Source organism: Tachysurus fulvidraco, chromosome 13, assembly GCF_022655615.1.
Source record: "Tachysurus fulvidraco isolate hzauxx_2018 chromosome 13, HZAU_PFXX_2.0, whole genome shotgun sequence".
NCBI classification, from domain to species: Eukaryota; Metazoa; Chordata; class Actinopteri; order Siluriformes; family Bagridae; genus Tachysurus; species Tachysurus fulvidraco.
Window position 1 is genome coordinate 11154205 of NC_062530.1, and position 72089 is coordinate 11226293.

General features: G+C 38.0%; 1 protein-coding gene across 1 annotated transcript; it reads right to left on the minus strand.

Moving 5' to 3' along the window:
- Positions 1-8150: 8150 nt before the first annotated feature.
- On the minus strand, positions 8151-44144 carry cdon (cell adhesion associated, oncogene regulated). The gene is made up of 19 exons (XM_027132628.2): positions 43656-44144; positions 28858-28994; positions 28334-28612; positions 24897-25043; positions 24656-24799; positions 24253-24543; positions 23820-24089; positions 20296-20582; positions 19814-19988; positions 18621-18743; positions 17887-18090; positions 16844-17025; positions 15295-15400; positions 14215-14337; positions 11477-11668; positions 10844-11139; positions 10386-10465; positions 9511-9764; positions 8151-8819 (listed from the first exon to the last, which is right to left on the minus strand). Exons 2-19 carry the CDS (start codon positions 28928-28930, stop codon positions 8671-8673), a joined length of 3375 nt encoding a protein of 1124 aa, XP_026988429.1. The 5' UTR covers positions 28931-28994; positions 43656-44144; the 3' UTR covers positions 8151-8670.
- Positions 44145-72089: the final 27945 nt, after the last annotated feature.

Genomic DNA, 72089 nt, shown 5'->3' on the forward strand with positions numbered 1-72089 from the left:
GGTAAAAACTAGGTAATAACAATAGAAAAATCATGACATCACAAGCACCAGAGTGGTGGACATGGATAGTAAAATGGACTGCTGATACGTCTCCCCATCACCAAATGACTCTGAGTCATTTTATTTACAGTCAAACTAGCAATGGCTAGAATAGGAGCTAGCAATGGGTCCGTCAATAGGTGAACGGAGTGCAATGGAAGCCATTTTTAAGAACTATGCAATTATATCTTCATAACTGGGGCAATTATTATGTTGATGTGCAAACTATTTGAACTAGCCTATCTGTTCTGTAAAATCTGTCAATTTAACACAGAGTGAAGATCACCACTGTGAAGATGTATCGTACAATAAAATTCATACAAAAATCTGTGTCCAAACATTCTTGTCTCTTATTGAGTTAATTAGGGAGGCAGCATGTGGTTAAATGATTGTACACAGTGTTATCAGCCTAGGAACAGAACCCATGTATAATTGAAATGTGTTGCTTCATATTACATTGTGCTGTTTTAACTTTGAGATCAAATTAACAGTGGCAGCATGCAACATGTCCAAAATGATTGTACCTTTATCACCTAGTACTGCATTGTATTTATTAACTAATTACATTTCTTAGAAGAGAAGGCCTCTAAGAAATAGATTTTCTGCAATATTGCACTACTAAGTAGTTCAATTTAATTGTGCTGAATAATTGATGTACATTGCTCTTGATCTAGTTCTTAGTTAGGAGTAAATTTCTAGATTTCTAGAAACATTTTGCTATTTAAGATCTTTATATTTGCCAGCCTAAACCCATTGATACTTTTGACACCAAATAGACGTTTTTGATAATTAATGATGATAAAAGTGACTGTTTATCATTAAATATGACTATCAACTTATTTTAACAGAACTTGAGCATATCTTTTAACAGATAATGTATTTGCTGCATATTTAAGCTAAGTTTAATGTCAGGTTGTTTACAGCCAGATGAAATTTCAGGAGGTTTTCCTGCTTTACCTCAATAATGAATGATAATCCTGACACTCTACACATCATCTCAGTGTTGGCAAAGCCAGAGGGTTGTGAGTTGAGAGGCAAAGAGAGAGAGAGAAACCAGAGCTTACTAAGGCATTAATAAATTATAAAAGTCAGGCACAGGTTGGACCTTTTGTTTGGACCTGAGTGCAGCTGCAGGTGGTTTGGATGGTCTGGTATACAGGCTGGTTTTCAAGTATTCTCTAAGCATCTGTATGCAGATCTGCTATTACTATTTCTTGCGGCTTGTGGCACTATGGGGATTCAACTGGAAAGAGCTCTGTGTATTTGCACACTGTTAGTTCTGACACAAGGTAAGGAACGAACTGTGATGAATTATATTCTGTTTTATTATAGACAGAGTAAGATAAATTATGTGTTCGGTGGCATGGCAACAGGAGAACCTCAGATCTTCAGCTGGAACTGAGTGTGCTATCTTTATTCTATCTTTGGTGGCCTGAGAACGCTCCGTTTAGTTGTGATAAATTTCTAAGGAAAGCAATTCTTTCATTTTACTTGTGAGTAAGTACACATTAAAAACATCAGTGATTAGCTCTTTAAAGGAACTAGGTAATGATAATTATGCTTAAATAGTTTCAACATTTCATTTAAGCAGATCTTTGATCTTAGTTAGCTGACATCAAACATGGCAATTTCAACTGCAGAATATTTCTAAATTTAGGATTAAGCACTTTGATTTCCAGGCTACTGACAAACATTCAACCTGTCTTTCCTTCTCTATACACATGTGATGCACATGAAAATGGATGTGGCTCATTAGGCCTGGAGATCCCTGACCCTACACACATCGAGTACATCAGACAACAAGCAAGGACTGCGATCAACAGCACTGTGTCCCTGCACTGTGGCTCCTCCATGCCAACTCTCTTTATCTGGGTATTTTCAAAAACAGACACTGATAACAATGAGGCCATTGCCTACAACTATGGCCTTGGTCCCAAGACCCTTCCACTGGCTGACACTCTAGGTAACCCCTTCCTGGCTCCCAACACATCTAGCCTTTTCATAATGAGGCTAAAGGCTGAGGCAGAAGGAACTTACTTATGCCAGGCTCTTTATGACACAGACAAAGGTCCGAGAGTTACGTTTTACTATACTAATTTGAACCTTCAAGGTCAGCAAAACACAGCCAAGGGGTCATCAAGTGTGTGAGGATTCTGCCTATAAAGTGTGAAAAGAACATATGCAACATGTAATTATTCATCATATGAATCTCTTTATCTACAATGTAACACTAATGAATGTTAATAAAATATGACATTTGTTTCCTCATTTCAACATTGCTTCATTTATTCATAGATATATGCTTTGCTCAGAATGTACAGGTTGTCCCAAAGGTGTCCATACATAGGGGGAATGAACACTTTTTATCCAAATGTACTTTTATTTACAAAACCTCCTGTACATGATTACCATTTCTTTGTAAACACACTCAGGGTCCTCTCACCCATTCACTCAATTCAATTCAATTCACATTTATTTGTATAGCGCATTTAACAATGGACATAAGAAACATAACACATTACATTTTTATATTATACAAATATTAATATAATGCAAAAAATAATATTAGACATATTTATATGTGTTTGTATTTATCCCCAATGAGCAAGCCTGAGGTGACTGAGGTGACTGTGGCAAGGAAACTCCCTTAGATGGAAGAGAAAGAAACCTTTTCATCTATGAGGAACCAAACTTAAAAGGAAACCAATCCTCGGTTGGGTGACACTGGAGGGTGTGATTGTAAATATACAGTCTGACAGTCAGTCTTGTGTATTGATGAGGAGGTTGTTGTCCTCAAAGACCACATGGAGTTGGCATCTCCTCTTAAAATGTCCAACTGGAACTGGTTCATCTTTAGATGCCTCAGAATCCTCAGAAGGTTGGCCTCTTCTCAATGAAGGTCCAAAATCTTCATGACATGGAACACAACCGGAGCTAGAACAAAGTCTGGATGCCTCGGGATGGGTAGAAAAAGAGAAGAATTGTGAGGAATTAGCATAGGTGATGTTCATAATATTAGTAAGCACTAGATGATAATGTGCATTTGATCAGCTGTACTAGAGATTTATGGGAAGTTTTATGTGTACACATGTCTAAAAGATATGTCTTTAATCTACATTTAAACTGGGAAAGTGTGTCTGAGCCCCAAGTACTATCAGGAAGACTATTCCACAGTTTGGGAGCCAAATACAAAAACACTCTACCACCTATAGTAGACTTAAATATTCTGGGGACTACCAGAAGTCCTGAGTTTTGTGATCTCAGAGAGTGTGAAGGATTGTAACGTGTTAGAAGACTGGTTAGATACATTTGAGCTAAATCATTAAGATCATTTTGCCTTGTACGTAAGTAACAGAAGTTTGTAATCAATTATAAACTTAACAGGTAGCCAGTGTGGAGATGATAAAATTGGGGTTATATGATCATATTTTCTCGACTTGGTAAGAACTTTAGCAGCTGCAATTTGGACTAATTGTAGACTAATTATTGAAGATACAGGACAACCACCTAGTCATGCATTACAATAGTCTAGAGGTCATGAATGCATGAACTAGCTTCTCAGCAGCAGATACAGGTAGAATAATTCTTAGCTTGGCAATATTTCTACTTAAAGCTTGTCCCTGAATGCATGTGCAATTTTGTAAGCGATCTAGGAGAATGTTGTGATCTTTAGTGTCGAATGCAGCACTAAGATCAATCAGAACTAATAGGGACATACGGTCTTGATCTGGAGCTAAGAACAAGTCATTTGTAACTTGATAAAGCAGGAGAAAGAAACCTTGAGATGAACCTTGAGTCATGAGTCATGAAACAGCTTCTAACCAGTAACCCAGGAAAAGCTATATAAACTTTATATAGCTTTTCCTGGGTTAATGGTTAGAAGCTGTTTCATGACTCACCCTGTAAACTGATATGTGTGAAGAAAATATTATATACTGAACTTTATTTTTGAAAACAAAGACTTTTAGCTTTCTCTTGTAATTATTTATTTACAAGTGCAACAGTTTTGGAATACAGAGGAGTTAGAAACTGATGTAATTCCAGTTAGTGATATATCACTGAAGCACTGGCAAACAGGTCTAAAATATGAAGCAAATCATGAGACAGGCAAGAGGTCTACATTGGAGTGTTGTGCCGAGGATTGTGATGACCATGTTTGTAGTCTGCGGGGTGTTCTGGGAAGTGGAGTTTCTGATGGATTCCAGCATTTGTGTGATGTAATCACACTATGAAAATAGTAACACATGCAGTAAGTGATATTTTGAGCCATCATATTTATACTGGGTATCTGGTGCTCTTACTGGTATGCAATCCGTGTTTGTTTCCAAAATATTCTGATTGTGCACATGACCAAAAAAAATTGGTTGAAGTGATTCTGAAAGTGTGGTGCTTGGACCTTCTTCACTATTGGTGTACTTATTGATTCAATACTGGCAATTTTCCACCTATTTCAGACATGTGAAATGTTTTATAGCTCGGTAAGGAAATGATAAACTGTTAGCATGGTGCTATGGAATTTAAATTCAGTCCATCATTCATTCTTTGATGTTCTGCAAGATGTTCATTCTTGGATTGTTTAGACAGCAAATACTAAGAAATTTGCACGCAAGCTTTCATTTTTGAGCCGCAAATACCTTCAGTTTGGTACAAGGAAACTTAATATTCCTGTGAGGAGTGGAGTAATCTATAATCACACTCAAGGTTCATCTCAAGGTTTCTTTCTCCTGCCGTCTCTGGGAGATTTTCCTTGCCACTGTTGCTTCAGGCTTGCTTACTTGCTCACAAAATTACATATCCGGTTTCCAGTTTTTATTGTTAAAAATGCTATACAAATAAAATTGAGTTTCTTGAGTAGAATTGAACACTGGGCATGAGGTGGTAATGATAATTATACATTGAATGGGACATCAGATTATGCATAATGCACCCATTCATACATACAAAATAATGTAGTCAATCCAGCATGTTTTGGGAAGGTGGGAGAAAGCCTGTGAACTTGGTGGAAACAGGAAGAACATACTTTCTCTAAATGATTAACAATAAATTTTATTTTATGGTAGGGTAAAAAATATTTGTTATTTAATCCAATTCAGCACGTTTTTTGACTTCTTTAGAATGAATGGAGCACATTATACGTTAACAATGCTACATACTCATCCTTGTGATATTTGCATGAGGTAACAGCTGGCTAGTTAGAACTCCCTAGAAGCTTTTCATCATTGCTCTAATTATGATTTCTAAATCTGACAAAAGTGAAAGAATGTCAGAGCTTCCCAGTTACACTTGCTATGTTCAAACAATCCTTAATTTTGTAAAATCTTCTATAGAGAAAACACATTTATTCAATTATATAGTGCATGCTTATCAAGTAAAAAAACAAAACAAAACAAAAACACTCCATTAGCATTTGTCTACTGCTTCTGGCTCTCATATAGAGGGCTAAAGCTGTGGATTTTCTTTTGGCTGTAGAAAGTAATAGAGTTCTGGAGCAGAGCCAGCACTGAGAGGATACATGTGGTAGAATGGCTTCTTGCAGATAAACAGTTTGAAAAGCTGAGTCGAATCAAGCTGTTCCCAGAGACTATATTAGAATGTTGTTAAAGAGCTTACAAAAGAATGGAAGGTAGTAGGACAACAGGACAGGGTGCTAACAGGTCCTGTCAAAAAGTAGGAAAAGAATTTGGGGGACCAACAATAGGTACACTTGTTCCCACAATGCCCTTAATAAGAGTTTGAAGCTCAAGCCAGGAGAGAGTTAAACAGAGTTGAGAGACTGGTAGAGGAAGAGAAGCAAAAAATACATCTTATTGAAACACATAAGCTTATAATCTATGGCAGCTGGTGCTGGTTTTAGATCCCAGGACTAAAATTCAATATAGATCAATAGAATAACAATTTAAATAGTGGTTGACCAACAATATCTTCCCATGTCTCATTGATACTACTACTACTAATAATAATAATAGGCAGAAAGGGAGCTGCCTTACTGATTTTTCTTTCCTTTTTTTTTTTCTTTTTGATTTGAAAAGTTTCTTGACTATGCACCAGTGTCTTCCTAACATGTTTCCTCTGGATAAAATACTGCACACAAGAAAAGAACTAACCATTCCCTTCAATCAATAATCACACCTGCACATCTGGCTCTATAGCATGAGATTTGTGTTTTCATTTGACCATGTATCCTTAGACTATACATTTTTAGTATTAGTTAATGAGTGCATTATTTAGGAAAAAAAAACATGACACAAATAATTTATTTTGTTTATGCTCAATATATCTACAACTGCATCAGTAATATGACTACAGACTGAAATGGGTCAGAACATATTAGCCAAAGTGGAGATCCAGTCAAGGGGACATGCCACTTTGGATAATCATGACTCGACTTTCACCAATAGGCTGCAGTCTAGGCTCATTACTGTTTGCCCACAGCATATTACTGTGTGTGCTTTTCTTTTGACCACTGGTGCTGTATTACTAGCCCCAATAACAAATAAATAAATAAATAAAAAATTAAACAGTAGCAATCTTCTTTAAAACACAAATAAGACGAAGTGGGCACCAACAAAAAAAACAAAAAAATGTCCTTTCTGATTCTTTATCCTGTCTTCACAAGTGGTATCCCTGCTAGCCCCTTGACATGAACCATCCCTGTATATAATTAATCGAAACCAACAACTTGAGCATCCTGTTTGCATCCCATCTTTGTTCTTCTCTCATACACTATCATAAATAATGAATTCTTCTTTGGTCTTCCTTCCTTGATGTATATTGTTTTGATTCATGCATTTGTCCAGACATTAATCTCATGAGAAGAAATTCTTTAAGCAAATAATGATCACTCACCAGAAGACTAAAATGATTAGATTTATGATTCATTAGTTGATTTGATCTGTATACAAGGAGAAGACAATGACACAAAAATGAAGCTTATGTATGAACACATCTGTAAAAGCACATTTGTTTTCAGATGTTCTACTGTAAACTAGAGAAAAGAGGGAGTCGATGTGAAAAATGCTTTGAAGTAATGTTATGGATCTGACCGCCTGTTCAGATCCTCCTGGCTACCGTTCCTCAACAGAAGCCTGAGAGACTCTACAGTCCAGACAGTTTAACCTCAAGTCAGAATCTTGCAACAGAAAAAGCATGAAACCACCAGAGTGGCTTGGCATGAATTACATATGACCACAAAGTAGCAGATTCATGTGAACTACCTCAAGCTTTCTCTCTCTCCAACCAAATATAGTAGAATGAAGTGATCATGAGAGGTACAGGAGTTCTAAATTTCCCAAGAAAATTATTGCATTTATGGTGTAAATGCTTGGACCTGGAACACTGTACATCAGTTGGCCATTGCCACTCATGCAAACTTGTACTAAGCTTATTATTTGGCCTTAAAACCATCACTACTGAAGCCTTTTTATTAAATATTTTACACCAACAATGTTCCAGTTTGCTAAACTAATAAGTGTCGAATAATGTTCAGTGTGGTGTCCTTTCAGCTATTATGTCAGCCCACATGACCTGAATGGAAGTGAAGCAGTTTACATACTGACAACGAATACTCCAAAGTTTCCCCCTAAAACTGTGATAGAATAAAACAAATGCAAAAAAACAAACAAATAAATAAATGTGCAATATACTAAATGGTCTGTATAGATAGTTGAATACTTCTCTAAAGAGCTTCTACCCATCCAGACCACATCTTAAACTTATAGATAGTATCTCCAACCACACAAAACAGCAGTTAGTTTGCCACAATGGGCCCAAAAGGTCAAAAGGACATCCAGGCACTCAATTGGTTTGAAAAGAACAAAGGACTAATAGAAATGAGAGGAGGGGGTATTTTGTAAATGAAGCATTCAGGAAGTCTTAGACGTGATCAATCAACATGGTTGTTGCTGACAAGTAAGAGGCAGGTAAACTGCTTAAAAACAAAGAAGGTCTGAAAGATGATGGCCTGTTATGCTGGACATCTATCAGACATTCTTTGTTTTTAAGCTGTTTACCTGCCTCGTACTTACTTAGATTTTTCCCAGCTATGAATTGGAGGAAACTTACCTCACTCCTCCAAGATAACTGAAAAGAAACACGCACACAAAGTAGCAGAATACACTATCTACCGTATCTTCTTTATATTATTACACAACTTTACACATACAATGGCTGTACTCCACACTGTGGAATGTGTGGAAAACTAAAAACAACAACAAAAAGTATTTCATCCAAAAAGCATAAATAATATAAAAGACTAACTTTTTTTTTTCTTAAAAACAGATACATTCATATGAAAGAATATTTTACTAATACAAAAAATAAATAAGCCATCTAAAGAGTTTTTCGTTCTTTCTTTTTTTTTTAAAGTCCTTTGCACAGATGGAAAAGAGACATAGCACTTCCAAAATCCATTCTTCTGTGCTTACCCCCTCCCCCCATTCCTCCCTCATTCACATCCAGCAGTGTCCTTCAGGTAAAGTCTGAGCATTTCAGCGCTGGCTCTTTCTTTTTCTCTGAATACAATTTTCACGTTTCTTCATTCGTCTGCTGTTCTTGTGTAAGTATATGCATGATTGTGTGTGTGTTTTTGTGTGTGTTTGCCTGTGTGGTGATTGTTTTTGTGTGTTTGTCAGTTCAGATCTCCTGTGTTGTAGGGTGGATAAGGTCTCCATTTAGACTGGCAGTGGAGATCCAAATGTTTTTCTCTTTGCAGTCCAAATCAGATAGGTCCAGTCTCTCCAAGTGCATCAGTGGCTCGCCTGAGTTCAGACACTGTAGTGAATCTGTATGAACACCATGTGAAGATACACAGCAGACACAGGAAGACAAAGAGAAGTCAATTAGTGTTTGTAAAACTGTATAGTAATACAGAACATAAAATAAATTGCACTGTAGAAATTTACACTGTTAAATAGTTACTTTATGTCAAGGGCAACAATCTGATTGAGCACCTTTATATGATTATATGACCAATATATGGCCAGATGTATGTAGACACGTGACCATCACACCCAAATATATGGGCCTTCTCTAAACAATGTACAAGTTGCACACAATCATATAGAATGTCTGTGTGTGATGTAGCTTTCCTAATTTTCCTAATAAGGAACCAAAACAAGTTCCAGCATGACAATGCCCCTGTTCAAAAAGCGAGCTCGCAGATGACATGGTCTGCCAATGTTGTACTGAAAGAACTTAGCCCAGACTTCAACACCAAAGTGAATGAGTCAAAATGCTTTTGTGGCTGAATAAACCCAAATCCCCACAGCCATTATCCAAATCTATTTTAAAGCATTCCCAGAAGAGTGCGGGTTATTATTAGAAAATATGGGTATGATGGTCAGGTTTAAACAAATTTTTAGCCATATAATGCAGTTCAAAATAGGCAGAATAGGTAACGATTAGTTAATATGTTGAAATGGAAATAAAAAAGAAATAAATAAATAAAACACTAATGTTGGGCTTCTGGCTCACCTCCGCTATAGTTGATGCCTGGCACTTCTTGTACGGTTCCACCTTTTAAATTCTGGGATGAGTCCAAGTTTACCTGCATCTGCTCTCTGATAACATCCACCCTCTCGCAAATCCCCTGGGGTGCCGAGTTGTCATTACTATGGCACAGGAGTGAGCCATGGTTCAGTGGGACCATCTCGAGACCATCAAGCTGGCAAGGTACCAGGTGGTGCTTTATGCCACCTGAGAAATTGCCATTGGCTTTTGTGTAACACCTGATCAGAAACAGAGATGCATATGAATTATATTTTTGTTTTTTTCTAGCTTGTTAAAATGTCAGGGCCAAAGCAAATGGACTTATACTCCAAGGACTTTTTAAATATGTACTGTAAAAATAATTTCTTCAATTAAATCAACGTCCACCAGACTCAGCTCCTGTATGTGTATTATCAAATACAAGGACTGTTTATTTATGCTGAGTGATAAATCTGTATCCGCATTCTTTGTTATACACACACTTGTACAAGCACGTGTCTAAACCCAAAATTATAAATATACCCATAGAAACACATCAATTGGAAATAAACAAAATCACACATGCACACACGGCAAACTCTGAATGACTTTTGCTCTTATCAGTTCCATTCACTCCAGCGCTCCCCACTGACTTGTGGGAAGTTGAGAAATAAACAGTGCTGTCATTAAGAGAGTTGCATGGCTGCACTCTGAATAAACTGTTAGTGCTACACACACTAGAAGAGATAAACAAACTACACTGATGGACGTATGCCATATTGGTGTGTGTGTGTATGTCTGGACCAGAAAGAACTCTTGAGACCCTGATGACTGGCATGTAGACAGAATGAACACTTTCTCCGTAGTTGCTTTTCGCTCACCTGTTGTTGTTACAGAAGTTCTGGCAGTTCATGCAGTCAGAAGAATCCGTCTGGGGTACAGATGTGTACATGTTTCCTCGCTGCCACAGAAATACAATTAATTAGATACCTTCACACGTATGTTATGGTACAAGGTATTGCATGGAATAAAACTGACTGTAGGTCAACAACTCAAGTTATTCAAAAGTTTTGCAATGCACCTTAAATTTTCTGACTATAAAGATCCTGTACCAAACATATACTAATGCTTATGTATCTACTTATTTATATTCAAGAAGTAATCACTAAAGGTAGCTAGACTATACCTAGACTATAGCTAGACTATCTAGCCATACCTAGAAACTTTGCAGCTGGACCTTTACAAATCTCTGAAATATAGTTCAGTTTACATAAACCCATATATTGGGTACATATAAGCCTAAATAATTTGCACATCCAAACAGGATCTATTTACTCACACTGTGCATATGGTGAGGGTGTGTATGCTCAAAGTCCATGGTGCTGTGGGGAAGAGGTGTGTCATGTGTGTGGGAATGTCCCAGACTGTAGAGAGGGCCTGAACCATTTAATAGTGTTAGACCATTGGGGAGTTTATGGTGGAGGTGATGGCAACCCTGTGGCATGACGGACCCACTGTTCCCGTAGCTACCATGCAAGCTGCCATTGAGTTGGCTGGAGCCAGATAAGGTTGTGTACTCCATAATGTGTCCGTTCATCTCAGCAGACTGGTACAGGTAACCAGGAGGGTTGTACTCTAGAGTGAGAGAAATGAGTGTGAGAGTGTGTGTGTGTGTGTGTGTGTGTGTGTGTGTGTGTGTGTGTGTGTGTGTGAGAGAGAGAGGGGGAGAGAGAGAAATATATTTTACTAAGTGTTGTCCCAAGAAATGGAACATATGAATATTCATGCACGGAAGAACACATTAATGTTTGCCAGCCTATTTCAGTAAATGGGGTGTGTGGGCTACTAATTTTACATGCACAGCCCAAAGTATTTACTCTGTTACTCAACCCCATTCAGAGCTTTACAGTGCCAGTTAGCGCAGAGGAAAACGTGGCAGTGGATCACTCCACAGGCCTGGAATGGGACTCACTGTGCATGCTGTGCTGCTGGCGGTTTCTCCAAAGGCACATGATGATGAAGATGAGCAAGATGAGCACCATGACACCCAAAATACAGCCCACAATCAGGTACAATACGCCACCTGCTGAAGAGGTTGTACTGGGTGGGTACACGGCTGGTGGAGTGAAGGGCTGCTGACTTGGAATACCTGGAGGCTGACGTGCTGTATAGATCGAAACATGGAGAGAAAGGAAGAAGAAAGAACGGCAAATCATTATTCTATCCTTTAAGCAATATAGAGGATGGCACAAAGTAACCACGAGTGGAAATTCTCAAGTACATTGTTTTCTGGGTTTTAATAATCTGCTGAAAGCCAAGCGCAATCCTCTTTACAAGCCCACTTTAAAATGCATTACAGCAGCTTCCCTAACTAAATAATTGAAAACTTGATTCGCTGCTGAAGTGTTATATGGCAGCCAGACTGATTGTTTGAAAATGTTATTAGCAAAATACAACTTTCAGTCAGGACCACTTCGTAAATGAAGGTTATAGCGAGCATACAGTTAGTGTTGGCGGGATGGTTCTGTTCTGGGAGAATTTTTCCCACGCGCCTGTCCGTGCGCATGCATGGATGGAGCGGGGAGGCAGCGCTGGGGAATGAATAGACCCCCAAAACAAAACCATATGCCAGAGGGGACCCCGCAACATAACTGATGCGTGGCGCCGTAGGACCACAAAACGCGATCGGGATGTCTCCCGGCCGAGCAAGGCGGCATGAGATGTGCGTGGCTGAGTCGAAGCTAGGCTTGGGTCACGGGGAGATGGAACTAGTCGCCCCTGCCACGTGATTGGCAACGGAGTTGATGTCCACTATGCTAGTGGAGACGGCAGAGGAGGCGTCGCCCTGGGCTGGCTTGCAGCATAGTCGCAACAAAGCTTGTTGCCAAACCATGCACCCCTGCCGCACAATATGACAACGAGCATGTCGTATATCCACTTAGCCATAGTGGAGACGGCAGGGGAAGCATCACCCGGGGCAAGCGCGGTGGCGAGCATGTTGTGGAGCGTTTGCTGAGGCAGATCTTTGGACCGGGGGCGGAAAGCGGAGTACCCGGGGAAACCCCCGAGGCACGGGGAAAACATGCAAACTAAGCACACACAAGGCGGAGGCGGGAGAACCCCCACCCTGTAGGTGTGAGGCAAATGTGCTACCCACTAAGCCACCATGCCCCCCGTTGGATCACAGCAGCGGTGATGCGTAGGAGCGGCTCGAAGGCACCTCGAAGAGATTGGTGCGCCTCGTGGAAAGCTTACTGCGTGGCCTGCCTGAACTAACGCGATGCTTGATTTCTGTATATACTCCATGAAGACATTCACTTCAGCAAACAGCGTTATGGTTTGTATTAACTAAACTAAATTAGGAATGGGATTCTGAGCTACATCAAGCTATTTTCAAAAGCTAACCCTTTCTTACCACTAACACTAGTTTTCTCATCTCCAGACCTTTGGACACACTGATTTGCTTCAACCAATCCACTCATTGTTAAACCTTTGCTACAAGAATGCTACAAGCCCTGAGTTCTAGCCAGCTAACAGTGGCAAGAAAACTTGCTAAAGCACTCAGTTATGCTTCAAGTGAAGATTTAGACACCTGCCATGCATTGGTTGGGTGCTTAACAAATTGCTTTGACAAGCTCATTATCCAGTTTCAAATATCTTACAGCTAAGAAATATAGACTTAATGCTTAATAGTTAGAGCTTATTCTAACTTATATAGCTACTAGTGTTTCAATGGAAAAGAGATAAACAGTGGCCATTAGACTAAGAAGACTCAAATTAATGGCTAGCTGAAGAAGTGAATGGCTAGGACAATCCATTCATATAACATGCTTTCTAACATTAACTAAATGAAAAATGCCAGGTGATGTTTTCTAACTAGTCCATTTTTTAGTGAAGCTCTGCACAATGTAGCCTCGGTGTCTGATCTTGGCTGACAGGAGAATGAAAGTTTTCTGCTACTTAAGGTTCAGTGTGCTGTGCGTTCCACGATTGTAAAGAGTGCTTATTTGAGAAAGCACAGTTTTCCGGTGAGCTAGATGCAGTCTGCTGATCTCTCTCATCAACAAGGTGTTTCCACCTCCTTTATTATTTTTTCCTTACCATTCTGTTAATACTATAGAGATTGTTTTACAAGAAAATCACAGATCAGCAAATCAACTACCATAAACGTGACATTATCCACATTCAAATGTCTGATGTGAACAGCAACTGAGGCTCTTGACCTGTATCTGTATGATGCGGCTGCCACACGAATGACTGGATACATTGCATGCATGTGCAGGTGTACAGTCGTTCCTGTTATTGCAAATATACTGTGTATGTATACTCCATGGATTTCTTCATATCTTCACATATTCTTAGTGTCACACTTCTTGTGACTATAAAATGTAAGATGAAAGGAAACAAACAAGCATTTACTGAACAGAACTATGCAGCAAGCTTCTTACAGGTTCAAAGCTTCGTGCTAATAACAGGTCACTGTGTGCACAGAGTCTTGTTTTGATTACCCCAGGCCTGTATTAATAACAGTCATTAGATCATGACGTAAAGGCGAAGAAGCACAATATGTCCCATTGTCTCTGACTCTAATAAACCATTGGCTGTGTTCAGGTCTGTAATTACAGCAGTGGCTTTTATAACCTCCTGTAGTTTGTTTGTATAGTATTCACATATCAGTATAACTTTAGTCAGTCTCTCTGTCTCTCTCACCTTTAGTTTCACAAATCATCACGTTGCTGTATTCACTTTCTCCAGCATCATTATAGCACTGCATCTTGATGTCGTAGGACGTCTCGGGTTGAAGCTGACCAATCATGTGCCAGCGCTTGATGCCTATAGGAGTGTGAAATGACAGTTATTGTGAAATAATTACACGGACCAGTCTTGCTTAATTGTGTGTTGTTCATTATAAACCACAAGTCCTCTCCTTCTGTTTTCCTCTCTCACCATTTCCATTCTTTCTTTCTCTCCCCTTTCTTCCTACATCCCATGATGCTTCAGACACATGCTTTATTACAGACACATTCCTTATAAGGCAACTTAATGTTTGCTCTGGCTGGGCTTCAGTACACACACTGCACTGTGCACACACTCTGATCTTACAGATGAGTATGTACACTCACTCTGAGTCAGTTCCTTAATCAAAGATTGTGGGACAGCGTTTTATGAGCATGCAGCCAAAACTTTGAATAGGAACTCATGCAGACATACACACACACACGATATACACCAGCACAAAAATTAAGAAGCAAGAAAAGCTGTTGAAGCTTGAGCCTTTTGAGGCTTACTTATCAGACTATGGTATGCATGTATTTTTGCCAGCTTGGCAGTTAAAAAACAAAAACAACTCTCAAACAGTATTTTGCAAATACAAAAAAAAAAAAAAAGATGGGAAGGTTTAAGGATCATTGTTAACATTCCCCCAGCTGTGTAAGCCCTCTCTCACCGTTTTGAGTGTAGGGTTTCAGTTTAGGCCCATTAGAGAGGCAGCCATTTATTTAAAACATTTTTAGCCAGGCTCATTACGCCATGCTGCACGTCAATCACCAGACATATAACAAAATATCTATTACCCCCACACAAACAGACAAAATATCCATGGCAACAAAAAGCACTCCCAATTTAGCACAGATATACATGGAGCACCGTACAGCCTGCAAGCGGAAAGAACTCAAAATGTGATCATCCACACAGAGCATAAATCAGCATGAAGCACGGACTAGCTGATGCATTGGATAACCAACAGAAAAGAAAAGAAAATGACTAGCATGATACATGAATCTTTCCTACCTTCTATTACATCTTTTTTGTAATCACCATCATTGTCACTGTCTGTCGGTCGATAGTAGATGTAGAAGCCCTGGATGGGGGTGTTGTTGTTACTGGAAGTGGTGTACTGTAAAAGAGAACCAGAAAGATAAGTACAGAAATATCCAAAAATGAAGAACTACCGGGAATCATTCTGCCGAACACAGTGAACCTGAAGGACCTTATATTCACAGGCTAACTCACAAAGTATCAATCTGCATTCTCTCTCTAACTAAATAAAGGCAACAGCTTTTTTTAAAATGTTTTTTTGTTTGTTTGTTTAAATGCCTGAAAGGAATTCTGTGGTTAACACAAGCTACTTTTCATTCAATTTTATTCTATGACATAAAACACATCAGTGTTATATCATAATTTTTTTTAATGTTTTCTTTTACATTTGTTGAATATTTTACTTGAAAAAGACAGTTGCTAACAGTTATCATAAATGGGCTTGCAGAGGTTGTTTGGGACATTTAAACGTCATCATGCCCCGAACAGTTAAACTCATCTAGAACAGCCACAATGTATTTATTCTCGTGCTCTTGCAAACTATAACTTTCCAACTCAAACCTTTATCTGAACCTTCATGCAGATTCACACACAAAATGAGCACAGTGGATCTTTATCAACAAACATATTTTTAAATACAGTTTGAAAGAGTTGTCAGAAACGTAGTAGTGGTAACGCTGAAGTCATCGGACCATGGGGAAGTTCATTTATAGCTTCAGCTTATATACTGTAGAGTTATAACTTTTAACTATTTGCTTCTGCTGATTGTATTTAGACTTTAAAATAAATAAAAGATGTGTGTTTTTAAAGATGATATTGATGAAAATTGTGTAAGTATCATAAATTTGTTTTGGTCAAGGAATAAATTTTTTCCTAATAATCCAAAAGCCAATGGAAATTCCTAGGATTGTGGGTAATAAGAAAATGTATTATTTAAATCCTACATTTGGCAAAATTTTTTTAGCAAATCTGTTCTTACAAGTTTTCTTTAACACAAGCATGAATTTTTATTTATTTTTTTTTTGTTTGAGCAGTCAGAATTTCTTTTTCTTTTTTTTTTTTTTTATCTCTTGCGATGTTAATTCAGGACTAGTGCATGATACAGAGGGTCAGCGATGATGTTGCATAATATTCTATGTATGCGATAAAAAACGAGCATTTGTTGCTGTTGCCCACTGACAAAATTCAGGATTTGGAATTTAATGAACATTTTTTAACTCTTTAATTCAAAGCAATTCCAACATCAAGCATTTACTGAAAGATGAAGTAAAAATGATAGAGGAGTAGCCAAATGGTTCTCCTGTAGTGAGCATACATTTATGGTCATTCTAATAAAAATCACAATGGGCAGGTTTTGTTAGCATTCTGTGCCAAGCCTTGCCAGGTGGAAAAACAGTAGAGCTGCTACTATAGTGATGCTTCAAAGAAAGATGTACACCTCTTTAATTTCTGTACACACAAATAAGAGGGTTAAACCTGACAAAAATAATATTCTTTGTGTCCATGCCGCTGCACTACTCACAGTCCATCGCACCATGATCTGTGTGTCACTGACAGCATCAGTAGAAGAAATGTGAGGGCCAGCCACAGGGCGGTTGGACACAGTTGAACTCGTTGTCGCCACTTGGTATGGCCTGGAGGTGGCGCTGTGGGGACTCTCCCCATAGGTGTTTATGGCAATGACACGGAAACGGTACGTGGAACCTGTGGATGGAACAGTGAAAACATTTAACACATCTACATTGGATTAAGTGCTATTCATCAGTATATCGTCAGAATCGTGCAGTAAATGCCATTGGTTTTGAGTGTGAGGTCTATGTACCTGCAGGGGCCCCTGAAAAACACAGCCATAGTTATAGCAGTGGAAATCCCAACCTACCATTATCAAACTCATTCTATTAATTGTCAAGATTGGATAGTTATTAGACTGCTCCCATGAACATAATGGGTTTAATCTCCCTTGAATATAATAGCTGTCTGCCAAATGACATCAACGTAACTGTAATCTAAAGGTCAAAAACTTCAAAACATGTACATTGAAAAATAATTTCAATTCAGACTCAATATGTTCTGTCGATGGAAAGTGGAATAAAAGCTTTTTGGCTTTAACAAACGGACAAAATATTATTCTACCCATTTAAATAACATTCATAAGGAGAATCTGCTGAGGTTTGAGTTCCTGGCTACAAATGGTTTGAGACTCCTGGTATGTGTTGTATGCCCATATGATTAAAGAAAAAACTGTTAAAACCTAGAGAAAATGTTTGACATCTATAAGCTTGTAGCTGTGTTTTTTTGTTTTTTTTTTAATTCTTTTCAAGACTTTTCTTCGTTTCAGTGCTTGACAAAAAAAAAACAGCTACAGCAAGATTATTTTTCCTGTCAAATTAAATGTTGTAGTCACATTGTGGTGAATCTGGAGTCTATCCAATATCCTTTTTCAGTCTCGGCGATAATAATACATCATTGCATGAAACATTCTAGGCTGCAATAATGTATTTTAGGGTTAGATTTTAGATGCAGGCAAAAGTTATGTATAATTCAAATGAGTGTGTGCAACTCGACCTCCTTCTAAGTTGCGCACTTCCACAGACAGCTTGAGAGGTGAGATGTTATCATCAGCTACTAGCCAATCCGCATTACGGCCCTTCCTGAACTCTACACGGAAAGCTGTGATTGGAGAACCACCATTGGCCCGCGGGATCCATGTGACGTAAACCGAATTCTCTGATGCCATTGAGATGGTTGGCCGATCTGGGGCCTCAGGAACTGCAAGACAAAACAAACGAAGTAAACCTGAAACCATAAACACAAGTATTCTAGTTTCTTGACTGAACATGAAAAATGGCCATGTTTCCTGTGAAGTGGAAACTGTTCACCATCCATCTTGTTAAAAGGACTGAATACACACACAGACAAAAAGAGCAGCTAAAGAAAAAAATAAACAGAAACACACACAACATAGACAATCCACATGCCAGAGTGGAGCATGTACTTACTGAACGGGCTCTGGGCCATAGACAAATAGAGGCAAATAGAAAGAGAAAGCCAAAAGAGTGGGTTAGTTAAAAGAAGAAGAAGAAGAAAAAAAAAGACTTTTATTCATTAATGTCAAATCAAAGAAACGCACTCTTACTCACACAGACACACAAATCCACATGCATGCCTACACATTATATAAACTAATTATAACATGCACTCTTACCTAGTGAAACCTAGTTACGATCACAGTATATGAATTGTTTCATTGCACTCTGTCGGACGAATCATTTGTGATTGTTTTCATCATAACAGGTTACCTCTGTCAGGGATGACCACTCCATAGTGTGTATTGCTGGTTTTCTTTTCGTCTTCAGGGGGTTTCTCAGGCAAAGACACAAATGGGGCCTTAGAGGGATTCTTATTGGAGGATGAGCTCTTCTCTAAAAATGACAGAGGGGATAATGTAAGAAAAGGAAAAGAGAAGGAAGGAGAGAGGGCACAGGGAAAAAAAGTAGAGAGAAGTGCTGGGAAGAGATCTGCAGTGATTTATAGCTGTGTTATTCCCTCTATGAACAGCGGCTTCACTGTGGCAGTGCAGTGTGGAGGTCTGTATGCCTCATTTAGCCTTACTGACCTGCCATGCGTTTCTGCACGCAGTTGCATGTTCTCAAATGGAAGTGACCCGACTCTAATAAACTCCGTTCTGTGTCTAGCTGTATTAAACGGGGCTGTTCAATTGTAATGTACATTTAGGTTTATGTGAATACATGCTATTATATGACCTCCCACTTATCCCAATTTAAGATTGGTTTATTGGGCTCATGTACATGCAGTATGCATGCATTTTATGTTAGGCTGTACAACAAGAAATGCTGAAATAACACAAACAATACAATAGTTTATTTAAAGCTTAAGGGGAGGGTTGCCATGTCTCCGATCCAAATATCTCCATATAACTCTATATAGCTCAGACCTGCACATTTGGCAGCACATTTCTGCTTGCTTTTTAAAATAACCTTATTTCATTCATATAAACACATTGTAAACCAGCATTTTTCTACTTGGTTTAACAATCCTTTGCCATCATTATAAAAAAGGAAATGTTTCTTAGAAAATCACATGGTTATTAGAACGAAATGTCGCTTGAAAGATCCCATTTTGACTTACAAGACAACTGTTTCTGTGGCATGTAACATTTTCTGTACTTTTTAGGATGTAACAAACCCAAAACCTAAAGTAAGCCAATAAAATCTTAGAACTTAGAGGTTCTGATATTTACACCTGGAGATAAAACTTCTGAATGTTTCAACATTAAAAGAGCATATCATAATTACATTTTTGTAAATTTATGAGTATGGTTTAGCCATGAACTGAATAAATATGCAGGTTTGTTTAGTTAACCTTTAAATATATGTCAATTATTTTTTAATATTAACTACAGGTTTAGTATATATAACTTTTAAATTGGATTTTATAGTGGATGAAATAAATGGCTAAGTGTAATCCTTACCCTTTCCTGTTCGAAAGGTAAGCATGGCAGGCTGGCCCTCACCAGCACCGCTTCGTGCTACCATCAGGACCTCATACAGACTGGATGGCTCCAGGTCTGAAAGGGGGAGGCTTCTTTCACTACCTGGAACTCGTACTGTGTGCCAACTGCCCACCACGTTGCCCATCTCATCCACCTATAAAATCATGCAAACACAAAAACGTTTTGGTTATAAATCAACATGCATGACCAAATATCACATACAGTGGAACTGACAATTCAGTACCATAATAAAACAGACGTGCTGATGATGCTGTATTTCTGTCTCTATTTGTCATATAAAGGACAGCATATTTTTTTGTATATTATTGCATCCTTTGCACTGACTTCACAGAACAGGCAGGATCTTGAATGGTTAACGATTCATTATAAACCACGAATATGCAAAAAAAAAAAAAAGGCTTCCAAAGTGCAGGTCCATATAAAGTGAAGATCTGCATCACCTTGCGATATTTAACAAAGTAGGCGTTGATTGGTCTTCCCCAGTCTCGCCCTGGGCGCCACTCTAGTTCATATGCATTGGGTCTGTGGGTTTGTGGTGGACTAATAATGATTGGAGCCTCTGGAGTGGGTTCATCACTGGCCCTCTCTTGGAATGAACCTTTGGCATCACCATTGGCAAGAACATCCTCAGAAGGCAGGAACAGCCCCTCACCTTCATCATTCTGAACTGGATGGGCAGGTTGTGTGGCCATAGTAGCAGCAATGGTGGTGGAACTTGACTGAGGTTCTGTAAAAACAGTTGTTGCATAGCTTTAGATAAATAAGCAGATTTTTTTTTTTATTTGTGTTGAATATCTAATGCTTTCTGAGAACAGAAGTCCTTTTAGTAACCCTTTAAACATGTTCACCATTTTTGACCCATTTTCTCAGATAGAGCAAACACCATTTTCAAAATGTTTCCTTCATATGCTGTACTTAAACTAGACCTTTAATAGTAAATTGAATTAATAGTTTCGAGCACAGGGTTGAGGACAATAGTCTCTATATGCTGCTTCCAAATCTGTAATCTTCAGAGCACAACTAGAAATCTTTAGTGCAGCCGGAGACCATACTGGAAACTTTAACACCAACATGGAGCTGCTTCAATCAACACTGTAAAACTCAGTGGCCAGGACTTAAACAGCACTGCACAATGATGCTTTGTTTGTTATTTTTTATTTAAATGAAAATGATCTGCAGCCAAAGGGATCCACCTGGGAAAACCAAAAGCTGGAAACATTACTACAGTACAGCTCATACAGACTCGTCAGCTGAAAGATGCAACGTAATGAAGAACAGCGATGTCTTGGAACAGTATGTGATTGTGTGTCTTGCAGTTCTGTCTCTTTCTATTGTTCTGTATCTACAAGAGGAACAGAGAAGACAGCTGAATCCGGGTGAGTAAAAAGCAGCATTCAGAGATGTTATTGTACACAGCTGATGGTGAAGAGCTGGATTAAGCCATGATATCTCTACATCTCTTATCTGTCCTGCTTCTGGGTTCATGGCACTGGTTTACTTTGCAAAACAAACAGCTTTAGATCTGCTAACTGTAGAGCAGTTGGGGCAAAACAAGTGCACTTGCAATCCACCTCCTCTTTTTTTTAAAGTAAACCCTACCACCAGGATGAAAAAAGGACGGCTGGAAAAATGAAGTCATCAATTTTTTTTATTGCAGAACATAAATGTATTCACTTCCTTTAACTCAGGTGTCCTGTGAAACTTTCTGTCTCTATTTTATATCTAACTGTTTCAAAGCAATAATGGCTGTGGCAGTGTCGGAATTCAAAATTGCAATCACTTTATGTTAAACACTTTGCTGAAATAAGAAAACCCTCTATATGAGAACAGCTTATTTAAATTCTTTACATTATTAATACATTTTAAAATCACTTTTCTGTCTTTTGGACATTAAGATTGGATTTTAAGCAATTTTCTATAAAATATAGTCAAGAGCATATTATTATTATTATTATTATTATTATTATTATTACTATTATTATTAACATAAGTAATGTATTTTTTTTCTTCAGAATTTAAAATGTTTTATTCATTAATACATATTTTATGTAATGGAAATACTACAAATAATATTTTATGTAATGGAAATACTACAAATAAAATATAATTTTCATTCCTTTTTGGGATAGTGAGATCCTTCCAGGCCATGAGTGAAGCAGAGCAAGGTTCAGGGCCAAATCTTTACCTCATCCACTTTCTACTATGGATATAGCTGAATATGATTGCTATTCTAAATTATTCATGCATTTATCACTGTGACTCAGATCTTTTTTATATCATTAATTGGAGAATGTTGGGTGTTCTGTAAACATTTCCACTGGGAGCCTGTCATGATACCTGGCAGCGAAAGAAAAAGCAGGAGTAAGAAAGTAAGGGAGTGGAGAGAGAGAGAGAGAGAGAGAGAGAGAGAGAGAGAGAGAGAGAGAGAGAGAGAAACCAGTCCGTACAGTGAACGGATTTTTAAATCACTTCCGCTCGCCCACAATCAGTAAAAGCCTTGACTGTGCTTATCAGAGGCCTCACAGATGTACTAAATAAAAATTGGCTGGCCTTTGAGTATGGTCAGCCTTGTGAGTTATAGCAGCAGATCACAAGGATAGGCTAACCTCTATCATTACAGGACTGACCAAAGCTCATACCAGGTCTTGCAAACAAATGCAAAAATGATATTTCATGTTTCATTCAATGTATTTTATCCATCATGTTCAGTTCAGGGTCCCTGGTTCAATCCTCATCTCTGTTTAGTATCTGTGGAAAGTTTCCTGATATCCACATGGCTTTCTAACAGGCTCTCCGGTTTCTTCACAAAGCACACATACTGTAGGCAATTGTACTGGCTGTGACACTCAGTGTAAATGAGTATACATGGAGCCTTAAAAACTGGACTGTATATTCCTCTCTCACACCCAGTGTTCCCAATTACTCTTGAACAACTACAACCTTGGCCAGAATAAAGCGGTTATTAAAGAAAGATGACCGTATGAATGCTCTGTTCACTGCACAACATCTCAGTGATGCAGGTTATAATATGTGACAAATAAAATTTGAATTTATCTGTGAATCTTTAAGCAATACAAGTCTAAATGTTATTTTGAACTACTCAATTTTTTGACACATGCTCTAGCTCTAAAACCATTTTTGGTGTTGTTCCAGTTTAAGTGGAAAAAAAATGAGCAATTGAAAATAAATCAATAAATAAATAAAAGCTGAACACTCACAGCTAGCCGATGAACTATTAGTTTAAGGCACATTTTTGGGGTTACCATGATGGATCTACCAGACAACTGACCCTGCAATATTTTTCCATAATACACTCCTCCAGTATCTGAGACGAGCAACTTTACATAAACAATCATGAGTTTAAGCTGACCTGCATTTTATCAAAACCATATTCTGTCATGCAAGCCAGGAAAAAAAACATTTGGAACTGACCCCAGATGTCTTTTTTCTAATATAAAGCTTGCATATCTCTGCCTTTATCAATCATGCTCAGAAATTCAGAGCAATGATAAACAGAATTGGAAAAGAATGGGGGAGGCTTTTGCTTGTGTGTGAAAGAGTGAATGTGTGTGTGTGTGTGTGTGTGTGTGTGCGCATAGGTGTGTGTTAATAAGCAGAAGTCCAGTTTTGTGCAAGGTTGACAGCTGGGTGGTCTGCTTCTCATCATAACCTTGTGCAGTTACTCCTTACATTCCGCTGTTCGAGAGCTTATCCACGACAGTACACACAAAGCTCACTCTCATGGCTCTGGTGCTGCCCGCCAAAGACCTCTCTGCTCCCGCAACCCTCCCCCAGCACTGCAGCAGCCAAAAAGCCTGTCTGCGTCCCATAATCCTCCTTCCAACTCTTCGACAGAGCCTGGCGTACTCCCACGCCCCTCAAACACTAATCTCGTATATCCCTTAGGTTATACGAGATGAGACTTTATACTTTTTTATGCTGATCAAAAATTAAACCTTCTTACCCAATTGAATGTTAAGTCTGGCAGCCGATTGTGCAGAGCCAATCCTATTGTCTAGCACACACTGGTACATGCCCTGGTCCTGGGCAGTGACTGAGAAAATATGCAGGGTGGAGTTTGAAATCTGTAGTCGTGGTGAGGATAAAACTGGAGAAGCGTTGAAGAGCCAGGTGATGTTAGGAACAGGATTTCCAGAGGTCGCACAATCGAATTGCACAAATGAACCAGTTTTCACAGTCTGGTCACTCAGACCTCTTATTATAACAGGAGGTCCTGTGGGAGAAAAAGAAAAACCATTGATATTATTTTAGCTTGTTTCCATGAAAAAGTATGACCAAGGTGTATGTGGTCATTAACCTACACATTAACCTATATTTTGACCACCTGATTGACTGACACATGACTTTATTTTAATTCTCCACATGACTGAACTCACCAAGCACATCTACAGTATAGTTGGCACTGGCCACAACACCGTCCTCTGCTTGAACAAAGCAAGTGTAGTTTCCTCCGTCACTTATCTGAACATCATTCAGCACCAGATTACTATGCAGAAGTCTCAGTCTGGGAGCAAGAGGCAGCTCTTGGCCATCCTTCATCCATTTAACAACAGGAGAGGGATTTCCTGATACTACACATTCCAGAACCAAGGACATGGACTGTTCCACTGCCAAGCTGACAGAGTTGACTGGATATACTATCCCCACAGGGGAAGGACCATCTGAATCTGTGAAGGGGAGACAGCTGAGCTAAATGCAATCCATACACATCAAAACAATCTTATTTGTGTTTTCTTCTAAGTGTCTTTGCCATGACTAATTTTTTTTAACTAAGCTTACTTTTCACTAAGAGCTTAGTGCCATAGGGCTCAACCTTGACCTCTCTGGTAACAGGATTATAAGCTCCACATTTATACATGCCCTGATGCTCTGGAGAAACAGAGACTATCTGAAGGTTTCCAGAAGGAATGATTAAATATTCATCTGAAACAGAAAAAACCACAGGTTAAGAAAACATATTAGAGAGTCAATATTATAATTTTCTATTCCTGTTATGTACTTCTGGGATATTGTGGTATACCTGTAGACTCCTCCAGCCATTTTCCCCGTATTCTGTAACGTGGCAAAGCTGGGGGATTACTCCGAGGTAGCTGGCACTCAATAACAGCAGTGTTCCCTTCTTTTTCTACTAAAGACCGCCGCTGGGTCTGTCCAAACTCTTTAATATCTAAATATACAGTGAAACACAAGAAAAATACAATTATAATGATATAAAATAAGTACAAATATACAAACACCTATTCACTGCACCACAACTGAAGTGTGAAATGGAGTTTGGGCCACTGAGAGCATGTCCTCTCCACTGAATAATAATAAACCATTAGTCCGGCAAACCATAGGCAAGTGCTGCAGCTGATAACAGTCACTTCCTGACAGCAGCTCACACCACTACAGAGGAAACCTCCCAGCTAATAAAGGATACAGCTAAAGAGGCATGAACTTAAAAAAAAAGCTTTAACTTCCTTCCCTTAGTAGCCCTTGATTTTCAGTGTTTGCCCAGTGTTAGCAGCCCAGATATAGCCTTTTGTTTTGGTAATATTTTGTTTTAATTCTAAAGAACATGCATGATAGAGCGTTAGTTATGGATGCAAAGAATTGTGGCATATTTAATATTGATTCCATTGTGCAGAGGTGTGTTTTACAGTGGACATAAAAAGTGTACACACCCCTGTTTAAATTGCAGGTTCTTGTAAAACATTAAACAGAGATAATCGTGTCAGATCAGAAAAACAAATAAAAATGATTTAGGAACAAAAAAAAAGTGTACCTGGCTGGGTGCATGTACCTGTGCTCAGAAGCAACTTCAAACTCCTGTTTAAAACGTAATTATCATATACTTCTCATCAATGAAGTGATTCTGATGAACCTCAAATAAAGATCTTTTTTATGGATTCTCCAGATGTCATCACATAAAAAGAGCTTACAATGCATGCGGAGGATCTGATTCTTGAACTGAGGAGTGGTACAAAAGAAATTCTAAGTAATTAAAATGTACCGTGGTGCACTGTGAAGGCTATTATCAAGTGGAGAAAATGGGGCATCACAGTGAAATTAGCAAGAACAGGATGTCCCTCTAAAAATGACAAAAGGACAAGGTAAAGACTAATCACAGACGTTGCCCAGAGAAATATGGCAGCATCAGTGGAGCCTGACTAGTCCTGCTCACTCCCTGCATGTTACAACAATCTCTCATATTCATCACACTTCTTGGCTATAGGATAGGGTGGCTAGTTCCAGCTTAAATAGCCCCAAACCATGTGCCACGTTCTGTAGAACCTTTTTGCACATAAATCTAGATTAGTTTGTTACAACATGGAAACAGTTTATAGCCCAAAATACACCAAACCAATAGTAAAGCATGGTGGTGGTAACATCATGCTATGGAGCTTCTTCTCTTCAGCTAGAAATGGGGGTCTTAATCAAGATAGAGGGAATCATGGATTTCTCCAAATACCTAACCTAACTATTTTGGCACAAAATCTAAGAATTCTGTTAGACAGATGAAGATGAAGAAAAATTTCCCCTCATAGCATGATGACGACCCAAAGCACAAATCCAAATCACCAAAGGAATGCCTTCTGAAGTTCAACGTTTGGAATGGCCTAATCAGAATCAATATCTAAATCCTACTGAAACATGTGGAGTGACATGAACAGGACTGTGTACAAGAAACTCCCTCGCAACTTAATAGACCTGAACCATTTTTAGCAAAAATGGCATAAAATCAACTGAATCGTGATGGAAGTTGGTAGACTTCAACTTAAAAAGACTAAGTGAAGTATTAGAAAGAAACAGTTTATTCAGCCCCATATACCTATATTATAGTACATTTGTGTGCAAAACATTTGTGGAAACTGAACAGAAATTTCACAAGAGATTTATAAAAAGTTTCAAGATTTTTTCTCTTTCACATGTGCTGGTAGATTAATTACGATCCCCTGCAAGTTACCGGTGACAAAAGACTTTATCAGATGTAGATGTACATTAGATTCACATTCATACAAATAAAGGTATATTTAACCGTGCAACGACATCTAAAAATGTTAATATCTAGAGACAAATTACAGTGAGTAATTCCTAAGTAACACTGACAAGAGCCAAAATGTAATAGCTAGAACTATGGTTATCAGCATGTCTGTAAGGGAAAGGCTGGTGGTTCTGCCAATAACATTGGTGAATAAAGTGATCCAAAGAGGGACAAAGAACAAAAATTACAACAGGTTGTTGGGTGCTCTCAATGTGCATGGGTCAACAAGGGTTATCCTGCAGAGTTCAAACCAACAGAAGGGCTGCTGCTGCACAAATGCATACATACAATCAGACCTTTTTTCACAACACAAGGTGTCCCCTACTCTGCTGTTTATAGGGCTACACAGCTCTGGACAATGCTCTGGGCAATGTTCTTCTAGGAAACCCTTGACCCATGTATTCATAAAGATGTTGATTTGATGGATCCTACCTACCTACACATCTACATGGAAATGATGGACTCTTTAGGTAAGAGAATGTGCACTGCCACTCTCAACACTTTGCTCAGTATTGGTTTGAGAAACTTAACAAACCATTCAAGATATTGCCCTGATCTCTAAATTCCCCAGATCTCAATCTGATCCAGCATCTGTGGGATGTGCTGGAACAGCAAGGATTTTACAAGGATCTTAAGGATCTGTTGCTACGTCTTGATGCCAGATAATACCGGGCACCTTTAGAGGTCTTGTACAGTCTAAACCTTGCCAGTTAGGGGCTTGTATTTGGCAACATGAAGAGGACCAACAGCATATTTTGGCAGGTAGTCATAAAATTTTGGCTCATTGGTGTATATACAATATATAAAGATTGACAAGATATATTTAAAAAAAGATCTTATTTATGGATCTTATTTTCAGATACTCAAAAAGCTTTCAACCATTGGCTATGAGATGTATTTGGCGTGTTTTATCATAGTCATAGTATATGTAAGTCATCACGTGTTGCAAAGGCATGGCAGCCGATACCAGGAAGAGTTCAGCTTTATGGTTTAAATTGTTTCAAGTGTCTCTGCCAATGACCTTGGTGCGTTGCACAGCATAGACTTTGTTCATCTGAGGCATTGTATTAACTGTACCTAAGGTCATTATACAATCAAATAAAAATTTATATAAACTACATGTGCATGTACTCTGTGGTAAACAGCAGAGATAATTATATACTTGAATTCTTGTATAGAGATGTATCCATGATAAGCATCACATTTAAATATAACAGCTTTATCTGTTTGGCAAGCAAAGAGAAGGAAAAGATACAACAGGGGAAAATGTTTGCTAGTTCTGCTCTGAAATCAGTCAGGTAAAAATGATAAAAGAAAACATGTTATTTAATTTGTCAATCTGCAGACACCGCATATTTTCACTTAAGAATAATTTCAGAAATTTGTCCACCCCTGTGAGGGTATCAGAGTTGGAGTGGCTGCGTGCATACCTGCGATGGTTACCCGTGCCCACTGGCTAGTGATGGAACCTGTGTCTGAGTGTGCCAAACACTGGTAAGTGCCGGTGTTTTGTGGCTGTAGAGAGAGCACAGAGATTCTGTCAGGTTGAACCTCCACCCCAGGTATCGACCCTGGCTCTAGGGCACGACCTTGGAACAACCAGGAGACTGTGGCTGAGGTGGGATGGACCAAACAGTGCAGGTGAACAGTGCTACCCTGCTTCTGAACCACAGAGGCCGGTTGTGTGTGGAATAAAAGAGATAATGCAACTACGGAGAAGAGAGAGAAAGAAAGAGCAAGAGACATGATATATCAGCAAATTATATAGCAAAGAGAACATATATCAGCAATTTCACCATTTCACTCATAACGAAGCAAACCCTGAACCTGTAATTAAATGCTTTGATATAAACATGGACTGAGATAGGAAGGGGACATGTGAACAACCATGTGTGGCTATCAAGGAGAACACTAAATATTGTGCTACCTGCTGTGTGTGTGTGTATACACTTACAAGGGCAGTTGAAAAGAAGGGTCTGGCAAATGCACAGTACAATCGACTGAACCTTTAGGCCTCTGTCTTCCATGCTGCTGCTTTACCTCAGGACACTAATCAGGCGTCTCACACACACACGCCGTCCACATGCACACCTGCAGTGAAAAAGGGAAAAAAGATAGTTGACCCATGCATCTTCATGATTTATTCTGTAACCGAAGCCCTAATTTTCAACTATACTACTTGATTTATTAACCACAAACAGACTGTTCACACAATGAGTCACACAATTAAAGAAATGTGTAAAATATTTGATGTTCTGCATTCACATTTCTTTGATTTTCTCCATATTGATGTCCGTTTATTTGCTAGCCCTGTCTACACCAGAAAGACAATTTTACTGCCTCATTTTAATCCACACTTCACTGCCCCACCGTGACACAATATTATTGTGTTTGTGTGTGATCATACATAAAAAAGAACATAATTCATATGCAGAAAACACAGACTTCTTAATCTCAAGAGTAATACTTAAGGCTACACTATTAATCCCCAACAACACTCCCAATACGCATTGTGACACATCCTCCTATGCATTCCTTCATCTTGGCTAGCCTTCCCCCCATGAGAAATCTCTTACTCCTGACTCCCACTGAGAGACTCTCTACATTCACACTCTGGAATTCTCACTTAGTCTCTTCTCTGGCCCTTTTGTTTCATACACTTACTGTCTCCCTCTACTAACACCCTTTCTGTGTTTCTCTCTGTCACTCTCGGCCTGGGATCTATGCCATCATCCACTCTTAATATCACTCTCCACTCACAGTGTGTTGCTTCCTTACAGGCTCACTGTAGCCTGAAGAGCAGACATGGGGTGCTGGCTCATGCTCTCACACACTCACACAGACACACATTAACACACTGATGCAGAGAACCCAAACAGACAGATAAGAAAAGAAGTGGAAGGAACGTAATGAGAGGCATTCCTCCTTCCTTTTGAACCAGCAGCCACCCTACCCCCAATCCAGGCTCCACCTTCTGTGTCAGGCCCAAGCTAATCTGAGGGCCCTTTGATCATCCTCTCCTGGTTTGTAAGTGTGGTTTGACTAGGGTGCTGAGGACAATAGCCTTCCAGCTGAGACTTTCACAGTGTGGATGCCATGGAGCTAGAAAGAGCGCAGGTTGCTCAGCTCAGACAAATTAAAGCGGCGACACACAATTCCCTGTGAAAGCATTGTAATAGCAAATACAATTGATGTGTCATTGCTCTACACTAGATACATTCAGGTTTATGATTAAACAATAAATAAGAAACAACAGATTAAATTTTCAACTCCCATAAACATCTATATCTACATGTAGATGTGTTAAACAGCTTATTGCGTGCGATCAAAAATATTGGAACACACCATTTTGATTGTTAATAGCCAACTGCACCTTAAGTGTTAAAAGGATAAACTAACATGAAAACTACAAAGTTGTCTATTGGATAAAAGCAAACCATTTTGAAGCTGAGGGGAAAAAAAAGGAAAAATTGGCATCGCATAAGCACACAGTTAATACAACAATTTAGAACATCCTGGGGAAAAAAAAGAAAGCACACGTGTCAGTGTGAATGTATCTCTGTCTGAAGTCTTTGAGAGCAGTGAAAATCAGAAGGCCAGATTTGAATTATAAAAAATTAATAAACTGATGTAAACATTGGGAAAAGGAAGGTGAAATTTTGATATATTGGGTAATTTTTCATCTTTTGACTTCAAACCCTCAGTGTACGGCATAAACAAAAACCTAGCCTTACTATTCCAATACTTGTGGAAGAGACTGTAGTGGAATTATCAAAAGAGATCAAGTGCAGAAGGAGAGGGATAAGCACACATACTGACCTGCATACATCTCAAACAGACCCAGAAAATTTATTATAACATTAAAAGCCTTGTTCCTGTGTATTCTGCATACATTCTTGCCACAATTACATGTTTTACCAATCACAAAACACCCACAGGAGGTTTGATCTACTTCTAGATTTAACAAAAAACATCCAACAAGCATTTTTAGTAAACTCCAACTATGGGGAAGTCAAACAATTGCAGTGATGTCTAAATACACACTTCAGCAACAGAAGGACACAAACAGGAAACTGTATAAACTGATAAAGTTTTTATCCTCTTGCTTGTGCTAACGCTAACTCAGAGGTTTAAAAGGTCACCAGAAACAGAAGCTTCAGTGGGTGTCTGTTAGCCTGCCCCACGAGGTCTGGAAAAAATGAGGTGGGTAAGAAGGAGCATGCAACAAACAATACCATCCTCTCACCAATGAGAGCTGTTAAACAAGCTGCACACAGGTACAGGTAGGTGATGATAATATCAGCAAAATAATTTGCAATAAATGGGCAAATTGTGCTAGTTCTCATACAAAATGTTTTAAAACTCACATAAGCCTCTGTCATATGAATCTAAGGGCAGAATTTCTGTTCTGCTGCATGTCCTGACAAGATTTAAACGTTGCCCCTATGCCATCAGTGGAATCTGCTCCTTACCTCCAGAATAATCATATATAATTTCAATAATAACAAAAGCCTGTCATTTAAAACCCAGGTCAAAACCATGCAATTTGACATCTCACATGGGTGTGAATGCAGAACAGACAAAAATATGCCACTTTACGGTGGACTAATGCCACTTTTGTGCACACTGGATACATAGTGAGGGGTGGGTGCAGAAGCTAGTGCCTCTTGCTATCTCTTCTGGCAATCTGGCGAGACGAGGAAACACAGAGGCATCATTCCTTCCTCTTATCTCACTGTCTTTCTACTGACATCCGCCTGTAGGCAGTGGGCTCAGGGTAGGCTGATGCTGCACAGGATATCTGGTGTCATTCTTCATAGATAGAGAGGAAAAGAGAGAGGGAAAGCAAGAGGAGGTGGATGCTGGTAGGAAAGGAGCACTGTGTAGAGCCTTAGCACATGGGGATCAGGGGAAGAGAGAGCAGGACAGAGAGAGAGAGTGTGTGTATGTTATGGGGGTCTGATACATGCCCATTCTCATATTCCAGATGTGATGACAATCTTACAACCATCAAAAAGAGGCTATTAGGTCTGAAGTTACAAAAGTGCAAAAAAAAAAAAAAAAGTAGCAACAGCTAGATATGGCTAAGGATATAGTACCATACAAATATTGCATGTTTTGCCACACCTGATCTTTAGTACATAACAAAACCAACTCTGTCTGTTGGTAGCATTCCACAACTAGATAAAGTATAATTAAGAAAAAATTAAAGACCTAAAGTGTCCTTGTAAGAGACTGGTGGATGGCTGGATGATTTAAGAGAGCATGGTCAATGTTAAGAATTCACAGCCTGTTTGTTTCAGCTAGTGGTTTATTTGTACAGCATTTAATAAGGGACATTGTTGCAAAGCGATTTTACAGGAATATATAAATTCAGGAGATAAATGATATATTTTAATTAAAACGTATCCCTAATGAGCAAGCCAGAGGCAACGGTTACAAAAAAAATCTCCCTGAAAAGATCAAAAGGGAACCTCGTCTGAGTTACACAAAAATATGTAATTATATTTAAAAAAAAATCCTGTCTACATGGTCAAAAATGCAATTGTGTCACCAGGAGATTCATTTTATTAAAACATTAAGTCTGGCTGTTCACTCATGGACTCTTGAATGCAAAAATTACTGTTGCACTGATTGCCTTCATGGTTTCTAAGTGGTACTATACACAGTGACTAAACCAGACCTTACGATATACTGTAAGGTCTCTTGATGGCACAGGTAACGTCACTGCTCTAATGCACGTAGAGTAGATTGAATGGGAAGGTCAAAATTAATCCTACTCCCTGTTAGATACACACACCAGAGCTGTCTACTCTAAAACTAGAGCTTCTTAGTTTAAAAAAGTTACCAAGCTTTTAATCACAACATTTCACTTTCATGTGACCTCCAATTTATGGATTTTGTAGGTATTTTTTTTAGGTAAAATTAGTTTTTGTTTGAAGGTATGCTTAAGGTAAAATGACTACAGCTCAATCTGGTGATATACTGTATAAATGGTAAAGGTTTATTGCATTAGCCACCAAAAAGTGCTTACATTTTAATGTTGAGCCTAAATACACACACACACACACACACACACACACACACACACACACACACACACACACTCTCTCTCTCTCTCTCTCTCTCTAGCTCGAGCCTCTCCTGGATTAAATTAGCTATGGTGCTTTTTTGGAAATGGACAAATTCACATGGCTGGAGTTTTAAGCAAATCAAGTATAATCTGTTAGTGAGTTTAGACTTTCTTTCTACACATTTTCCTTCTTGTAATTGTGGTGTTGACACATCACAGAAAACATCTATTAGGTTTTGACTGGTGTCTCTGGACTGCTGTAAAATGGTGAGTGGATCTCTGAACTGGCAGCATATGCATTTGGGTTTAGAAGAATAATCATTTCAATCTATGTGCCTCTCATGCTTCCTTCTTTTGTAGATTCTTATGTACAATGTATACCTGCCCTAAAAAAATCTGAGAATAAACCATCAATGGCTGCATTCAGATAATACAAGCTATGCATTAATGACATTATGACACTATGGCACTTCATGATGAAATTCATGGACATTATGTCCTTTTAATGGACGATAAAGACTGCCTTGAATTAAAGGCAGTCTTGATCGTCCATTAAAAGGACATAATGCGAATAATAGCAAATATTTTTTTGGAATATTTGGAACAATGAACATTTCTTGCTAATTTCTTGATAATAAAGAACCATGTCTTTTTTTAGTGCTGTGATGCTGTTGAAGACACTTTTGTTATTGATATGTGCATCCACACATCCCAGACAAATGCATCACACTACTGATGAGTGAATGTGTCTCTAATTTCAGCCTAATTATAGAAGACTAAAAAGCACTTCCTTAAGACACATTTGAAAAATGTATGCATCTCTAAATCACAGAATAAATGTCAGCAATGTACAAATGTGTATATCTTTATCTATAACCATTTAGCTTTTTTTGTAAGCCTAAAAATATACTGAAACTAAAATTATACTGGAAAAAAAAAACTGATAAGATGTGCTGATAAGATAAACTCTGTTGCAGCGAGATTTTCTGGAGTGAAAGGTCCTACCAGGGTGACACGAGAAAGATAAACATTGGAATAGGCTTCTGGGAGTGAGTGGCATATAGAGACACCTGCATCTCTATAAAGAAGAAGAGCAGCACAACAGAGATGTATTGGCTAAACATGGACAAAGGAAAACAGCAGAAAGCATCAGATTCCACAGGGCACAATGGGCAGAGATGGTTTAAATAAAAAAAAAAAAATAAAAAAAAAAAAAGTGATGAAGGGAAAATGTAAAATCATTTGCCTGTAAGAAAGACAGCAAGCAAGAACAAAAGAAAAGTAAAGAAATAAGCAAGTAGTTAAGAGTTGTCGCGGTCTGATCTGACATGCTGAAGATGTCTCTCATACTATCCTCTGAACCTGTCTACACTCGTCCTCCCAGCTGCTGACAGAGGAGCTGCTACACACACATTCCTCACAGAAAGCAAAGAAGCTCAAGAAGGCTGCAAAAGAAAATTAAATGCTCACTAAAACAAAACTATTGCTCTCATTACAAAATGACTACAATAAAACAAACATAAAACCAATAGAGGGAGAGAGAGAGAAATGGCCGACGGGGAAGGACAGAGCAATAAGAGGATTAATCAAGATGTAAGCACTTGCCAAACCTCATCTCATTTCCCCTGTTAATGCCTGACAGACAACTGATGTTGTGTGAACTACTTTCAGTGTACTCATGGTATAACTTACTGACTTAATATGAAATCAAGAGAGAGAGAGAGAGAGAGAGAGAGAGAGAGGGAGAGAGAGAGACAGGCAGTAGGCTTGTTGAGGCACCACCAGCAGCCTCAACAAGCCTATAATTGGCTACTATTGGTTGAAGTTTTGGGGAATGAAGGTAGCCTTAGGCCATGCATAGGATGCTAATAAATGGAAATGTGGGGCCTCTGCTGAGTAAACGCTCTTTAGTTAAAGACTGCAGACAGATTTAAAAATGAAGAATAAAGATTGAAAAATTTTCCAAGTAGAATTCTGTTAATGGGAACGAAAAAGAAAATAGGAGTAATGGGTTTTAGCCAGCTGGATAAGAATGACAGTTGTCTATGGAGCTAAATGCTAATGGTTAGAGAGTATGAGGGTGGCTGATGTGTGCAAGTGACCTTTTGCTACATTTAACTAATGATCATAAATAAATAAATAAATAAATAAATAAATAAATAAATAAATAAATAAATAAATAAATAAATGTATAAATTCTTAACCTCTGATTGGGTAAAACAAAAGTTTTTAAAAACACCCCCTAAACTCTGAATTCCTATGTGAAATGTGTGGACTGTCCCCTTAATCCTGAGATCAGCGAGTGACAAATAATGGCAAAGTATGAACATGTCATGGCTGGGTGCACACAGGAAAGTGCACAGCTGCTCAGTTCTGCTGCCCTCATACTTTCTATTAATGATACTGCAAGCTATATGTAAACTTTATATACTAAAAAGCTATTCTTCCCTGACTTATTTAAGTAGTTTATATAAGTGTTTATTGTGATCAAAGAGAAAGTCTGAAAAGTCCTGACAGAGTCTTAAATGGTATTTAAAATGGTGCAGGTGATCCAAGGCTCAGTGTGTAAAGCATGAAGATAGATGATGCATCTCTAGAAGAAAAAAAAAAGCTTAAAGTGGCCCCTAGACATAGAGGTTAACATTCAACACGGCAGTGTTTACCAAGTACAAACACATTGCTTTGCCATTCCTGAGCTTTCCAGCCCTGACCCATCCTCCCCCGCTTTCCTATCCTCTAGTACCAATGCAGAGATCTGAAAGACATTAGTAACTCCTGCTTTATCTTGCTTTCTTACACAGGCACAACTGAGATGTCCACTGTACTGAGAGCCACTAACTAGCTATCTAGCCAAGTTCACATCCCCCTGGAGTACTGGGGTTTCATAAGAGAGGTAATTTGGATAGCAATGAGGAATGTGGGAGACAGCAAAAAAGAAAAAAAAAGGCTGTGGAAGCCCAGATGGGCCAAGAAAGACTAGTCTAAGGTTGACAATGTCAAATGAATCTCATTCATAGTTTATAAGTAATGGAAGAACAAATGTGTGTGAGTGTTTGCTTGTTGGAGTTGCCAGGGACAGTCTGATTACTCACATTCCACAGGCTATGAGAGCAGCTAGCCAGATTATATACAGTACATATAAATGTATATGATGTATGTATGATTTATTTTACTTTCTCAATATCCTTCTCTTTTAAAACATCAATCCACCGTTCATTTATCCAGCCAAGCCTGTTCCATTATTGAATATCACACTGATTGTTGACTACGATAGGACAGCAGTCAAGTTGATTAAAAGTTGGCCCCAGCCCAAGGCTTTCCATTCAACCTCCATGTCCCAGCTCTCTTTCTCTCTCTCACTCTAGGCCCCAGCTCTTCCCAATCTTCCTGGACTCCATCACCTCTTTTGTCACTATGGTAACCGAGCCGACCATACAGCCACACAACAGGCTCTGCTCAGTCTCCCACCGATAGGTCCCTGGCCCTCGACCAAAAACACTCCCAGGATACAGACATATATTAAAATCTGTGCCTTGAAACATGTGGAAAGCAAAAACAAGTTGACAATGAGTCTTCAAACAGATCATTCCAAAGGCTAGCAATGCTCACACTCAGGTAACTGTTAATTATCAGTCAAGGGGGTGAAGCTCATACTGGATAGCCAAACAGTTACCACAGAATGTTAGAAAGTAATATTAGAAAGCAGAGAACCATAATGCTACAAAAAGACAATTAAAATAATGCTGTTGCTAAGGTTATGTTTGCCAAATTCCAAGAGGAGGAAAAATGAAACTATGAAACAAAAAGAAACTATGCTAAACAGATTAAGATGTCCAAATTGCTCTTCATCAGAACACACTAAAAATCATGCCTGAGCAGGGGGCTCAGTCATTTTACTCAGGCTGTCAAAATGTTTATCTGTCTAATCTTATGACTCACTGGAAGAATAAAAGGCCTTGCCTTTCTGCCCAAAGACCGTCAACCAAATTGGGCAGTGTGATTTTTTTAACCCTATGGTCATTAACTTGTAAGTGCATTCTGGATTCACTGGAGTAGTACTGCAGGTGTGGGCAGATTTAATATACAGTTCTGTGATGCTAATGTTCTTCACTGGTTTCCAAATACCAGTCACTGAGATTGAGTAATTTACCCCATCTTATGTTACAGATACACTGAAAGCCAAAAGTGTTTGAAAGCGAAACTTAATAACCTTGAAAATTGGTTATAGCCTAAATGGGTGAGAGAGAAGTAGCTCATTATTAGAACAGTGGGCATGAATATGTATAGGAAAAAGAGAAGAAAAATCTTCCAAATAGGAAGTCATGGAAATCTACAAAATGGCTATCCATATTATATTCACTAGTGTAACTGACAGCAACCTGACTGACGATTCTTAGTTGAAACCAGATATAGAAAAAAACTACAGGATTAAATAAAATGGTTGTTTTGGCTTCAAAGTGCCCAGTCATCCACAGTCATCCTTCCACTGTTTCCTGAGACACTAATGAGGCTAAGAACAATCTAATGCTGCATTCAAATTAACCCAGGAGGGGAAAGTTGGAACTCGAAGTTACATAAATATCAAACTACAAAGTGGCTAAAAACGAGAATGCCTCCATGAAAGCCTGTTAGCTACAAGCTGGCCAGATAAAGTTAGAGAAGTGTATGGTCTATATTGTTTATAGATTTAACCAAAACAGTGACCTCTGTGGTCAGAGCTACAGCTATTGTGTCTGTAGCTGTAACTATCACAGTCTCACTTAAAAGTAGGGAAGAACCTTTTTGTGTAAGCACCCATTTTGATATAATATCATCTGCTCGACGCAAGGTTAACAACATCTTCCCAACTTTAACAATAGTATTTCCATGTGAAATATCAAGTTACACTTGCAAAGATTCTCATGGAATATATATTTTATGTTTTTGAGTGTCGTGTAACCATTAAGAACACAAAATGAACATAATTCAATCAGAGATAGCATCAGGCCTGCAAATTTCTGGATTGTGTTCCAGCATGTCCTTTTGCCTTTTAATAAAATGATACTGCTATTGGGTCCTCAAAGATAGGAAACAATCCTCTATGGTCTAACATCCTGGTTTTGGAAGCCATTATATACTTATGGCCTACTAGTTATAGCACAACAGAAGAGACAGGCCAAGTTTTACATTGATCTGTTAATTCTTCATTACAACTTAACGGGGGGCTTAAACCTGGATACTTCCTTTTTGGATACTGTAAAATGGGCTGGTCACCAAAGAAATTATTTTGTGAATTGGCTCTTAATTAAGATTAACTTTTAAACAATCATTGCTAAATTGCATTCAGAAACAACAGCATTCTCTAAAGTACTCACAGACATTTACATTTCTGGCATTTAGCAGACACCCTTATCCAGAGTGACTTACATTTATTACAATTTATACAACTGAGCTTGGTTGTATAAACTGGGATACAAACCCATGATCTTCCGATCAGTAGTTCAACACCTTAACCACTGAGGTCTCTTCCTCTCCATCCCCCCCGCCCTGACATGCTTATTAGTGACTCAGGCTTGCTCAGTATTACAAAAGCATGATACTAAAATATTGTTTTGCACATTAATGTGACTGACAAAAGTACTAAGTATCAGATTTAAAAAAAGGGTGGGAAGGCAAAACTCTAGCAGCACTGTAATCTTGCAGCATGCTACTCAGTCTAGACCACAAGCTGAATGTTAGGGGCTTTCCCTGAGGGTCTGTGCATCTAGGACTGTGTAGCTGAAAAAAATACAACACCTGATCATTTCCAGTAGACTGTGTACAGATGAGCTGAGCAGAGGGCTCAAATCACTCATTCTTGTGTTATATAACCAACTTCAAAAATACAGAGAAACTCTGTATTCTAAACAACAGAGAAATTCTAGCTTAAACCTCCCATGCTGCAATACATATTCTAGAACACTGTTTATAGGGAGTACAATTTTTGCTCGACTACATATACACATATGCACATGTTTGACGAAACATCAATTGTGCTGCTCTCATTGTTGATGAACATGATGATTGTCTCAGTTAATTCTTCTAGAGAAAGGAGAATGAACCTCATAACCTCAAATAAATAGCTTAACCACACACTGATTTAGCAGTTTAAACTCACTTTTATCCTTTCCAGGCCAGATACGGGATTAGCAAACTTCATAACTTCCGTATTGCAATGATGTCTGAGCCAAGGAGTTCCAAAATAAACTTAGACCGCGCCGTCTCGCTCTTTCTCTGGTGGACACACCCGGTCTGCCTCTCATCATTACACCACAACATACTTATCATTCAGTTTCACTATGCACTTCTTCATCCAAACATAGTCCTCGAAACCATCCTCTGAACTAGTGCAATGCTGCCATCACCATACCCCTTTTGTCTGACAGACCCTAGCACACTGAGTCCTTTACATTGAAATACACATAACACAAGTGAAGGCGTAGGGAGCAAAAATGTCCGATGTGCGCGCACTACACAAGCGCACAATCAAATTGGCCACATAACATACCTCCCCAGCAGCCACATGTGGTTAGCATTAGCCAGAACACTCTAATCGGCCAAACATTATTCTAGCCCTTGTAATGGCACAGCAGTGTTTAGAATCAGGCTGTATGATAAGCTCTGGTATGCTAATGATTTGCTAATGATTATACTTGAAGCCACTGATGGATGCTGCCTTTGAAATCACAGGATGTAACACAGTTATCTGATTAATGGTACCAGGTTTAGTAACCCCACTTAGAAAGAAAAAAAAACTCCTTTCAAGTTTGGTTCATCACAAAATATCAAAACCAATACTTATTATGAACAGCAGATCATGTACACGGTAGAGCAATTATTTAGAACCGCCTGGTGCCTTTTTTTTCTCAGGCACCCATCTATGTGCATCTTCAAACACTTGATTAATCACAACCTCATTCCTCTGAATGTTTTGGTCCATATACAGCCCCTATGAAAGGAAAGTCACTAGGGAACACTAGAGTGATAGGGGTGCCATTAGTCTACAGTGGCAGAAACTAAATAAACAAAGACCAGTCAAGAGTTGTTAGAGTTCAGTAAAACAGTATCTATTTCACCTGTTTACATGTCTAGAAAATGATCAAAGGAAATGAAATAACAGAGGATTTCTGTCATGTTTTTAAAGGAAATCAAGAAAAAGAAAGCACTATATAATAGAATAGACACAGACCGAGTGTCCACCTATCAGCATCTTATCGGTTTACTTTATATGGCTGCTGCCTACTTACTTATTACAATTATGGCATATACTTTGTTCACAGATTTATTTCAGCTTTAGTTCACTTCACTACACTTTAGTTCACTACATCAGCAAATTCATCAGAATTTCCAGAGGGACAATATTTGATTAGCCCTTTAAACAGCCTGGAGTTTTCAAAAATCGAAGTAATGATTTTTAGAAGCTTTTGATTGGCCAATTGTCATAATTAGGCATTAACTAGGAGTGCACCTGTGGCTATTAAAGAGTCTGCCCATATCATTTTGACCTTGATACCATGGGAAAATCCAACTAAGCCAAAAAAAACCCCAAAATCTGTGGACCTCCACAAGTCTTGTTCCACCTTAGAAGCAATTTCCAAAATAACTGAAGGTACCAAATGCATCTGTGCAAACAACTGTATAGAAATCCATAAAACCTTGGACTACACAGAAACTACATCATTCGGAAAAGGGTACATCTACCATTCACAGACTTCTTAATTGCCATGACCTGAAAAGCTATTATGAAATAAAGCAGCTCCTGACTCAATGTTTAACAAAACTAACAGAAAATTAATTGCTAGCCATAATGAATGGCACTATGTATGGATTAAGTTCTCACAGTGCTTCTCTGAGAGGCAAGTTATCCCATTCACACCTATACATTACAATAACCTGTGCATGCATCCAGGATGCATGTTAACAGCAGAGGTGAATGGGGCCCAAGCTCCAAACTCAGCCCAAACCTGCTCCAGTTAAAGCCCCATGTACAAAGCAATCTTTAGAAAGACATGGTTTGCTAAAGGTTGATGTGGAAGAACTACAGTGGCCTGCACAGAGCCCTGACCTAAACCCCACTAAAAATCTTCAAGATGAACTGCAGCACAAACTGCGTACCAAACCTTTTCACCATGACCTCACTAATGCTCTTGTGCCTGAAAGGGAAATTCCCAGATCTACGTTCCAAAATCATCCCAAAAGAGTAGAGACTATTACAGCAGCAAAGAAGAAACCGACTTCAAAATGGGTTGCTTAACAAGCACACAGGTACGATGGTCAGATGTCTTTGTCAGACAGTATACAAGGAATCACGAGGAAGGAAATCTATAAAGACTTAACAAGAAATCTAAAACTTATTCACAATGGGGTCTTTCAGCAGGACACTGATCCTAACCATTATCTACACAGTGGTAACAACGTTTAAAGGCAACAGAGTGAAAGTAATGGAGCGGCCATCACATACCCGTGTATGTGCCCGTGTATGTTTTGGCCTCAACAGTATTTATCATATGTTTTTATAAAATTATGTTTTCTTGAAAATTCAAGATTTTTAGTCTGTTTCGATTTACAAAAAACCTACAGCTAAATGTTTACCAGTCCATCTTTTATTCTGTACTGCAAGTCTGTAAAAAAGGTGCTCTAAAAGACATTTTACATGTTCCAATATTTCCAAAAGACAGTTAAAAAAAATTTCGCTTGGTAAATTTTAAACCAATGTTCTTATGTATTTAAGAAAACGAAGCAATGATTCATAGACTCATCCAGTACAAACACAGTTTACCGCAATCACTCACACTTCTTCCATTATTTCCAGTAAAATAAACAATTCAACTTATTTACTTATTATTTATAATTAAATGCTACAATTTTAGAGAGCTACAATTTTAATTTGTCAAAGGATTCCATAGCAAAAATGCGTACTACTATGTTTTAGCCATCAACAAAGAAAGACAAAAAGCGTTTTAGATCATAGTTACAGGAGCATAGTCTAACTTTTTGGCTTTTCCACCAATTTGTAACTTTCTGCTTTTAACCATTTACTAAATCATAATGGTTTAGATGGAACAAGTGCAATAACACAATTGTGGATTATTCCATAATATAATTAATTAAAACAAATATCTATTTTATATATATATATATATATATATATATATATATATATATATATAATTACCTCATATACATTAATAGCTTTAACACCATGGCTTTAGAAAATGATATTGTGTTGGTGAGAGAGAGAGAGAGAGAGAGAGAGAAAAAAAGGATCTTGCATTCTCTCCGTCTTTAAAGGAAGCATAGGGGGTTTTGTGCAGCAGTGATGTTTTCTTAACCTCTCTGATCAGACAAAAGCCACTCACATGCCACATGTAGGCATCTATTTACATGTCTTTGGGAGAGTTGTGTCAAAAGCAGTTCTGCTGAAGAAATCTTACAGCACCATCACTGTCTGATTCCATGAATCAACCATGCAAAATATTTAATGTTCAAGTAATACTTATACATTGGAAGTTGTCCTAAATATCTGTGTATATATTTGGTGTAAAAATGTTTTTTTAACTGATAAAGCATTATCAGTTTGCTGAGCGTGTTAACTTGTCAAAAGACTAAAGTCAATATGTTTGAGTGCATGCTCGTCAAGATGCAATAACAACACAAAGTTGTCAGAGACGAGAACAGGTACATCAGCCTATATTCCTTGTTAATAAATTACATTATATATTTTTTTCTCTCCAGTTTACTTTTTTTCTGAATTTATTGTTCAGAAAAAATTTAAAAATAAATCCTATCCCCTGAATATATCAAAAATGTTCTATGCTATCTATTTAATGAATTATGTTTTTTTTTCTTTCATGTCTTATCTCAAATATTCCTTACTTTCACCATCACTGACATAGAAGAACAATCACTGATTGTGACTTACAGCAAAGAAAACCTGTTTTATTATTGTAAACAAAATCTGCCAAAGGCTCATATCCTTTATTTTGATATCAGTTCCCCCAGGTGCCTTCTCACTGCTTTCATCTTTCCTTTAAATTCAGATTATTTTTTCTTATATATATATATATATATATATATATATATATATATATATATATATATATATATATATATATATATAATAATTTTCTGAAGTGGCCCAGCGACCAGATCTTTAACAACATCACTGTCAGTAGCCAGATCTGAAAAAATAAATAATAACAACAACATAGTTCATCAGTATGTATACACACACACACACACACACACACACACACACACACACACACACTATACTATACAATATATACACTAATTTAAAAAATCCTAAATAATGAAAGCATACACAATTGTAGTAGGCGGTTTTAAATCTCCCTTTACAGAAAACAGTGTCATCTAATAGTCTAATTCATGGGTTGCATTTATAGAGATGTTAAACAAAACAATAACTTTAACTTCTCCAAATTCATATTTCCATGCGCTCGCGCTCATGGCGCCTCCTTTCCTACTAAAGTTAACTCTGTTTACCTCTTAAAATGATCTAAAAAACACTCTAGTCTGCTCTGAAACGCTGTACTAAACAGTCTACAAACACTTCATTCTCACAGTGTAGAGTGTGTGTGCGTGTTAAAGCCATGCAACCTGAGCAACCATTCCTGCGCGTTTCTCCCAGAAACTCTTACCTTCTGATGGAGGGAAAACGAAGACAATCGGACACTTTAGCAGCAAAAAACATTATTAAACCAGCAAATCCGCACCGGACCCTCCATTAGACACGACGTACGAGGCGACGGAGGTAATGTTTAGGTTTTTTTTTTTGATAAAAAGCGTCTGAACAGCAGCGTTCTACAGTAGTTTCTCTCCCCCTCTCGCTGAAGGTAGGAACGTCTGAGTTGATATGCAGCGTAGCTCCTGAGTACAAAGTCACCCAGGCGAAGTGAAGCACACAAACACAACTCGGGTGAAGTTGATCCTACGCAGCGCGCACTACACGGACCGCTCTCTACTTTTTATGCTGCTTTCTCTCTCGCATTGCAACTGATTTTTTTCCCCTCTCCGCGCGCACACACACACACACACACACATCCTCCAGGCGAGGATCGAATTGCTCAGCAAATCATGGCAGTGAAGGCGCAGGCTGGTCGTCAAACCAGGAATGTTCCAACCCCACAAGCCCACAACAGGGCAGTGCCTGGGTAGAAAAAGGAGGGGGTTCCTTACAGACACTGGTTTAGAGAACTTCCAGCAGCACAGCAGTATTACAGGGCTCTCAGATCCCCACTTACACAGAGCAAGAAAAAAATCCACCACAAGAGCATGTGTTTTTTTTTAATGGACTCTCCTTAACATACCTTGTTGTCTTTTTGTGGTCCAGAAGCATAACCAAGTGCACTTTCGATAACTGAACGTGCAACAAAGTGATGAGTTACACACTATTACAGTGTGCACTGTGTAGCTGTGATGATGGCACAGCGTTCCAAGTTTAAGATCGAATCTATCATTCGTTAGTTTGTATTGTCAGTTACTATAATGCTAGATTATAGTGAGAGATTACAAATAAAGCTGTTGTGAGGCTTAGATAATGCTGCCCGACATTGCTGAGAGCAAAGGGCACTTGTGTATATCATGAGTGAGTAAAATCAATGTGTTATTAGTGGCTGACGTTGTTTTGTTTTTGTTTTTGTTTTAGAACCTTTCTCATACCTGTACTGTCACTTTTTAAGGAAACTAAGTGTATACACACACACACACACACACACACACACACACACACACATACACACACACACTTGCATATACTTATAAAAGCTTCCAAAATGCTGTACCAACCTTTCTGAATGTGAACATGAGAAAAACTCAGTGGCATCCCAGTTCAAATGGAGAGCAGTGTTCATGAAGCATGAAGGTGATGTATGTTTGTACAGCATGTGGAAAGATTACTAACATCATTGAATTAGTCACTAATTGCATTGCTGAATTATTCTCTATTAAAAACTCACTTTTAATATCAATTCATGTTCTGTGTGTTTATTTGACCATAACAGTGTCTGAAAGAAGGCAATATAAAAAAGCTTGTGAATATGATTCAGTACAAGCTGTATTTGTACAACTAATGGTCACAGGTTGCTTTTGGCTTTAGAATTGCTGGTTGAATTGCCATCTTATTCAGTGACTGGAATCATTTCCTCTACAGTAGGGGTGTGTGTTTGAGTTTATGTGTGTGAGTTTATGTTTACAAGTCTTGCTGGAACTTCTTGGCTGGTTAGGCCTTGGTGAAACAATCACCTGTTGTATGCTTGGCCACGTATAAACAGCAGATGTGTCCTTGCATCTATGCAGACCAGGACAGCAGGTGCTCTGTGCCATCTGAGAGCTGAAAAATGATTCCCTTTCTCCTCTGTCTGATTTTACTAATCTAGTAAACCCTGATGCAAGAGAGGCAGAAAGCAAGGAAAGAGGAAAGAAAGAGACCTGGTTGTGTTTATCATTATTATTATAAAAGTGTATCTTTTTAATTTCATTTTTGTGTTGAAAGTATAGACTGAAAATTCAAGCATTATTGGTATGAGGAGCTGTTGTGGACCTGGGATTTGTGATCATTCATCTGATGTCAGGAAAGGAGGTCTGACACGCTATCAGAATTCCAGTTCATCCCAAAGGGTGTTCTGTGAGGTTGAGGTCAGAGCTGTGTACAGGACACGATTTTTTTCACCAATGATTTCAAACAGTCACTTTGTACCTTGCTTTGTGCACAGGGGCATCGTCATGCTGGAACAGGTTTACATTTACATTTCCACTTACAGTATTTGGCAGATGCCTTTATTCAGAACAGACTCTGTCTGTGAATACATATATATGGTTCACTAGGTCAATGACTAAGAATACCATCAGTCTATATAACTCTTTTGGGAGGTCCTATAGCAAGAATGGCACACAGGCTATTTTTTTAACTGCTTGTCTAAGAACATCAGGAAGAGATATATATTTTTTACAATATTATATATTGTTTGATGCATGGTTCAATAAGTGACTCAACATTTCAGATATCGAGGGAAAATTCATTCTACCACTTAGGTGCCAGCACAAAAAAGGTCTCGAAGCAGATTTGGCCAACTTGGATTTCACAAAGGAGAATTCTTAATAAGCACACAAAGACATTGTATTATAAACATTGCGGGTACAGTTTGGAGAAAACCCACATATTTGTAGTGGTCATGTGTCCACAAGCTTTTTGGACATAGAGTGCATGTATGTACAGTAGGACAAGACAGAAGATTAAGTGTGTGTTTTGTAGAAGGTTTATGGAACAGATTTACAAATGTATTTATGTGCTTTAAACTTTGTTGCAACATTTGTAGAAGACCCAAGATGGGTGTATATATATGTTTGGACAAATAGTGTAGCTTTAAGACTACATCTGATAATGTATTTTTAAAAATGCAGCAGTCTGGCAATGTACATAGATGGATTCAGATTCTTGCTATGCAAAATAAAAGAAGATATTAAATACATACACACCAACATACATACATACATACTTACACACCAACATACATACATACATACAAACAAACATGCATACACATATTTCACTAAAGAGCCATCTTCCACTTTTATGGATTTTTAAACCTTCTGAAAACCTTCTGAATATCTGAAAAAATTAAGAAAGCCTAATGAAGCAATTCAAAAGTCTTTTTTCAAATCTGAACTGCCTAGACATTTGGGACACAACAGCAGTTAGTAAACAGGGATTCGACTGAAGGTTTAATGAAATAAACACATCTGAAATTTTTCAGATTGTGTTTCAGAAAATTTTTCCTGGATTTATTTTTAATCTTCAGTTGTCAGGCACAAAGCCTGTCTCTCTCTCTCTCTCTCTCTCTCTCTCTCTCTCTCTCTCTCTCTCTCTCTCTCTCTCTCTCTCTCTCTCTCTCTCTCTCTCTTTCTTCATCTTTCTATGTTTTCCAGTTTCGATGTACCAAAGCTATTGATTAAACTACATTTCCTACAGTTACTTTGTAAAGTAATGTTACGTTTTAGGGCTTGTGCTTAATCTCAAATCAAATTTACTTCTTTCTCACTGCAACAGAATTTGAGCAAATCAAGTCACAATGTGGACAATATCTAGAAAAAAGTGATTGTTTGAAAATCTTGGTTGTTACATTTAGAAACTTATTATAACAATAATCAGTCAGTTGTCTTAGAAAACCAAATAACTTCCAATTTACCCAAAGAACTGAACAAGAAAATACATTTCTAATGCTATTGCTTAAAAACTGCATATGAGTAGCTTTACTATCATTTTAATGGCTAAAAACAATAAAGATACTGTATATCAATCAGGGAATAATAATCTATGACCATGTCTTCGTATTGTGATTAGGTGCTGATGGATTAGACTTTACAAATGGTAAAACAGTGGGACCATGTTAATGAAAAAGGAGGAACTCTTTGAAAGAGGGAGTTCATGACAAAATCCTGGGTATGGGACATGAGGGCAATTGTACACATTCACATCTAAAAAGCCAGAAAGTGAGCAGACCATAGTGAGAAGGGGCCTACACTGTGCATAAAAGAAAGGAGTCAGGACCAGAGGTGAGACCAGCACAGTTGGGGTTCCAGATGCCATAACCATGCTAAGAACTGAACATTGGCACTTTGCACTCACCCAGAGCTTAGTTCTTTCTTTCTTTCTTTCTTTCTTTCTTTCTTTCTTTCTTTCTTTCTTTCTTTCTCTGAACAAGTAACTCTGACAGGAAATATCGACTAGCATCACATACTCGTGCTATCAATATACCTGATATATCTTAACCTTTTTACAAAAATAAACATTTAAGAATCATCATCCACGTTCCATCTATAAAGTGTCAAACCACCTGTCAGATCCTAAAGCTGTCAGTATTGTTTATTGTACAGGTAGTGCCAGCTGAGGCTTTAAGAGCTGCAAAGTGAGCTAAGGCAGAACTTCTACTGTCAACAAGTCCAATGATACCCTGGTCCTCCCCACCACAGGAAGGTCATTTCAGATAGTAGAAATGCCATCAGTACTAAAGGTTGCAGTAGGTTAGGCTCACGGGTCAGGGTTCAAGGTTTTGCTCAATCAAACCATGAGTTAGGGAGTGTTTGGCTGAAGAATGTCCATGTGTTCAGAGCTGCTTCATTGCTTTTTCATTTGTCATCTGTCACTAGTGGACACATGACAAATGAAAAACTATCTGACATTCATATGCTGCTAGCACATAATGTTATTTGATAAAAGAAAAAAAGGTTAAACTCTCTGTGGATTTATTTTTAATCTTCAGTTGTCAGACACAAAGCCCCCCCCCCCTCTCTCTTCATCTTTCTCATCATCTCTTTTATATTTTGTCATAAATTAACCATTATCTTAAATTGTTGATGGCTGTAAATTTGAATAGTTTTTTTTTTTTTACCTCAATTGCCAGGCATGAAATCAGAGAACAATGCTGATTTTTTTTTTTTTTTAATTTTGATATCCAAATTATTTTAATACTGGTATTTCACTTTATTTTTTGTAAGGCAAGTTGTTCTTGGTGATGTTTTAGCACAGTGGTAAAGAAATACCACTGTGCTAAAACATCTCACGATATTCTCAAGATACGTGACTAATGTTCCATATATCACTCGGCTAAGACGTGTGTGTGTGTGTGTGTGTGTGTGTGTGTGTGTGTGTGTGTGTGTGTGTGTGTGTGTGTGTGTGTGTGTGTGTGTGTGTGTGTGTGTATGTGTGTACGAGAGATTTGAGACATCACCTCCCCATCTGGTTTGTGCATCACGAAGACTAGATAACATTATCCATCCTGGTCTCTCTGGGAATTTCATCAGTATGTAACATCTTACTTATTCACACATATACTGTGCACTGTTGGGGTACTCTCTTTCTCACATACACAAACCCACACAGACATATTTGCAAATGTTGGTTGAATATTCCCATTTAAGGTATGTTATTAAATGTAATACAATACAGTACCTACACCTAATCCTAACTTTACCCAGTTGTTGTATATATATCTACTATATAATTATTTATTTATAAAACTCACATAATTATAAAGGCATAAAAAGCATGGTATAGCTGAAAAACTGGACAGAACATTCAGGAATATTTTTACTCTTGAATATATTTCTATACAAGTACAATAACTGGCAATTAATTATACATTTTGTTTGATCCATTCACGCTCTTATTATAGAACAAAAGTAGAGTTTGGAATGTAGCAAAGTTAAACATGGTTAGCTTTCCTGGTGAGACTTTGGGGGCATGTCTAAAGCACAGTGCTTTCCTCTGTCGCCCAAAATGTGTATTTGAATCCTATGAAGGCTATCTGAATGCATAGATGGTGTGTGTTTGTGTGTTCACCATATTCGTCACATGTTTGTGGTATTATCACCAGTGTTTGGGACACATATTAGGTTCATTTAACACACTCACTGGCCATCAGTGTTGTAACTTACATAGTGCTTACATATACCAGATCTAGTGGAATCCTCAGCTCTTTTTGACTGCAGGAATTAGTACTCTACAGTCTCTCCAGGATTTTTTGAGATTTTGGGATTACAGAAACAAATGCAAATTCAGTGAAACGCTGCAACTTTTGGATAAGCTTGCAGTTTCTAAAAATGACTAGATTTTCCACAGATTTGCGTGTGTCTTCACAATGCACATTCAACCAAAGCGTTCTTCAATTCACATGATTACACAACCAAACTTGACTTCACAAAAAGCGTGTTTTCACTGATGAAATAAAGTGTCCATGCTTTCAATTTCACCAATTTGTCCAACAAACAAACAAACAAACAAACAAACAAACAAATAAGCACTATTCGAGTTTTTTTTTCGCAATCACAAAACACTCAACAAATCCTATGTGGACTGAATTTAGCATTATCTAATGTACTTATAATAAAAGTAAATGTTTTAAAAATCCCCAAGTCTCTTTTAATTTAGTTTCACCTCATGTAATTTAAGCAGAATATTATGGAATAACCTAATTTATTATGTTGAATATGTTATTCAATATACCTGTGTTGAATGTAGAACAAACTCTTATCTGAAATATGGAACAAATAAACATTTTTGAATGATATATTTTTCACATATAGTAGAAATACAAATAATTATAGGACTTCTGGCCTCTCTACAGTTTTATCAAACCATTCTCTTAATGTTAATACTTTGGTAAATCTACTTTGTTCATTTTATGAGCAATAGAATAGATATTGCCCATAAAACATAGACAAGCAGAGTGTGTGTGTGTGTGTGTGTGTGTGTGTGTGTGTGTGTGTGTGTGTGTGTGTGTGTGTGTGTGTGTGTGTGTGTGTGTGTGTGTATGAGAGAGAGACTCTAATACTCAGTTTCACAGTGCTACAAGTAAGTCATGCATTCCTAGTTCTAATTAAGTCAGTAATCCCCAGCTGCCCTCATACCCCCAAGCACAGGAAACAAATGCCTCTGTTTCTGCTCATCTTTCGGTGTGTGATGATACTGTTCAGCTCATCACACATAAATACAATACATTATCTAGTCTACACATAAATTATTTTACCTCACAGACAATTTAGTGCTTCAAATGTAATGGGTAGATAGGAGGAAAAGTCATTAGTCACCTGCTGCTGTGTCTTGAATGGACAACAAGCCATGAATGGTTCTTGGCTGGAACCAATAAATCGGAACTATCTACATGAATTTGATGGTTGTCACTCTCGGACACATGAATGGAAGTAGAAAATGAGGTTTCTAAGAAGGATTACAACACCCCCACCCACACAATATAAGCTCTCACTTACAGCAACCTCAGTACTGGATTGTGGATGTCATAGGAACATGATGCAGGAGGCAAGTGTTCAAGATGGCCATCATCCTGAATGAAGCACATTCCTCAGCTGTGGGGTGTCTTGTGTATGTATGTGTTGGTAAAGATTGGAGGCTGAGCAAGTATTTACTCCAAAGATGAGACTAAATAAATAGTAACTGCTGCTGTTTTAATACCTTCCTGTCACTAGGCACAGCACTCTATAAAAGCAGCAGTTAAGTACAGTTATTTTCCTATAGGGTTCCTTGTCCTTGGATTCACCCTGCCAGACCTCTGTATTCATGGTTCAACCCAGGGCACTGGACTTTCAAACTGATGGTGTTTCCTCGAAACTGTAATGACATTCTATTCGATTTAATGTACTCTAAATGATAAACCCATTACATATCGTATTTGTGGTAACAGAATAATATTACCTATAATATTACCTTTTAAATGTGAACAATGGCATATGCAAGTCCTCACATACACATCACACAGAACAGAGGACAAATTTCTGAATCTCCTAAAATGTCCAAGATTCTGCTTTTGCTTTCTACAGTCATCATTCATTGTATGTGTTTGTATTACTTTTACCTTTCTAATTAGGCCATGTTTTCTTGCACACCACCAACCATGGCAACAGCCTAGATAGTGTCAAAGGTGACAGATGTCATAGATGTCAAATAAAGGTGCTAATGACCTAGAAGCTCAAATAAGCTCTGCAAAACACAAAATTGAAGATAAAGGAGAGACTATTATGTGAGACCAGGTAAAACAGATGATGCTGGGGTTTATTGCATTCTACAACACAAAGCAGCATAATAGCTATAGATTTTTGTCTGAAATAATGGATTTTTCTTTTAAATGGCAACAGATTTTTTATTTTACTTTAACATATGGCCTTGTCAAAAGTTGAATGGAAAGGATGTTATTACTTTATGTTGTAAACTTCAGTAACATATTTACACCCCCTAACCCCATCCCGATCCTTCCACCCAGTATGAGTGTCTGTCTGCCTCCTGCCCACACTGTCCTCTTTTTTGAAAACTGAAATATGGTCACCTTAACTATGGGATTTTTCATAGATTATGTAACACACATATCTGGTCCAAAGAAAGAGAGACCATCAACAATGATCCTGTTCTACCTTTTAGATGAAGTCGTGAAGTTGGCACCAAGTATTCTGACTGCAGCTCACTACCTAAAGGTAAACAAAACTATCTGCATGGTTAAAAAGGTCACTCACAGGTTTCATAAACTGTTGCTAAGTCATGCCTTACAGCCAACGACTACCTGAAGTCTGGAATACGGACACCATTAAATGCTGAGTTTCCTCCCGTGAGATGTTTTTCCAGACTTTTACTGTTGTCACCTTCAGTTGCTGCTTGCTTTTGGGTCTTTTTGCCTTTGGTTTTGAAAAATGAAAAGCATGCTCATAAGTGTTGATGTCAGGTTACTGACTTTTTAGAACATTCAATTTCTTTGCCTCAGGTAGCTCTTGAGATGCTTCTGTGTACTAGGACATGCTGTCCAGTTTAACAGCATTTGACTGAATCTGAGAAGAAAGCATAGCTTCTGTCAGCAGATGTATCTGTGCAGTTGACTTATCTCAGCAACTGTACATGCCCATGACATAACACTTCTTCCTTCATATTTTACAGATTGTATACTCCACTCTTCTCTTTTCATTATTCTGATACAAGTTAATCTTAGTTTTAATACATTTAAATGATCTTGTTCCAGAATTTGACAGGCCTTTTTTTTTTTTAGATGTTTTTTATTAGAGTCTAATCTGGCTTTGCATCTTGAAGTAAATCTTCTGCAATCATCCATATTAGCTGTCTTTGAGTTTAGCACATTCCTTTTTTTCCCTAATGATGGCCTCCTTCATCTGGATCACTGTTCACTGGACCACATTTTGAGAAATCCCATGAACAGCTACCAGATTCACATTCAACACTATATAATTTGTTGTGAAATAACGAGGAAACAGACCATGCTCTGCCATTAAACTCCTTATCTGTCAGTTGTCCGATTACTTTTGAGCCTGTGAAATTTGAGGGAATATATAAAACTGCTTGTTTTTGCCATATTTTGGTACATAATGTCTTAATGGCCGTATAATGTCTTAAATTAAAGCTGACATCTTGATTATTTGATTTCATATCTATTGTGGTGGTGAACAGAGGCAACATATAATTATATAATTGAACTGACTGTATATAGCCATAAAAGGAGGCCACCTGATGAATCACACCCATATGTACTTATGGAACACCATATTATACAGTACTTTAATCCCTTTGTTGTTATAATAAGCTCCTGAAAGAGATGGCATTTCATTAGATTTTAGCATGTGGCTGTGAGGCTTTGTGCTATAATAACTGTCAGGCACACAGTCAGTATAGGACACTCAATTTCTACCACTCCATCTTTGACAAACCATGTCTACATGGACCTTGCTTTGTGCATGGATCATTGTCATGCTGGAACACGTTTGGGTCACTCAGTTCTAGTAATGGAGGAATCCTAATGCTGCAGCATCACACAAATGTTTCCACAACATTTTGACAATATTGTATATGTATGCACGCCTAGATAGAGGAGTATATGTGTGCTTGAGTATGTTTTATATGACAGTACATACTTTTGATATAGAAGGTTTGGGTTTTCCTCCTGCTGGCACAGGTTCGTAGATAAGAATCAGAAAATGATATCTTCATAATAATTTGTTTCTCACTCATCTATCTATAATGGTCTTCCTCCTCTGTCTCAATCTCTCAACATACCAGAGTGAGCATTTCTATAAACTGGTAAACAGGCCATCACAACAGTTCCTGATGGTGTTTGGGCCCCATTTTCTGCGCTTGTTCTGTAACCATAAATTGCTGTTCCCTGGGGACAGCCCATGAGACAGGCATCCTGAGAGAAGAGAGATGAAACTGTCTGGCGCAGCTCCTGTTTCATACTTGCCTTGCTGGACAAAAGTTACCACAAATGCAGCCTTGAGTCTTAGTTCATTTACTGAAACTCAGTTGTCATTTCCGAAACATAATGAATACTATATTATTTTTACTTTCTTTAATACTTCAATTAATTGGACTTTCAGGATAAGTGATACATTTTTATATGTTAATTCTAAATGAGTAAAGTTTACCATAAACCATAAATCTTCATACTTAGTTTCATCTGATAAATAACAAAAATTGCCTTGAAATAAGTTTTTAATGAATGAAAGTGGTAAATATTAATATATAAAAATGAATCGTTCATAATTCTAAATTGTATATATCTAAGTTGTTATCAAATATACATATAAAGTGTTAAAATCTGTTTTTCATCCTTTTTTAAAATAATAAATAGTGTGTGCTTTACCATTTTTTTTAATCAAAGCATAACTTGTCAAACTTATTCTCTATAATATTAATAACACATTAAAACATAATTTACTGTTAAGCTTAGGAAATACATTGAACAAATGACTTTTAGAATGTTCAAATCTGAGTTTTAATACAGTTTTATGAAAGTCAAACCTCAATAATTGAAATGTCACAGCTTAAGCATGGTTAAATATATATACAGTCTACGCCATCAATCATATCATTAAATACATGGACAGGTGAAGTTAATAACGTTGGTTATCCAATACAATGGTACCTGTCAAGGGGTGTGATATGCTATGCAGCAAGTGAACAGTCAGTTCTCCAAAGTGATTTGTTGGAAGAAATGGAATAGTGTAAGGATCTGAGTGAGCGGGGTCAAACTGTGCTAGCTAGATGACTGACTCAAAACTGCAAAGAATCTTCAGAAATGATTTGAGGAACATGTCAAAAAGTTCAAGGAGTTCACCTGGCCTCCAAATTCCCCAGATCTCAATCAGATCGAGCATCTGTGGGATTTGCCATTTAGATTTGCTGCTTACATTTTGGTGCCAGATTTGTCTTGTGGAGTCAAAGTCTGGATTTGAGTTGTCTTGGTGGCACACAATATTAGGCAGGTGGTTTATTGTTATGGATTATTGGTGTGTATTTTAAATAGGGTATTTATGTGCACATTATATAAAATACCATAAGAAATTTTTGACTGAGATAGAAAGAATTGGCACAGTAGATTTTATAGGTCATTTGTATGATTGTCTAATAGATATGTATTGAGGCTGGAGAGAGGACAGATTAATGGTACTGCCAGGTACAGACAAAGGACATGGATTATTCAAAAAGGTCTAAGCCAAAAAGTTAAACATCTGATACACATATAGGGTATGGAACTTATGTCATGTTTTTAAACTTAGTATTAAATCACATTTAACCTGAATAGTGGTTGCCTAGCGAAACAAAAGAAAGCATAAAAAATTTTTTGAGCTATGACATTCATGGTAATGTCATTTAAAGACATAAAGGAAGCATTGAGTGTCTGGATTCACATTCTCAGCAATAGTAGGAAAAAAATAAACAAATAAAGCATATTGTTATGACTATGTCAGTGGCAGCCCTAGGGGCTCATGAGAAGACCTACCTCTTCCTAAAGTACTTAGACTATCACTAGGCAAACAAAACAAGAACTTGTCCTTGTGTTTTTCCTGCTATATTATCTCCCAACAGAGTTTTAGACAGATGGTATGCTTAGTATTTGACCTATTAAATCAGTATCGATGTATTCTTTGACAAAGGACGTTTGCCAAATGCCGTAAATGTCAATATAAAGGCTGTAGTGGAACTATTATACTTTATCTCTTCTTGCTATAGTATAGACAACTATTACATAATTCACAAAACATTTGCACATTTTTTTAATGTATTGTTAAAGATTAAACTCTAAAACAAATGCCAACACACCTTAATTATTGAAACACTTGTTTACTTTGAAAGCACCTGAACCGAATTCATGTGTGCTGGTCATATGAGATCTAAATAGAATAAACATATAAGCTTTACACAACACTGATATGTTTGGCTCATGCTTCATGGTATGAGTGTTTTATAAGCAGGGGTGTAGAGGATAATGTTTGCATATGACTAAGGACACAATTGATATCCCTCACTGGCATTTGAGCTCAAACTGCGTGACAGTTAAAACAGACCTTGCCAATCATCCACAGCCATAAAAACCTTCAACTTCTCCCAATTCATCTTCATCCTAAGTCACATGGTTCAGCTCAGAGCACTCATAAATAACTAGAAGTGAACCACAACACTAACACTTAACCTTCAGGAAGCAGACCAGAGCATGTTTGAACCACGAGGAAGATCTTTTTTTTTTGCTTTGAGTTTTAACACTTTAGGTAAATGTCAATAACTGATTATTTTGATACACAATATTTACTAATATGTGCTAATTTCAATTTCTAATTTATACTGATAAAGAAATACATTTCTACTCCAAAACAAGCTCCTCATTATCACAAACTAGTTGCAACATATGCAAAAAATTAGCTCGCCATAATCCTTCTCTCTCATAATCTACAGTCTCTCTCTCACACCACCGCCGTTCTGGGCTATGATGATTCTGCCCCACTGCTCCAGTTGGAGTGGAGAGTTCACATCTGTCACCAAGTTAAACCCAGCTGTGCATGATTCGGCTCTTGCATTCAGTGCAGGCCATGATGATCTGCCCTGGGTGTATTGCAGTGCACTGCAGAGAAGCGGCATCAGGCATTCCAAAGTGCACTGCCCTGAGCCTCTTATCTCAGAATGGTAGTCAGTAAATCAAATTAAATCTATGTAAGAAACAGAAAAAGAGAAACACTAAGTTGCGATGATTAATAAGAGTCTAATGTCTTGAAAGTTAGTTGTGCCAGGTAGAAAACCTCACTCCAATATTGTCAATAAAATGACTTTTGCAGCCTTTTGCAGGAGTGTTCTCTGGTTAGATAAATAACGGAATGATTTTGGCTATAATAATTGGTACTATGTATGAAGTGAAAAGGGTGAGGATTTTAATCTGTAAAACACCATCCCAACTATGAAGCATGGTGGTGGCAGCATCATGTTTTTTGTGTGTTTTCTTTTGTTTTTCTTTGCTGTAAAAGGGACTGGTGCACTTTAGAACACAGACAACTTTATGAGGAATGGAAGATTGTCTAAAAATACTCAGCAATCCCTCAAGACATCATCCACAAACTTCAAACTTGTTTCACAACTAGATCTTCCAGCAGAGCAATGATCCTAAGCTTGCCACCAAAGTTATAATAAAAATGGCTCAGAAGCAGCAAAGTAAACATAGTGGTGTGGTGATCACAAAGCCCTAACCTGCATCCCATAAATTTGTGGATTGAACTGAAAAACTGTCTAAACAGAAAGTCCTACAAACCTCACTGAGTTACACCAGTTATGTTTGGAGGAATGAGCAAAAATCTAGCAAGGTCGAGGAAGGCTACCGCAAAACACGTATAAATATATAATCTATATAAAGTAGATACCCTAATTGACAACACATGGTAAGATGAAATGTGTGGAGTTGTTAATAAAGGGGTTTGAATGTCTCTTATGTATATGTATATTTTGGCTTTAACTCAATAGTTACAGTGCACCTGAGGCTATAACACATTCATTTGATGTAAAGGAGGTACTTTACATGCCTGACTGTGTTCGTAAGCAAACAAATCTACTTCAGATTTCCTCTTTTTTTTTTTGCTTTAAAAGAGTTGTTTTGAGAAAATTTGTTTTGACGAATTAAGGGAAGTGGGAAAGTCATAAATTTAGTGGAAAATGTTTTCCCATCTTGAAACTGTAATAGAAGGCAGAGAGAAAGGAAGAGATGAAACAGAGAGAGATAGAAGCAGGGAGTAAAGTGCTGGTTGAATTAAGGAGAAAGGGATTGCTTTTTCTTTACATGTCTGTACTGCACCATTCTGAGTTGGGATGGATTAATAGTGACAGAATGGCAGTTGGTTTTCATTAGGTTGTCTCTTCCACAGTGCCATAAATATTCCTTTGTCTTTATTTCTACCGCTACACATCTGAATAGATTTCTTAGATAGAAAGGCAGCTAAATATTCCTTTGGGTGTAAAAAAAAATCCTTCTGTGACATCTACCATGCACTGTATGTAGAAGCTGTGGGGTTCTCTCGCAGCAGAAGATATTTTAATTTCCTCTTCAGACTTTAAGTCTAATAGTCTCCCCCTTGCCTTTTTCTTCTAAATAATTCCTTATACTACCCGGTGGGGGCTGCAGTGGAATTTGACTTCAATATAAGATCTGTAACTACACATAACTGGATGAAAATGCATTTCTGTCCTGGAGCGAAGGATAGAGCATGGGATATTGCAGAGCGAAATATGTGAACAGTATGGAACCGGCACTTGTTTGTTGCCCTCTGTGCATACCAACACAAAACTGAACACCAATAAAATAAGGGCCAGATGTGCATTACTGGCTCGGCCTTCAGTTGGCAGTGAACCTAGGTGGGGAGCTGGCCATGAGGTGGACAGGCTCTTTGTGGCCTGTTATCTTTAAAGCCTGCCGAGCTGCATATGTGCCCAGCTCGCTAAACACAACCAGATCATATTTTCTTCTATGCTTCTCTATCACTCTATCTTTCTTTCATTCTTTTCATTTCATTTATCTTCTAGCATAATCGTGTCTTTACATACTTACTTTATACAGTACAGCATGTGTGTGTGCGTGCGTATTTGTGTGTTTTCTCCATGTTAGTTGCCTGAATTTGAGGGCTTCAGACAGCTCTTTTCTATTCTACCCAAATCGTTGACCCCTGCCCCCTGGTTTAAGTTCTGACAAACTGACAGTGTTCATTAGCATCATCAAAGGAATAAAGCCCAACGTTAACCTGAGCCTGCTTCTCCTTAATGTTGCTGTTCCCTTTTGATAATATATAGCAACATGTGGAAAGACTTTGAACAAGAGCAAAAAACATAAAGAGCTATTTTCCAAGTAAGAGCTATTTTTCTCACATACTCAGACACCAAACCAAGTAGTAAGCACATGAAAATAAATAAATGAGAAAGACAGAGTGCACTATTGCCATTATTATACACAATCGTTTAGTACTGACAGAAAAGATGTAGGATTAAAATTGCTACATGCTAACCATGACATTGGAATCCCAGGTAAAGGAGTCTTTACACAGATTACAAACCACAATATGAATCAAAGGAGCCCACAAGCCCCAGGCATTGTATGTGTGAAGGTTCCCATCTGTTTCTGAACAAGTAAACAATGCAATACTGACAATTCATCCATGATTCTTATGGGTTGCCCATTTAAGAGTCTCTCTCAGCATTCCAAATGAGTCATGGTGTGTATTTCATGCCATTTATAATCAATAGTACAGTTGGTGAGTTAGAAGACGTCATAACACAAGGAGAAAATAGCAAGAGAAAAGAGGTCTTGACCTCTGAAAGCATGGGAACAGATTAAAATAGTGACATGCAATGATTAGTTGAGATAAGCTATATATGTTCTCAATTAGACCATGGTCTTTAATCAGTCTAACAACAGACATGCAGTGTTTTCCAAATTCTGTTTGCGTCAGGCGTCTCTATTTCTCTGTCACTCTCAGCAGTCTTGAACGAAGACTGCATCAGTCCAGTGTTAGCCTTCAAAACCATAAGGTTGACTACCAAACCAAAAAAAGTGTTGCTGTCCTCTTTGTTGCTCTGGTTGAACACAGCTACCAATCCTTTTGACCCACATTATCTACTCTTTTGCACACTTTACTCTCTTTTCATAAACCTAGCATTTTCTGCTAATACCTAACTGAGGGTATATGTTTGTGCATGCTATGTTAAGAACATATTTCTACCTTGATATTATACTTAATTACAGGGAGTCAAATCTCCGAAGCTAACTATCTTAAACTCATAGAAACTCATAGAATGTTTAGATCGATAATTATAGTTTTAATGCCTTAAGATGTGTTTATTAAGCTGTCCTGGTACAAGATATAGTCTGTGATACTGAGCAAACCCTTATTTATTATAATGCAAGACTATCAAGCAGTGTGAGAGAGTGGAACTGGATTTGCTCTGAACCCCTGCTGTAGCCGGAACATCTGCCCACTCAGTGGAACCAATCAGAGTGAAGAGACCAAGGCCATAACGAATCAGGCTGCTCGGTGAGCTTTTTGTTGGAATCCTGGGGTGGAGCTGGAACAAATGCAGTTACCACCCCCTTCCTCCCTCCTTTTCCCTCCCTCCCTCCCTACACCCGTTCAGCTTTGATATCTTAGACCCCCACGTGGGGAAATCACCTCCCTCTCCTTCCACACTAATAATCCCACGGATCATGACAGAAAGATGACGGACTTAGCATTCAAAATTGCATGCAGCTTATGTGAAAGACTGTCTGTTCTGCTTGTCTATGGCTCTTTTTTCCAAAACTCAGGAAAATCTTTGACATACAATTTGATGGAATTTGTGCTTAGAAACATTCCATGTTGCAAGAGGAAAAGCCATTGTTATGAAGATCTGACCTTTCATCATTGCAATTAGAATACTGACAGATCACCTTTTGCATCCTCTACGAAAGCCTTGTCCACACTGTTGAGACTGAGGATATTTGTGCTTGAAAGAATCACAGCATTTAGCTAACACAAGATTAAAGATTAAAAAAAACAACAAAGAAACACAGGAATAATTGCCAAAATCCTATCATTGATTTTTCCTAAGTCATTGATAAAATGATTTACATCCCAAAACCTTAAAATCTTAAAATCTATTTATTTGCTTACACTGTGAAAATATTTACTGAAGTTTGGATATTTTTTCTCACAGTCTGGATTGTTCATGGGTGTACTTTACCTCATCATACACTGTTCATCCCAGTTTGTTGAGTTTTCATTTCTGCTAGTCCTTGGAGAATGATTAAGAAATACCATACAGCCATGTAGAATGTTGCCTTCACCAATCTGGTCTTCATGCATTTTTTTGTCCATACAGTGCACTCAGTTTTGTGTTATTCTGCTGTTCTACTGAAGTTGCTATTAATGGTGTCACATGCAGATGCACAAATTGCAGAAAATTTGTTTAATGCTTTAAGAAATCAATTTGCTTCACTGCTGACACAGTCAGACAGCTGACCCAAACTCCTGTGGTCAAAAATTGATCTCTTTGTCTAGCAGCTAGATCAGAGATCATTAGTGCAGGTGGTCAGGCAAAATATGGTAAATGCATATGAAATAAGATGCAATGCCTAGCATAGTTCTATAGTGTATACCAAATCTGAAGACTGGAGACTGCTATCAAATCATACTTTAATACTAGGTCACATTACAGTTTGTGACTGGCATTATAGATTATAACCTACCAAACCATAATTTGCTGACTGTATTAAAAGGCTCTGGTGTTAAAACATATACACTGGTTCAAAGCTCGGATTACCTGTTTCCAAAAATTTTTTATACTCTCACTATCTCTGGGCAAACAGGTGACTAATTGGGGAAAAGTCCACAGTGTGCTTGTCATTATTGCTTGGCTTCTCTCTTTAGCCAGTACACCCCTACCTTCATCCAGTGGAACTTGTCAGCTCTAATTTAGCTAATTGGCATTTCTAATGTAGAAGCACTGACCCTCCTCTCTTTAACCCCTTTCCCCCAAAACATTTTTATGTTGGCCCCATGCTAGCCAGATTAACCAGAGCCAGCATAATTGGTCACAGTGAACATGTACATCGTACATATAACTGACTTTTACAGCCATTTTATCTAAAAACATTTCAAATGGTATGGTTGGACAGCATTTTTCTCACAATCTGGGTGGATCTCAAATTACCATTACTTAAACTCAGTTTGGGTGTTATCCAGTGAAATTGTTATTGTTGATGTGACAAGAGGTCTACAATAATCTGGATAGATTTGACTTCTTAGACTTCAAGACACACTGAGATGATGTTTATGTTCTGCAATTTTGAAAATGTTCTCCCAAGAAGGTAAATTTATAGTCTGGACTAAGAAAACTGAGATGCATATTTTTAGTCATCCGATCCATTCAGCACAAAATAAAAAACATTACAGTATTGGGTTATGTGCAGCAACAACTCCACCTTTCTGAGGAATGATAAAGGCCAAAGCTTCTTAAATGTTTATGCACACGCAATAAAGGAGGTAAGGAGGTAATGTTTTCAGACATTTTAAAATCTAAAAAAGATCTATCTGGATTAACATGGATGTAATGACAGATGAAGAAATGTCAAAAAATCATCACTTTGCATCTCTGCTCACACAGCCATACAGCTGAACAAAATTTCTGTAGTTAGAAATTGTCTAACCGCTCAATCAGAAGTCATTAGGGCTGCTAATTAGGTAAACATTGGCCAATCCAGCTGAACCATGCAATGATACAGATGTAAGATAGATAGACAGACAGACAGACAGACAGACAGACAGACAGACAGACAGACAGACAGACAGACAGACAGACAGACAGACAGACCAGAATCTGAATCTTTCTTAGACATTTAATAATCCACTATGAAACGAAAGATGACAAAATAAGAAATGCGTTGTCTTCTTATCTGATTTGGTTTCACTCTATAGCCTTCTTTAACTTTCTAGACATTTGCCACTTCCTGTGTACTCCGCATTGCTCCATGGATTTCTTTTGTGAATAGAATGTTCATTCTATTTTGGGGAAGTGAGTGGAAAAAATGTCTAATTGTTTTAGTGCAGCTAGTTCAGTATCATATATGCGTATGAATGAATGAATGAATGAATGAATGAATGAATGAATGAATGAATGAATGAATGAAACCTGCAAATGAAGTCATGTTGAGTGTGTTTACTGCAGAGCTAGTCTGTGGGAGGTTAATACAGAGATCAGTTTACTCTGTATGTGCATTTGATTTCAAACAGGGAAACTGTAAATCTAATCAATGTATTTTGTAAACTTTTTATGATAAAAATGAAGCATTCCAAAGACATAACGACTGAGAGAGGAAGGCAAATAGACAGAAAGGGGGGTACGGGGTGGGGGGTGCGAGTGGTCCAGTCAAGGAGGCATAGTGATTGCTGGGTAGTTTATAGCACAGAAAGACTTGTAGGGTGAAAAACATTATTTCAGCAGCCCCTACATCCTAATAGAAACCAGATGTGCAAGGATTAACAAATGCCATTCTTTATCTTTCTGTATCCACCCCTTTGTCTTTTCCTTTCTCTGTTTCTTATTTTCATTTTCATTCATTCAATCTCAAGGTTCTAAAGTCTACAGTATTATTTTATTTCATTAAATGATAGGGTAAGCAGGGATAATGTTTAAACGTAGTAAAGCTGACAATGTATATATACACCTTTGTGATCTGTTGCATAAAACATACGTTTGCCACCTGTATTTCATAATTAGTACATGAGCATGTACATTTTTTTTCTATAGACATTATGGATTTTTGGCCTGAGGTCAGCTTGTGTATGAGCTAAGACTCCTTTGTAAGCAAGTGAAAAAAAACACTGTCTTTATGAAAGGAGCTTTACAGGCCTGTTGATGTCATTTTGTTCCATTTCATTGCTGCTGGTGACAGTTACTAAGGTGCATTTTTGCATGGCAACAAAATAAGCTAGGAAGAACTTTGTGTGCAATCCAAGATTAAGACATTTTCTGAGAAAAGGCCAATGTATAAATTATAATGTGTGCTTGAATTCATACATGCTATTCAACAATAAACCAGGACATTCAAACTCAAAAATGGCATTTTATGAAACTAGAGCTTGTGTATAGGGTTTTTATACAGTGTACAAATCACAAGAGCAAGGATGTTAGCTTATTTGGTTTATAGTATTTTACCACTGACCTATTAATATCACACTAATATTCAGTGTGATGTAATTATTTTATATATAAAATTACAATCTAAAATGTAAGGTTTGGTGTCACTTATCAGAAATATATACACTACATGGCCAGAAGTATGTGGACGCTGGACAATCATACACATTCCCTGAAATGTCACAAAGTAGGAAGCACACATTTTATAGGATATTTTTAAATGAAATAGCATTACAATTTCCTAACTAGGGGCCCAAACATATGAGCTCCATGAAGACTATTTTTGCAGAAGTTTGAAAGAAGAGTGGAAGAAGTGTTGTGATTTTTATAAGCTTTTCTGAAACATCCCTAGGATAACATTTTGTGATACTAATAAAATGGAAGTGTGCAATGAACATCCAAAATAAACACATTGATGAATAAAAGCATAGGTGATGTTCTTGGATATTATAGTTACAGAGAATGAAATGGACCACGTGCAAACAAACACACATATTGGGTTCATTCCCTTAAACCTATTAATGACTGAAGTTTTTTTTTTTTTTGGTCAAACCTAGTTTTACGTAAAATGAAGTGGATAATATATTTTTCTAACAATATTTGGTTTGAGCTTTTTGCATGCACTGGGGCTCCAGTGACAGGCAAGAATTGGAATGAGAAATGGAAACAGAGGCAACATCAGCAGCAGCAGAATGCTATAGGTAATGAGCTGAAAAACTGAATAGCTGTTGTTTGGTTTTGTTTATGCTAAAGTTTGTGTTTGTTTATATACAATATAAGTTACTTGGAATCACTGGAAAAAAGAAAATGTGTGTATGTACAGTACATGTGTAGCATATTGTGTGTCAGCCACATTGTAAGTCTTGCTGTTTTCTGGCCTCTGAAAGACGAGCTCTATGATCTCCTTCTGGCTCTCCTACTGGCCAGCTGTCTTCTTCTCTCCCTTCATCTCTGACACCCTGCGTCTCTCTCCAGACTCCCAAATGCCTACCTCCAGCAATGCCCTCCGCTGGCTCCAACAAACACCTCCTCCTTCCAACACTAGTTTAGCATATGAGAGTGTGTGTGTGTGTGTGTGTGTGTGTGTGTGTGTGTGTGTGTGTGTGTGTGTGTGTGTGTGTGTGTGTGTGTGTGTGTGTGTGTGTGTGTGTGTGTGTGAGAGAGAGAGAGAGACAGAGAGAGAGAGAGAGAGAGAGAGAGAGAGAGAGAGAGAGACAGAGAGAGACAGAGAGAGAGAGAGAGAGAGAGAGAGAGAGAGAGAGAGAGAGAGAGAGAGAGAGAGAGAGAGAGAGAAGAAAAGCTGTCCTGTAATCTGAAATGTTAAAGACATTTCTTAAATATGACCCTATGGCTCAGTGGTCTGACTATGTCTGAATATCAGTAGATGTTTTGGCTGTAGCAAAAAGTCCCACTGCCTGCACATATCGCACTCAATTTAAAGGTTACTCTGAGGGACAACTTTCTCATTCACTCTCCTGCTGTGTATGAATGTTGGTCATGACACTCTAGGAGATGAGAGAGTGAACTCTGACCCTGCATTTTGACTTGACTCAAATGTCCAGACATTTTGGAGTCTCATTGTATGCATATGAAAGGACAACAAAAAGAATGCATTCTTCCAACCCTTTCGTCCCCTCCTCTCCATTTACAATGGTTTTCACAAAGAGTCATAAGCACACATAGTTATCCAGAGGAAAAAAAATCGATTTATTTTACTGTTTTGATTATTTCATATTTAATTAAATGCATTCAAATAGTTCTGAAAAATAAGAACTATACATCAGTAATATGACTCTCTTTCTTCTTTTGAAAAATATCATGCTACAAATGAATGCTACATTTACATATGTGTAAATATCCAAAAACAAGCACAAAAACAAAAAAACAAAAAAAAATTGAATTCAAATAAGTCACCTCTATTATATAATTTTATTTATTTTAGGTATTCTTATAGGAAAGCATACGATTCACAGAAAGCATTTTATGCTTTTTGTTTTTGCACAGTTGCCAGTTGATTTTGGATATTTTTCCATCTGTAAATTAAATGTTCTTTTAAAAACTGTAATTTGTATTCATTAGCATTGTGATTGAATTATGTTAAATTTTGTGTAGAGATCCGAAACAATTAAGACAAAATATGAAAAAGTAATTTACCATTCCAAACCATGAACACAATATATGCTGGCCAGAATCTCTGGAGGTCAGTGAGAGCATTACAGAGGATTATCCTAATATTTAATTGATGAGGCAGGCTAGGCTGTTTATTTTTGGCATGTTCTTACTTTAATATTTCAGTTACAACAGTAGTCTTCTTTTAAAAATGTATAGTGTGGCTATAGGTTGTATAAATTTAGGAAAGATTAACTTCAGCAGGTGATTATAACTCATTTATTGCACTTGGCCATTTCTGACATACCAATACATTGCACTTTTCCAGAACGACTTATTATCTGATCACGCTACCCAAGCGATCTGGGTACAGCAGTGTTCCTGCTTGGGTAGACATGAAACTCTGATGTTTCCTGGTGTTAGCAATTTAGCATGATGTGTTGGCATCTATTTGGCTATTCAACTGCTTGATATCCAAGTTATAGCACTAAATACTCAAAGTCTGGCTCATACAGTTTTAAGAGAATGGCCAACAGTGCCTTCCCTATCGAATTTTTGTTTGTAATGGTCACTCATGAGTCAAGAGAGAAGAAGTCAAGAAGCTTTTTATTGTCATTTCAACCATATATAGCTGTTGCAGTACACAGTGAAATGAGACAACGTTTCTCCAGGATCAAGGTGCTACATAAAACAAAGACAGGGCTAAGGACATGTAAGTAGTCTTAGCCACATAAAGTGCAACTGTGCAACCTGGTGCAAACAGTGCAGGACAAGACAAGCAAGACAGTGCAGGACAAAAGACAGTGCAGGACAAAAAACAGTGCAGACATTAAGTTACAAGACAATACAAAAAGTACAAAAAATGCAATACACAAAAGACAATAAACAGTAACAGAAACAGCGCCGACCGACCGGTGTAAATACTGAATGTTCAAACAATATTTTGTGCAGTAAAAGAATGAACAGCAGCAGGTTCTTAGCAGCAGGTCCTTTGGATTATATATGGAGTTGTGCAAAAAACAGCAGATGACTGAGATATTGTCCAATATGTGCAAAAACAGCAGAAAAGTGTGCAAAACAGTGTGTGTGTTTTGTGAGGGTCTGTGCAGTCCATACAGATGATGTGTGTGTATGTTGTGCTCAGTACAGTACAGTTCGGTTATTGAGAAGTCTGATGGCTTGTGGGAAGAAACTGTTATGCAGTCTGGTCGTGAGGGCCCGAATGCTTCGGTACCTTTTTCCAGACGGCAGGAGGGTGAAGAGTGTGTGTGAGGGGTGTGTGGGGTCATCCACAATGCTGTTGGCTTTGCGGACGCAGCGTGTGGTGTAAGTGTCCATGATAGAGGGAGGAGAGACCCCAATGATCTTCTCCGCTGTCCTCACTATCCGCTGCAGGGTTTTGCGGAGAAGATCATTGGGGTCTCTCTGAGTGTTATGAGTGGGTCTCTCTATGAGTGTTAGCTAGTTTGCATTATTAGCGGCAAGGACATTAGCTAGCATTTCCTACACTTCCTACAATAATGTTCATCAAAAGTATTACCATACCTGGCACTGTAAGTGATCAAATATATCTGCTTCAATCATTATGTAAAAACATAAATCAAAACATTTAATGCTTAATACACATTGCATTTACATAACTGTCCAGGAAAAAAATTGCTAATCCTGGGTTCAGCTTCACCCGTTTTGTTTCATAGCTGTTTTTCTATCTGTTAAGTTCAGTGTAAAAGACTGTGTGTAAATAGCAATTTGTAATAAGTAAGTTGTTCAGCAAAGAATCACATTGTTGAAAAGTCAGGTGCCAGAGGCAGATGTGGTTGCAAAAATATGCATTATTGAAAGCAGACAAGTGAACAAATGTGAAGTGAAGCACAGGCGAAGTCAAAAGTAGGCATAGGATCAGGTGTTCAGCAAACAGAGAATACAAGGTAAAACTAGAAAGGTAAACAAAGAAGGAGACAAAGAACACAATCATGAACCAGAAGTCAAACATGAGAACAAAAGCTTGACATTTCAGCTATAGACTGAGAGATAATTCTTAGCATGTTTGAAGTCTGTTTACATAGTATGTATATGATTGATAAACAGTGTGCATGATCAGATGTCAGGTAAGCTTGAACAGGCCAGTGAAGTGATGTGCTGGGGAGTGAAGCTCTGAGTGGCCATTTTTGTAGGTTGTGGTGCATCTTGAATGTTGGAGTTTTTTTCTTCTACTGTCATGACGGTACCCACTACATAACAAGACTAAGAATAAATGTTCATTAAGAAAGAATGTTCATTTACTGATTTCTTTGGAGGATGAGGATAAAAGCATAGGAGGGAGATAGCTTTGGTGTTTTGGGGTCCAGGCAGGAAAGACAGCATGGACTGAAATCTGGAGACGAGGGCCTACCTAGGTTGGTGTAAGTTTAATTGTTTGGCAGTCTTCATGTATTCAATCTTATTATATATCAGTGTAAATGCCAAAAGGGTGTTTTGCCTCCTCTTGGCCAGAGTACACCATTTATAGGATCTGACAGAGATGAGTTCTCCATTATGTCATAGTTCCATTCTTCAGGTGAAGGTTTCTTTGAAAAGAGTACAACTGGGTGGAGCTGTTGTACTTTATTTATTTATCTATTTATTTATTTATTTATTTAAATATGGTAATAGCACTGCTCCTAAATACTGTTTGAGTATCTTCTAACACAATATATATCTTGTATATCAGAGCAGATCATATCTTGTATATCAGTTGCTTTAAGATGGACTGTCATGCAACTCTGAGGCATGAGCATGCTTGCTCTGCAGTTGAGACCAGCAAATCTCTGCCTGTCATGGGCCATTCTCTCATCGCCATATTTCTGTCATGTTAATGAGCATCCCATTGGCCCTGATAAAATACCCCAGAATGGTACTTGCTGCACATAAAAATTGCTCCAATAAAATTTGTTTATTCTGGAGTAAGCAAGCCAGGACCTGTTTAACATAGTTTACATAAGAGTCCATGGAAAGTTAATAAAATCAATATCCGATTAATGTAGGCGAGTACAAATTTGCCCAACATGTCTCTAAGGATATCAATGATCAGACAGACTTGAATACTAAAGATGCAGAATGGACCCCATATGGTATTTTACAACACTGAAAGTGTTCAGAGGCGATGTCTTCCATTCATCCCCTTTTCTGATTAGATTATATGAACTGCACAGGTCTAGTTCTGCAAAGATGCAGGTATTTCAGAATTGTTCAAGGGCAGAAAGGACCAGTGTCAGTGTGTTCAGTGAATATGTATACATGGAACACCAATGATGACAGGGTACCATTTAGTAAGAGTTACATGGAGTGTTATCCTTTAAGAAAGAGTGAGTTCAGTATGGTGGGTAATGCATTGTTCTTTGATGGGTCAATAATCAAGGGCCTGGATCTGGAATGGGGTCTAGAGAGGCTGAGGATTGAGTTGGCAATCTGCCATGAGGGTTTGATCTATAAATTTGTGAGCCGCCTTAAAGTCAGTCATCCTAAGAGTTGAAATTTGTCACAGAGGCTGGCAGTAACATGACGATCCAACAAAATGTAAAAAAAATTGAAGCATTTTGGCCTTAATTTTAAACGATATGTCTGGAGGAATCCAAACACCGCTCATGACCTACCCAATACCATCCCATGGTATGAAGCATGGTAGTGGCAGCATCATGCTGTGGGGTGTTTTTAAGCATCAGTGACTGTGAAACTGTTCAGGGTTGAGGGAAAGATGAATGTAGCAAAGTACGGACATATTCTTAATAAAAACCTGTTTCACAGCACTTAGGATGTCAGTCTGGGCCGAAGGTTTACCTTCTAACATGACAACAACATTAAGCACACAGCCAAGACAACACAGAAGTGGCTTAAGGAAAACTATGTGAATGTGATAAAGTGGCCCAGCCAGAGCCCTGACTTGAACCCTACTGAATATCTCTGAGGCCTGAAAATGGCTGTCCAACCTACCTGACCAAGCTTGAGAGTATTTGCAAAGAAGAATGGCAGAAAATCCCCCCAGTCCAGGTGTGCAAAGATTGTTACATCATACCCCAAAAGACTTGAGTTTCAACTAAACACTGAGTAAAGGGTCTGAATGCTCATGTACATGATGATATTCAAGTTTTGTCTTTTTAATAAATGTTGTTGGTTGAGAGGCATCTATGATCATAGACTGGGCTCTTGTCCAACTTCAGTGTAAATAAATCTATTGAAATAGTGAAAGATCTGTGCCAGTCATTTTTGATGCAGTTCTTTTAGTCCTTTGAAGAAGGTTTTGGTACAGTCATGAGTGAGGCAATTATTGGATATGTGGATGATCTTCTGTTGCCAGTGCCCAGATGCAGATCAAACTGCATAGACCCAGGCTTCCTGTAATGAGCCCAGCACTGTATTTTCCTCTAGCTTCTCAGTGTAAGTGACTGAAAGTGACATGCCCCCTAGATTTGATCTCCATTTTGGCTAATAGACTCATACTGTATGTGACCTTTACCCAAACTCTTACTATGAAGTTATAAGATTTTCCATGAAGGTTACATTTCAATGTAAATAAGGAGTTCAAAATTGTTTCATCATGACCTTGTGACTAAAAATGAGTTCCATTAAGACAGAATTTGGATTTTGATGTGGAAGAATTCATAGAAGGCCATTACCTTACTGTCTACTGAAAACCTCTGGGATGATTTAGAAACCTGACTGTGTACCATGTCTCTTCACTTGAAAGTATTGGCCCAGTGTTCCTATGATCCACTGTGACTCTGACGCAAATAATGCATTAACCATTGATAGATCCTGAAAGATAAATAGTTAAGAAAGTACAGTAGCTGCATAGATGCACTTTACAGAGGGAGACAAATAAAGCTGTACCAATGCAGTGTAATGATATTAAATTGAAACCACACAATACTACACCACTTTGGAAAATCTATTTACTTTGAATGTTTCTAAAGACAGATGAGGGGTGAAGGTAGGACCAACAACATTCATCAAAATTACTCACAGGAAATGCATTAGATAGGGGAAACATAAACAGATAGATGGGGCACAGGCCATTGCACTCTGAAAAAACACACTCATTGGTTTTCCAAACACAGCAACCCTACAGGCATTCTCACCGGGCCCAAATACACTACAGTATAACATTTGTGCATATACACCTGGAATGGCTCACATTGGTGATCATGGTTCCACTCACAATAAAATAAAAAATAAAAATGTGTATGACAAATAAGACCAAATGATGATTAATGATTAATATTGTTTTTTTTTAAATACATTGCCTTTTGCCAATAACTGCATTACAATTACAATGAATTGCTTAGGAGAATTTTATGAATCAATGAGAAGAAAAGACTGTGAATACAGAGCTTCAGCCTCTTTCAGCAAGTTGTCAGGTTATCCAGGCATAGATTGAATCTTCAGGTGTGTACAAAATAAATATCCAGGGACAACAAGGTGGGACAGAAGGTGAAGGGGTAATTTACCCTGGGGCCAGGTCATGTTTGGTGCCTTTTAACCTTGCTGTGAAAGAAAGCATATCAGAAGGAAGGCATGTCTGAACAGGAATAACATTAGAGGGAGAAGTTTTGAGAAGTTTTGAAATTTTGTGACAGAATACCCCAAGTCTTCGTTTGTGAAAGTTTATTTAGTACTCACCTCAGAATCCGTTGACTCATTGATACTGCCTCAAAGCCACTACAGAGGTTTGTATCATTTTTATTTTTAATTTTTATTTCCTAACTTTGCTTTTAAATATACAATAAAGAACCCAAATGACCTCTGCCCCCATCATCATATGCCTTCCAGATGTGCAATTGCATAGTCATGTGACCACAGCACTCACCCCCAGGTGGCAGCACGAGAAGTGTTATAAGAGTATTTTAAATGTATGCAAAAAAGGTATATTCACATGATTTTTAAATAGATCTTTTTTTTTGTTGTTGTTGTTTTTAGTCATGGTCCATAAAATGTAAGTATGCTTTACTTGTAGAGTTTGTTTAAGTAACAACAGACTGCAGTGTAATTCCTTGGAAAGCATAATAAGAATTTCTCAGGTATATCATTCTCATTAAACATGATGACATCTATGCTTTCCACATCCACCAAGCTAAGAGCAGAACTGCAGCTATGTTCCTTAAAACAACATGATGTATTTCCCATAATTTTTTTTAAAAAGCTGACTAACTGTGTGTAGATCCTGGCCATGAAATTCAGACAAGTGACATAACATGCTGCTTTCCTTCTCACTCTCTCATTCTCTCCTTCTCTCTATCGCTCCCTCTTTCTCGCTCAGTCTCGTGCATACCTTCTGCTGACGACTTGTTTAGCTTTTGTTGCTTTTTGAGGATGTGAAAAAAATGGAATTATGACCATTCTAAAGTGTCTGGCTGATGGCCAGCCGACGGCTACTCAAGAAAAATATTACATAAATTTTATTTTGTGTAATGTGTTGAAATAAACATTTTCCACATGGGAAGCC

Bases quoted from the DNA above. Each gene is read 5' to 3' on its own strand.
- cdon (XM_027132628.2), bottom strand. From the start codon at position 28,930: ATGGAAGACAGAGGCCTAAAGGTTCAGTCGATTGTACTGTGCATTTGC. The intron at 28,613-28,857 runs GTAAGTGTATAC...TCTTCTCCGTAG, and splicing joins CCTTCTTTTCAACTGCCCTT to TTGCATTATCTCTTTTATTC. The intron at 25,044-28,333 runs GTATGCACGCAG...CTGTATATTTAG, and splicing joins GGCACGGGTAACCATCGCAG to ATATTAAAGAGTTTGGACAG.